Source organism: Oryctolagus cuniculus, chromosome 7 (assembly GCF_964237555.1).
Source record: "Oryctolagus cuniculus chromosome 7, mOryCun1.1, whole genome shotgun sequence".
NCBI classification, from domain to species: Eukaryota; Metazoa; Chordata; class Mammalia; order Lagomorpha; family Leporidae; genus Oryctolagus; species Oryctolagus cuniculus.
Window position 1 is genome coordinate 93,187,669 of NC_091438.1, and position 72,089 is coordinate 93,259,757.

Here is a 72,089-nt window from a genome sequence, read left to right on the forward strand (position 1 = left end):
TGGCCCAAGTGCTTGGGCCCCTGTACCCACACGGAAGACCAGGAAGAAGCACCTGGCTCCTGGCTTCGGATCCAGCTGTTGCAGTCATTTGGGAAGTAAACCAACGTATGGGAGACCTTTCTCTTTGTCTCTCCCTCTCACTGTAACTTTACCTTTCAAGTAAATAAAAATAAAATCTTTAAAAAAAAGAAAGAAAATGGAGCATCTGGGACTCAAGTTGGTAAGCACTGCAGGCAGCTATGCCACAGCCCCAGTCCTAACTGATGTCTGTTTTAGAAGATGTTGAGTCACAGATGCACACAGAGGAAAGATGAAATGAAGACAAAGGGGAAGATGGTTATTTATCAAGCAAGGAGACAGGTCGAAGAAGAAATCAACTCTGCCCACACCTTGATCTCAGGCATACAGTCTCCAGAATTGTAAAGAAATGAATTTCTATCATTCTAAACCATCCAGTCTGTGGTACTGTTTTGACAGTGATAGTAAACTAATACAACTTCTCACTAACACACTAAACCATCTGGAAAATCTATGCTATTAGTTACAACAGACATTTGGCAAAGAGAGAAAATGGTATTATGTAAGATTATGTTCTTGACTAGCAAAACTAGTGATAGGTCTTAGTGCCATTGTTGAATAGTAGGGTTAATAATAGTTTTTATTATTTTATGGACTTGATGAATGTTTCCTAGTCTGAATTAATGAAATAGGCCAGGACAGGTGATTGGCACCTTTAAGATGTCACTTGAGGTACATGGATCCTATTGAATCCTAGCTCTGCTTCCAATTCCAGTTTTCTGCTGTAACATACACTTTGGGAAACAGCAATGATGTTTTAACTAGTTGGATCTCTGCTACTCACACCGTAGACTTGGATTGAGTTTCAGGCTCCCACCCTGCCTTCCCCGCGCCTGCACTTGCAGCACACTGCCACAGTCCCCTGCAACCCGCCACAAGCCAGCCGCAATGCAGCCGGCGCGCCTTCGCAGGCCTCCACGGCGCATGCGCGCCTTTCTTTGCGCCGCAACTCGAGTTCCAGGCTCTTGGTTTTGATCATACCTCTGTCCAGCTGTTGCAGGCATTTGGAAAATGAACAAAAAACTGGAAATTTTCTCCCCATCCGTGTGTATAAATATGTGTGGGTGTGAATATGTGTATTTGCTTTTAAATAAAAATAAATAAATTTTAAAAATGAAAACAATCGAGCCCAGGTGATCTAAGTTCAATATTTCAAAAGGCTGATGGAAATCTACCCCAAGATAACATTTCGAGAATGTAAATGAAACATGATGGGGGTAGGAGTGGTTATTGGCTGCAAATTTAGGAGAAGGGTAAGCTAGATCCCTACCTCACAGGAGGCACAGAAAAATGAATTCCATGAAAATTTGAAAACTTAAAAAACAAAACTCCAATCATAGTAAATAACAAGGGAGTGAGGAGCACATTTATAATCTCTGAAAAGGGAAAATCTTTCTAAACAAGAAACAAATCCAAGAATCCACAAAAGATTAGTCTTCCTATGCCTATGCAAATATGTCATACTCTTCCATGGTGAAAGAGACCTTCCACTCAGAACAAAACCAAGGCCTTGGAAGAAAGTATTGAAGGATGTACAGCATGTAAAAACTAAAAGGTTGCTATCCTTAATATATACACAGCCCTGCTTCAACCCAGTAAGAAAAAATTACATGGTAAAATGGTCACAGCTCAGGAACAGGAAATTCATAGAAGTGCCAATAATTATCAAATGTGAACACATACACAAACTCATCAGCACTGGGATGTACAAGTCACAGAAACTAGGTTTAAAGGTTCTTTGCTTTTACCAGATTGGTGAAAACAAAACCAAACACCCAGTAGAGGATGTCAGGGATGGAGCATTTTCTCCTAGAAGAGAGTGCGTGTACACACTGCACACTTCAGCAGTGTATAGTGACATGGAAAAATGTGGATACTCCAGTCCACACCCACAAAGATGAAAGGACAAGGACATACATATTGAAATAGGGAAATAACCAGAAACCAAAAAAACTGTCCATCAACAAGAAAACTGCTATTTAATTGATGGTATCTTTATGTTATATAGTAACATCTTAGTGTGGGGAGCAACCCGGACTGGACTAAGTTACTGGAATTAAGACTTATTCTATGCATCTGCTCTCCCACAATATGGCGCTGGGAGAGGAGGAAACAGCTTCTACGCAGCTGCCTCTTGCCAACTTGAGTGATGACCTCCAGGAGCTGATCCTGCTCCTGATTGGAGGAGAGCAGCGTACTCGGCGTGTGGGCAGCCGAGTTAGGATTGGCGGAGGAGGACTATAAAGGAGGAGAGAGACGGCATGCACCAGGAACATCTAAGGGGAACACCTGTGCAGCCCCCGAGAGAGCCGGCCAGCGGTGTGCCGCTCCCCCGCGGAAGTGGGGAATGTGGCAGGGGGAACCGCCCTTCCACGGAGGTGGAAGGGTCGGTAGCCAACCCGGGAAGAACCAGCAGCAAACCCGGGGAGGGCCGAGCAGACAAAAGAACAGCGCAGGGTCCTGTGTCGCTCCTCCACGAAGACGGGGAGCGACACTTAGTAAGAATATTCTGTATGTTACTGACATAGACTATTGAAACTGAAAAGCTGCAAAAAATTTTGCTTGTATAATACAATTTCACTTTTTAAAATCATATACATATTTATAAGAGCTGAATTGTCTCATTTAACCTGAGAAAGTCTGCATTGCAAGAGAACGCACTGTGTTAATTTGGTGGTTTATGAATCAGACATTGAAATAATTCAAATGAAATTAAAAATCAACCTCTAGGGGACCAGCTCTGTGGCGTAAAGGGCTAAGCTTCCACCTGTGGCACTGGCATCCCATATGGGAGCCGGTTAGAGACCCAGCTGCTTCTCTTCTAATCCAGCTCTCTGCTTATGGTCCGAGAAAGCAGTAGAAGATGGACCAAATTCTTGAGCCCCTGCACCCTCGTGGGACACCCAGAAGAAGCTCCAGGCTCCTGGCTTCAGATCAACCCAGCTCCAGATGTTACAGCCATTTGGAGAGTTAACCAGTGGATGGAAGATCTTTTTCTCTCTGTCTCTCTCTCTCAAATAAATAAATAAAACCTTAAAAAAAAAAAAAAAGCTCTAACCCTGACTTTACAATCTTTTTAAAGTGAAAATTCAAAGTGCACTTCAATGCTAAGATATAGTTCCTTTAGATTTCAATAACTTTGTCTCTGTTTTATTATATGGTAAATATAAAGTGAAATTTTTATTATTTTTCATAAAGTATCCAGATTAACTGCAAATATGTATTCATAAACATGAGGTTTTTGAGAACATAAAAACATTCAGATGACTTTCTCATAATTGCATATCATATCTTTCTCATTTTCCTTTCAGCTGATATTTAAATGCAGGGCAAAACGGCAGCCCTTCCAGAAATTCTGAGCAGTAACTCCCCATGACAGCTTAGAACAAAACACTTGATATGTATGAACTTACAACTCAAGATTGCTAAGATTTCAATTTAGCCAAGTTTCTGATTTACTTTGTGCACTGTTGCACTTGTATTCAAAATGAATGGACAGACTGTTTCTACGTGGAGATAAAGAAAAGAGACATAGTTTTATCTCACTCCAGTGCTATCACACTACTATGGGTTTCTGAGAGTTTGATAGGATTCATGACATTAGGACTATCAAAGGGAGCATATTTTATCATAAGGAAATTAAAAGTGCAAAGGCAAAACGACATTTCAATCATTGTCTTTTAATAAAAAAGTCACCATTTCAGACCAGGCTGCAACTAAACAGTGTTTGGACACTGCACACAAATTTGTTCTAAAATGTGTGCTAATTATCAACAGTGAATGTGCGTGCATTCTGCTGTATCTGTAAACATTACAAGAGCATGTTTTGCTGTACTCAGGAAGAGTCTTAAATGTCTTCATGCCATGATGTTGCTACATAAAAAAAATGTAATTTTTTTATAGAATGGTTCCTGTTTAAATGCTGGTAAGAAGCCAAGAATGGGCCGCGGCTCTCTAGGCTAATTCTCCGCCTTGCGGCACCGGCACCCTGGGTTCTAGTCCCGGTCGGGGTGCAGGATTCTGTCCCAGTTGCCCCTCTTCCAGGCCAGCTCTCTGCTGTGGCCCGGGAGTGCAGTGGAGGATGGCCCAAGTGCTTGGGCCCTGCACCCCATGGGAGACCAGGAGAAGCACCTGGCTCCTGCCTTCGGATCAGCGCGGTGCACCGGCCACAGCATGCCAGCCACGGTGGCCATTGGAGGGTGAACCAACAGCAAAGGAAGACCTTTCTCTCTGTCTCTCTCTCTCACTGTCCACTCTGCCTGTCAAAAAAAAATAATAATAAATAAATAAATAAATAAAATAAAAAAAAAGAAGCCAAGAGTGAAAACATTTTTCACCAAATGTTGAAATCACTGTTGTCTACCAATCATTTGCTGTCTTCCTTCTGGTGTATCACAGTATTGCACTTACCTTTCCTCCCCCTAGACCCCTCATCTTGAAGTTGGTAAGGCTGTGGGAGTTGATTTGGTTGGAGAAGTGTGAGCAATTGAGTACTATCTCCAGGTGGAAGTTCTAACAGCTTGCGCATGATTTGCCGTGCTGGTTTTTTCCCACTAATACATAATAGTGCCTGTTTTATCGCCTAAGCAATCACGATGAGCAAAACTTCTCTTCTGAGTGGGCAGGAGCCATAGGTGAGATAAAAATCTTTATGAGCCTTATCTCCCAGAGGTTTGGGAGTCTGTTACTATCACAGACAAACCTAAGCTAGCCTGACCGATACACCTAGACCACGGGGTTTTGGAAATTATCAAATTCCTAGCTGAATTATGACTTACATGGGTAAAGTGAGGCACACGGGTGAAACATAGAAAGCCAATGTCACAGAAGAGTGGACACGGAAGGGACAGAAAAGGGTAACACCGGAAAGCAAGTTGAAATTCTTCCCACCCAACTGCAGACAAAAATGGAGTTCAGATTCAAGACTTCCAAATTTTAGAAAAATAATCACTCTTGATATATGTTGGTCCAAGTTTATTATAAAATCATTTGTTTGAAGTTTTAAGCTAGTCAAAACACTAAAGTTACATGAGCTGCATACTTATGCAAGCAACAAAATATACATATCACTATTTAACCTCTTATACAATCCAAGCATGAAGAGCACAAAATACATTTATTCACATAACAAAGGCAAACACATGTCACCTACCATGAACATGTACCAGAACAAGTCAAAGTCCAATATTATGTACCCAGTGGTAAAGTCTCCTAATGCACAGATGAAGTAAGAAAATGTACATTCTCATACTTTATATTCTCACCCTAGACAGTTGATTTAGAGCAATGATGGTGCACAGGCAAAGCAAATAACAATTTTCACAAAAAGTTCACTCACTATTTAAGGAATGCTCCTATTAGAGGTCTAAACTCAATTTAGGCACAACAATAAGTCTGAAACTGAACAAACATGACCACTTGTTATATAACACAGATAAAGTTTCATATGTGTATATATTAATGTTTAGGTATTTTCCACTTCAGCTATATAGATAATTAGAAGCAACTTTTCTATCTTTAGAAAATAATTAAAAATGCCATATTTCTACCACTTAATGAAATCCATCAATAAAGGATCTGATGTTTTTGGGTGTACCTACAGTGCATTATGAGTCACCCTTTTCTGTTTCTGTATTTATAATCATGAAGACCTTCATGTTGGGAGTTGGGGGAGTGGGTAGTCAGATTTTTTTGTGAAATTCGCTAATAGTGAAAAAAAACCCTGACATGTTTAGAATTTGTCCAGAATAATGAAATTTTCCAGAAATCACATGCCCCAAGAGTGTGTGAAATTGTGTGGATTCCACCTTACTAATGGAAAGAGGAATTCATTAGACTCTGAAGATCTAATTATGAATTTTAAAACAGAACTTTAAACATCCAAATTACTAACCTTGTTGAAACCATCTGTATTATTTCCAAGAATCTGAATAAGCATACTTTCACTTTGAACATTCATATGAAAACTATTGGTGGGTACTCCACTTCATGGTTCATTAAACAGTAAAGTGCTAAATTATGTGCAAAAAATAAAATTCTGAAGTCAGTTATGCACATTGGTGCATTCACTTCAAATTTGTGTTCCTTGAATGAAAAGCCTACATCAATGTAAATGCACATTATTTTACTAATTTTTTCAACTTTGATGTCTACTTCTTAGGTTTACCACCATCTGAAGACCGATTTGGTTGCCTTAGACACTTGCTCAGATAATATAAACAGCTCTTTCAGGAAATGCATGGAAATGCACAGAGTGGTTCACTCTCCCATCATTCCCCAATGCCTGACATGCTCATGCATTTCCATATGGTCATGACACAAGATCTCAGCGCAGATGCTCATAGAAAGGGAGGCATCACAGCAGTAGACCATAACTCCCATCAGATTAGAAGTCTCAAGGAGAAGAGATCTAGAGTTTCTCCGCTGTGCTTCTCCCCAGTCAAAATACATGATAATGTTCACTGTGGCTTTGTACACAGCATCGCCACAACAGCTGGAGATTTTGGTTCCTGTAGGAAATAAATACCTCCTTAGAAAATAAATGAACCATCTAAAATTCTTCAGGATTTTAAGTGCTCTTGGAACACATGAGAACACTTTTGTAATATAACAGCAATCACAAATTGCAATGACTTTTTTAAAACATGCACACATATAAGTATATACACACATACACACATATACATACCTACATATATATAGCACAATAAGTAATATATAACTGTCAGTTTAAATTAAAAACAGACACAAACTTTGCAATTCCTTATTCATTTTGCATAAAGAAATTCTTGTTTATAATTCAATTTGGCAAGTATTTATCAGGCATCTACTATGTGCTCTATCCATGAGCACATGAGAATAACATAAAATTACATGATTAGTCATTTGCGGCTCTTAAATTAAGAAAATCACATGCCAATATGTGTTTGTGTTTGTTCTTTAAGTCACCTGAAATTGAATACATTTTTTTTTTGACAGGCAGAGTTAGACAGTGAGAGAGAGAGAGAGGCAGAGAGAAAGGTCTTCCTTCTGTTGGTTCACTCCCCAAATGGCCGCCATGGCCGGCGCACTGTGCCAATCCAAAGCCAGGAGCCAGGTGCTTCCTCTCGGTCTCCCATGAGGGTGCAGGGACCCAAGCACTTGGGCCATCCTCCACTGCCTTCTCGGGCCACAGCAGAGAGCTGGCCTGGAAGGGGAGCAACCGGGACAGAATCCGGCGCCCCAACGGGGACTAGAACCCGGGGTGCCGGCGCCGCAGGCAGAGGATTAGCCTAGTGAGCCGTGGCGCCAGCCATGATTACTTTTTAATATTCAGTGAAGCTGTCTGCTTAATTTCTTTTAATTCACTCCCAAGCATTTACCAAAATCCACAAATGTTGATGACTTCCAATGTAAACTACCAATCCAATTAAGACAATGAAAGCAAAAGAATTCTCTTAAAATTATTTTTTTACAGTTGAGCAGACCACCTATCTTATTCTCCAATGGACCTACAACATTTTGAAAGAAGTCTGAAATTATTTTTATTGAATTATACAACAAAGAAAAAGTTTGAATTCTAAATGGGAAATTTGGGTAGAGATTATCCCTTAATTTCCCAGTTAAACTTTATAATGGTTCCTGAATGCATTGCTAATTTTCAGTCTTCTCCCTTGATGCTAGTAGCTAAGGAAAATGCTGTCTCACAGATTTAATAAACTGATCAACAGAATTGTCTGACGTCCATCTGCATGAGTGAGTGTGTGGGAGGGTGGAGGTGGGGGTGTAAAGCAAACAGTATTTGAATATTACATACTGATTGTGTTTCTTTCATTCTCAGCCACTTTGATGACAGCTCAAGATAAAGCACCTTCAATGTTCTTTGCACCTATCATTGGGGCAGGGATCCTGCTTGTTTTCATTATCTCTAGTGGAGCTTGGGAACTGCTAGAACCCAAGTTGCATGGATATATGCAAATATATAGCCTTTGCTTATCCACAAATTAGTGTGCATCACTCATTTTCACAGGAAGGAGGAATTACTGGAAAACTACAAATCCATTTTTTCCACCAAAAAAAAATTCCCCTTCAAAAAATCCTTGTCCTTCATCATAATAAATGCAAGCAATCGTATTTGTAAATATGGCAAGAATGAGCCCATTCTAAACAGGCTTACAAGATCAGGCTCAAGCAGACCTGGCAAATGTGGTAGTCACTATATAAACCACAGTAAACTCCAGGTGTCATGACCATGAATATATTGACTGAGGCTACATAATGAGGAATAAAACAGATCACATCAAATAATGAGGGTGCCCTATCTCCTTAAGCCTAGTCTATAAGGAATAGCTGCAGAACAGTTTTCACAAAATAGCCATTTCACTGTGCATGTAGTATTAAGATATTCTCTAGCCAAAAGGCCAGGTAAATACATTAGGCTTTAACATAAGAGATTCACTCATTTCAGAAGCACAAATAACACAGATAAGCTCAAAACTGGTACCTGTTTGACTCCCACAGCCTTATTTTATTGTGTCTATCTCCAGTTGACAAGAACAAGTGAAATGTGCAATTATACAGTTAATCGAACAAAATCCAAGAACTGAACTGACAGAAATACTTCCAAACTGTATACCAAGGCCTGAATTTTCCAGTTAGGATATATATATACATATATATATATATATATATATATATGTATATATATATATTTACTAATTAACTGATACCTTGCCAAAATCTTCCCTAATGTTGCTCTAGCCCTACACTGTATTACTGTCCTGTTAAGCTCGGTGCTTCCTGATTTATTTTCTCTGGAACTGGTGACTCAGAAATGGCAGCAACCTTTAAGGAGTTTTTAATGGAGCTAAGCTCCCAAATGTGTAGGCTGATGACATGTGCTCCACAGCAGCGCCTGGCAAGCTTGTAGAGATTCTTCAGGACAGCCTTCCGCAGAAGAATATACACCCAAGGATCTAATATTTGATTCCATGTTGCCATACGAAGAGCAAAAAGCGTTGTTTCACAGGTTTCCATAGAATCATTTCCATTTATTCCAATGTTGGCCATCGTTACCTAGAAAACAGACAAAACAAGGAAATCAACTGGAGTAGACTTTTTTTTCAGTCCTATAGTTTTTTCTTTTAACTCAATTAGCTCTGTTGCATGATACTCATTCCACCTTATGCAAAGTAGTGTTATTTTGCTAAATACTGGCAGAAACACTTACATGACATCAAATCGAGATCAGAGCTACAAAAATGATAACATGCATAGTGAGTAATATGTGCACAAATAGAGTGACCCAAAGGAGAACATTGATATCAGTAATTTGCATCTCATACTTCGGGATTGTTAAGTTCAAAAGAAGCACATATTTGTGTACTTCAGTGAAAACTAAAGCATAATGAAATAAACAAATCATAGATGTTAATAGGGTTTTTTGATGAATTTAAAGAATCTGGTATTAATTTGTAAATGATGTATAACATTGCTCAGGAACGTTCGTTTTAGAATTTTCTGCTTGGTAACTATAATGATACCAATATCTTTTATATGCCCTTTTCTGCATCTCTCACTCTAGCCTTAACTTGGCAAAAAAATTCCATAAAGTCCCTCTCTAGACAATATTGTGACTTCATAATAACAATGTATATTTTGGTAACACGTAACCATTTAATGACTACTCATGATTTTGGAGATCATTTTGGGGAATTAGTTCCATAAGTGGTCCCAGCCACATGTTAAAAAAATCACTGAGTCGAATTCTGACTTCCAAATAAAGACTTACAGTGCAGACAAATAAGGGGATTTGAAAATATCTTGAATGTAAAAATAAGTAAAAGGAGTGAGCCTTTAGTCTAGCAGTTAAGAAAGACATAGCATCCCGTTTCAGAGTGCCTGGCTTCAAACCCACTCCTGCCTCTTAATTCCAGCTTCTTGCTAATGCAGGTGCTAGGAGGCAGCAGTGAAGTCTTGGTCAAGTAATTGGGTTCTTGCTACTCACTTTGGAAATCTCACTCCTGAGAGCTTTGACTTGACCCAGCCCCAGCTGTTGCATACATTTGAGGAAATGAGCAATAGGCAGAAGATTCTCTCTCTCTCTCTCTCACTCTCTTTCTTTCTCTCTCTCTCTCTGAGCTTTGTCTTGTGTGAATCTGTTTTGAAAAACTATTCCCTTTTCTCTACTCGATAGCCTCCTATCTATCCTTCAAACACCATGTGAAAATAAGCTCACCTCTGCGAAACTACCCATCTTTAAGATAAATTAGCAGTTGTTCCCTCTTCTGCTCCCATAGCACTCTATCCATACCCAGTTATATACCACCCACAACAATGCATAAAAATTATTTCTCTGTATATGTACGAGCATATTTTTTATTTTTACTTTCTATTTATAAAGTTTTTCTTATTCATTTGAGAGGCAGAGTTATAGACAGAGAGAGGGAGAGAAAGTGAGAGTGGTCTTCGATCCTCTGGTTCACTTCTGAAATGGCCTCAATGGATGGAGCTGGGACAATCGGAAGCCAGGAGCCAGGAGCTTCTTCCAGATCTCCCACATAAATGCAGGGGCCCAAGCACTTGGGCCATCTTCCACTGCACTCCCGGGCCACAGCAGAGAGCTGGACAGGAAGAGGAGCAACCGGGAAAGAATCTGGCGCTCCAACCGGGACGAGAACCCGGGGTGCCCGCGCCGCAGGCGGAGGATTAGCCTATTGAGCCACGGTGCCGGCCCAGTATTATAGTTTCAACAAAGCTAGTATATAAACATGGATATTTTTGAAGGCACAAAATACCAAAGTTAAAGAGAATGTGAATATTAACCAGAGCCCTTCCCAGTGGACAAGAAAATTTCCAAATATCTAGCTCTGAGTGACTCCCGTAATGGTATCTTCTGCTTCCTGCCACAAATGAGGAACCACTTAAATTCTTTGGAATGTTTCTCGGTATGACATTCATCTACACTAGTAAAGAAAATAATTCAGATAGATTTAAAAACTAGATTTTTAGGGGCTGGCTTTGTGGCACAGTGGGTTAAGCCACTGCCTGCAACTCCACCATCCCATATCAGAGTGTTGGTTCCAGGCCCAGCAACTCTGCTTCAGATCCACTTCCCTGCTAATGCCTACCCTGGGAAAGCAGAGAAAGAGTAAGTACTTAAACCCTGCCATCCATGTTGGAGTTCCAGGCTGCTGGTTTCGGACTGGCCCAGCCCCAGCCATTGGAGCCAATTGGGGAGTGAACCAGTGGTTGGCAGAGCTCTCTAGTTGTCACTCTGCTTTTCAAATAAGTAAATAAATCTTCTTAAAAAAATATGGCTTTGGAAAAACTGGATTTGCAAACTTTCAATTTCATGTTTGTATGCCACAGTTGGATAATTCAGAATAAAGTTATTTAACATTCCCAAGATATAAGTAAATTCCAATCTCACTGGATAGACTTGACCATCTGACATTCTCTCTTATCTTGCCTGCCAAAACATTATTAACTCTTTTGATCTTTTGCTTGAGAAATTGTTTCTTTCCATTTTGGTTTGGTCTTGGTGTTTTTTTTTTTTCTAACATAACTTCCTATAATATTAACATTCAATAGTAAGATTATGATGTGGTGAATGCACAAAGCATTTTACAAAATTACAAGACACATCTAACCATCTATTGCAGAAATCTGCATTTTGACGCTTTCAGTGTTTCTAAAACTTTTAACATAATGATATGTACTAGTGAAAGATTCTAGTCTTTTGTAGCATCTACAGATCCCTTGGGAAAGGGATTCTTTTTTTAAGATTTTATTTATTTATTTATTTGAGAGTTAGATTTACAGATAGTGAGAGGGAGAGACAAAGAAAAAGGTTTTCCATCTGTTGGTTCACTTCCCAAATCGCCACAGCGGCTGGAGTTGGGCTGATCTGAAGCCAGGAGCTTCTTTCAAGTCTCCCATATGGGCGCAGGGGCTCAAGAACTTGGACCATCTACCAGTGCTTTCCCAGGCCATAGCAGAGAGCTGAATCAGAAAAGGAGCAGCCGGGACCAGAACCGGCATGAATGGGATTTTTTAAGGGTTCCCTTAAACTTCATTCTCTGGGGAAATAATACATTTAATTGCAGACTTAAACATTGTTGACTAAATAAAATGAAATAAAAATATCCTTCCCTACACAATAGCACTTGGATCAGATACAGACTGTTGCATTACTGCCTCCCAAATTATGCAACATGATTGAAATAACATGCATCTATGGATTCAGTTCTTTATGGAAATAAGCAGGGCTAGGAAATACTTGGCTGTTAGGTTAAGATATTTTAACTTTTATTTTTTTCTTTTAACTTAGCAAATACTGTTATGTATCAGGCAATGTGCTAGGCATTGAGGATCCAACAGTGAACAAAGCAGACAATATGCCTGCCTCGTGTAATTTACAGTCTGTTGGCTATAGTTTTTTCATTCAAGTACAGTTGAATAAGCAGCTCTCTGGCTTCACAAATACTAAATGTATGTATTTACTATTAGTGACCAGGTATGTTTGGTGGATTCCAAAGCCAGCCAAGACACTGCACTACATAGACAGAAACAAACACAGTTGGAAAAATGGCACCAAACAGCGGGCCTTCGGAGATGTGCAAACATAAAGGGCCTGGCTTGGAGAAGCTGTGGTGGTGCAGCAGTTAGGTCCCCTCGGGATGCCACCATCTCATATTTGAGTGCCTGGTTAGAGTTCCAGCTCCTCTGCTTCTGATCCAGCATCCCGCTTATGCACATGCTGGGAAGCAGCAGATGACGGCCCAAGGACTTGGTTTCCTAACACTCATGTAGGAGACCCAGACAGAGTTCCTTGCTGCTGGCTACAGCCTGGCTCAGCCCCAGCTGGTGTGGGCATTTGGGGAGTGATCCAGCAGATGGAAGAGTTCTCTCCTGTTCTCTCTCTCCCTCCCTTCCTCTCTCCCTTTCAAATAAAATAAAAAATACATACATACATAAATTTCAAAAATAGATAAATACAGTGTTTGACTTTAATGCTATGCACATCTCTGATTCTCCTGTCTCCCCAGTAAACAGTATTGTGGTCACCTGCTATGAACAGACGTTGAGTCTTCCACTTAGAAGCCTATAACCATGGCTTCTCTCCAGAACAGCAGACAAGTGCCTAGGCACTCATAATCACTCTCCCTCCTTCTTTGAACCACTAATCCAGTTTAAGAAAGGTTGCAGCAGGACCTGGCTTGGAAGAAACACTAACCATTTAGCAAGCGATAAAGACTTAGGTGGAACAGTTCTGTAAAAGAAATACCATTAGTATATGATCGATAATTGGAAAATTTATAGGCGTATATTATTGATAATGCAGGGCAATCTAAGTAACTAACAGAAATTAAATTATGGTCATTTGACATAATGGAAAATACACAGGTGTTCATGTTTGTGACTCAGCGTTAGCTTTTTAAAAAGCATGTTGCTTAGGATGGTGCTATGTCTTAGCACGTAAAGCTGTCTCCTGCAGTGCCAGTATCCCAGATGGGTGCTGGTTTGAGTCCTGGTTGCTCCACATCCGATCCAACTCTCTGCTATGGCCTGGGAAAGCAGTAGAAGATGGCCCAAATGTGGGAGACCTGGAAGAAACTCCAGGATCCTGGCTTTGGATCGGCCCAGCTCCGGCCATTGCAACCATTTGGGGAGTGAACCAGTGAATGGAAGACCTCTCTCTCTCTCTTTCTTCCTCTCTCTCTCTCTCTCTCTCTGCCTCTGCCTCTGCCTCACTGTAACTCTGCTTTTCAATAAATAAATCTTTTTTAAAAAGCAAGTTACTCAACTGCATTGATTGTGTATTGTGTAGTTGCAACTTTAAAAAAGAGGAAGAACTCTAGTTCTTTACTAAAGAATCAGAAGTGTGTGGATTATTTATACATGTGTATGTGTATGTGAGTGGGCAGCACTGAAGATGCCACAGAATTGGCTGGAAAACCTAGACTCTGATAAAACTGGCAGAAGATGTGTGGAAGCTGAGGTCAGAATGAGGAATGTCTGGGCTGATGAACCCAGTCTGAAGCCATTTTCCCTAGGTTCTGGTGACAGTCACTCACAAGTCTTGAGAACATTCTTCTGTGACTGGCCCACCCAAACTCACATTCCAAACAGCTGTGTGCAGATTCTCATTACACACAGCCTTTCATCTAGCTTCCAAAAGTTATCCAGCACATGGAACTAGAAGACTATACACTATTTTCTAAAATATTTTCCTTTCCACCTTGACATATGACCATTATTCATCCTTGTTATTGCAGATGCTAGTCTAAGAAATAGCTAGGACCAAATGTTTGTATATCACATGAAAAAAATCAATTAATTAACCTTATATTACTAAAACACTCAACACTAAGCCAAGATATAAATAACAAGGTCTAGAAGTATATTGGAAGGAGAGTTTATGCTCACTGCCAGGTTGCAATGAGCCAAAGAGTTAGATAATATAACCATCTTTTGGGCCACAACTATGAAGGTCATCAAAACCATTGACTATGCTAGACTTCTTTATTCATACATAATGGAGCCCGAGTTAGCTGAAGTTTTATTCTCAAAGGTATTCCATAATCCTGAACCTTATGTCTATATATCCATTGGCAAGAATCAGGACTCTAATGGCTACTTACAATTAAAAGCAATGGCAAAGACAAGAATTATGCTTCTGTTCTTCTAAGTATTCACACTAACAAATCAATGCAGCAGTGGGTCATTTCCGATTCTCTCTTATGCTCAAGAATTGTACTAGATGCTAATGATGCAGAGAGATAAACATTTAAGAAAATCCTAACATAATAGATCTTTCACTCACTTGTGTAGTTTTATTTCTGTCTCTAACATTAAAATATAATTTTCTTGAAAGTATATATTTTGGTGCCATTAATTCTCCAATGTATCTGTAACATTTATCATGCAGTAGGGCAATCAATATTTGTTGAGCAAGTTGAATGAATAAAGTTCCTCTGAGGAGAGACCAATGAGAAAGCAAGCAGTTACAATGTTGTGTATCATATAAGAAACACAGGTAAAAGGTGCTTCCGATATGGCCATTTACAAGTACATCCTCATAGTTGTAATCCTCAAGATACACAAGTATTTTCAAGTTTCTAATACATGAAAAGTTTAGTCGTTCAGACTTGTCTTTTAGATTTAAAATGATTCTGCAGTAGTTTACCTGATTTTTCCTTTGCACTAAGTACTTTTTTTTTAATTTATTTGACAGGTTGAGTTATAGACAGTGAGAGGGAGATAGAGAGAAAGGTCTTCCTTCGGTTGGTTCACTCCCCAAATGGCCACTACGGCCGGCGCTGCGCCGATCTGAAGCCAGGAGCCAGGTGCTTCCTCCTGGTCTCCCATGCAGGTGCAGGGCCCAAGCATTTGGGCCATCCTCCACTGCCTTTCCAGGCCACAGCAGAGAGCTGGTCTGGAAGAGGAGCAGCCGGGAACCTGGCTAGCGCCCATATGGGATGCCGGCGCTGCAGGTGGAGGATTAACCTAGCGCGCCACGGCGCCGGCCCCCTGCACTATGTAATTTTAAGAAAATTTTAATGAATACATAAAGAAACACTTTCTGGGGGAATGTCCAACTTCTTTAGATACCAAATAGCTTTCTAAAATTATTTTAAAGATTATTTGTTTGAAAAACAAGAGTTACAGAGAGAGGAGAGATAGACATATCTTCAATCCATTGGTTCACTCCTCAAATGGACACAAGGCCTGATCTGAGCCAGGCCAAACCCAGGAGCCAGGAGCTTCAGATGGGTCTCTCACATGGATAGCAGGAGCCCAGGCACTTCAGTCATCTTCTGCTTTCCCAGGTGCATTATCAGGGAACTAGATCATAAGTGGAGCAGCTAGAACATGAAAGAGGCAACCATACGGGATGTTGTCATCACACGTAGTGGCTTTACTCACAAATCCACAATGCTGGCTCCTATTTTCAAGAATTTTATTAGCATCTGTTTTCAGATGAATTATGACTCTGAATATCAAACATGGTCTTATCTAGTCATTGAATCAAGTATTTTTACACATAGTTCTAGCCAAAAACTGAACCACTTATTTCCCCCATTCCGTCAACAGTGAGGAAGATTAGTTCAAAAAAGATTCCTCAAGGAATGAAGTACAATTCATTGATTCATAAGTTACTGACCCTTATAACTGTATCATCCAAATATTATTTTTTAAGTTTGTCATGTAAATAACCATAGAAACAGAATAAATAGTGGTTCTATAAGTACAGCCCAGCCTTGCTGTGTAATAAAAGGTTCACCTAGAAGTTTCCCAGCAGACTATTGCAGGAGGTCTCCACGGTTAGGGAAGTTTAATCTCTACATCAATTTGAACACCTGGTGACTAAAGAACTATGTGTAAATGATGAATTTTTGAAATGTCATAGCATTTATAAGTATTTGGAGTTAAGGCATTCCCTTATAGTTTAACTCTAGTGGCAAGTTTGGACAAAGTATATTGTATAAAACACCAACTCTTTCTCAATTCAGTAAGTTATTTTTAGAATTAAATATCTGTATGATGATTTCACTCTGCAGCTTTTGTTTCTGAAAATAGAATGTTTTGTCTTTGCAACAATAACTACAAGAGCCATCAGGAAAAAACAAAAGCTTACTCTTGTGCAACTCTAGAATATGTTTTTTTAAACACTGAAATACTGAAATATAAAGGCTCTGACAGGATACATCAATTATGAACGTTTTCCATGCCAGTAAACTATATAATTTCCACATTGTTAAATACAGATATTATCTCAACAGTTTCTCATTTACTAAATATTCATTAAAATTGATTTTGCACATGGTGCATGATTCAGAGATAGACAGAAATATATGAGAATGTAGCAGACTGTGTACAGCTCCAAAACAGCTCTGAAATGTCTCCATCTGCAAAATACGGATTTTCAAAAAGTCTATGGAAAATCCATATTATGACCAAACAATATATGGATTTCAAAAATTTTTGCGCCAAATTAAATTAGTGCTGGGTTCAAGGCCCAGCTCCACTCCTGACTCCAGCCCCCAGCTACTGCAGCAGTGGCAAACAGTGGTAATGGCTTGATGTTGGGTTCCTGCCACCCATGGGACATATGGACTGTGTTCCAGCTCCCAGCTTCACTTGCCCCACTTCAAACCCGGGAAGTGAGTCAAAATACCACCTCTCTATCTCTCCCCTTCTCTCTTCCTTCTCTCCTGATTAAATCCATTTTCCATTAATTTTCTGAAGTTCTCATATACGTTAGTATATGTAAAATACAAACATTTATAAAGATCAATTTTTGTTGTGCTTGACTTGTTAAGAGAGGATGAGCCAATGACCCAATTGTTAGCACATTCTTGTCTCTGACTACAGACTTTCAGAATTATGAAGAAATGAGAAAGTAGGGCACACTATAATGATATTACTCCCTTTGGAATGAAATAATCCCAAATCATAACTAAAGAAATCATATGTAAAATGAACAGTGAAAAAAAATTTTACCCAAACGTGCTTTCAAAGAAGATGAAAAAGGAAAGAAAAAATCATGTTGGCACTTCATATACTTTAACTCATTTTACCCTCACAAAACCCCTGGGGATAATTGCTATTTTTCTGATATTGCCAGTAAGAAAACAAAAACACAGATTTAAACTCAAATCTATAAGACTTCAAAGTCTGATCTTTCACTGGACCATTCCCAGTAATATGGGCAGTTCTGGTAGATTATATTTATGAAAGAGATAATTAAAAAAACACATTGGTTAATATTTTCTGAGTATATACTACATACCAGGCACTGTTTTAATACCTTGTTATCTCATTTAATCTCGTTAACTCTGAGGGAAGCAATATTATCCCTATTTTAAGATGTAGAAACTCAGACATGGAGAGGTTGATTTTAGAGGTCAACCAACTGAAATGTGGTGAAGTCAAGATTCTGAGAGTTTGATATGTGACGGTTAACATATTGGCCTCTTCAGCACTAACAGATCTCATTTCAAATGGTATTTCTTCCGGATGTGAGGGCAATCTGGCTGTGACATCTGTCACCCCATTGATTGCCAGGGTTGATTCGGCTGATCTGGCTGGCTAGGCGGGTGTCCCCTTCCTCCCTCCCTCACCGCTCCATGTGCGTCCCTCCCGAAGCTGTGCGCTCAGTCGAAGAGCAAGACCTTACCCGCTAGAGGAGGACCAGTCTTCAGTCAAGGGTATATGAGTAGCTGCGCTCCCCTGCTAGAACCTCCAAACAAGCTCTCAAATGGTATTTCTTCCTTGCCCATGTCCAGTTGTTTTTCTAGCTTATTCTGGCACTCTCTCTCCCAGTATTTCCACTAGTACACTTTACTGGCATCTTTTCTTAAGTCCAAGAACATTTGTCAATAAATGCTTTGGTCCAAATCTCCTGTGCCCATTACTATTACAATAAACAAAGTTGATAAGTAAGTCAGATGAGTTGAGCACCACGTAACTGAGATGTCTTTCAGAAGAATTTTAAAAAGTGCTAGCTAATAGATTAGAGTAATATAATATGACAACACTCAGCATCTCCGTCCTATGTACTCCATGACAAAATGCATGGTTTTCATTTCGGTAATCTCTTTCCTCTCGGCCAAACATACATGCATCTAATTGTGATCCTTAGTCTATAATTCCTGTTTTTTGGAAGTGATGAAAATTAAAATCACTAGGCACAATTTTAAAGCCTTGAAGAATGAAGCATGAATATGGATGTACATATGTTTGTATGCATACTCTGCTTCATTACAAAAGGAATTTGAGTCACTATACTTTAATTCATTCTTGTAACAGTATTGTAAATCCTTGCATTAAGTCCGCAGTTACACCATAAAAATATTGGTTATGCTCTACATATTAGCAATGATAGATGCATAACACATTTTCACCCTAATCAAGAAATATTTATCTAACCAGTTTGCATTCCCACCAACAGTGGGTTAGTGTCCCTTTTTCCCCACATCCTCTCCAGCATCTATTGTTGGTAGATTTCTGAATGTGAGCCATTCTAACTGGGGTGAGGTGACACCTGAATTTGGTTTTGATTTGCATTTCCCTGATTGCTAGTGATCTTGAACATTTTTTCATGTGTCTGTTGGCCATTTGGATTTCCTCTTTTGAAAAATGTCTATTGAGGTCCTTGGCCCATCTCTTAAGTGGGTTGTTTGTTTTGATGTTGTGGAGTTTCTTGATTTCTTTGTAGATTCTGGTTATCAACCCTTTATCTGTTGCATAGTTTGCAAATATTTTTTCCCATTCTGTCGGTTGCCTCTTCACTTTCCTGACTGTATCTTTTGAAGTACAGAAACTTCTCAATTTGATGCAATCCCAAATGTTAATTTTGGTTTTGACTGCCTGTGCTTCTGGGGTCTTTTCCAAGAAGTCTTTGCCAGTACCTATATCTTGCAGCAAGTTGAGCAGTGGCCTGGGACACTGACATCCCATATGGGTGTCAATAGTGTAATGGTTGATCCACTTCTGATGGATTTGCATTCTGCTAATGTGCCTGGGGAAGGCAGCAGAAGACGGCTTAAGTGTTTGCGTCCCTGCCACACATATAGGGGCACTGAAAGAAGCTACTTTCCATAAACTGTTCTTTGGAAATTTATATTTACTAAATAAAAGTTTAAAAAAAGTAACTGGATTTCTAAGGGGAATAGGAAGGAAATGTGCAAATTATTTCATTCTTCCCAGGGCAATCTGATAAAATACATCACACATTTTATTAAGGTAATTGCCTCAAAACTATCAATTTCATGCCTAGTCTAGGCAGTTAAACTGGAATAGTTTGAAAAAATCCACAGAATGTTTATATCAGTGTTGTTTATAAAGTGGAAAAATAAAAGCAATTTTCAACAATTACAAATTTGTTAAAATAAATTATGGTATACATACATAATGGAATACTTTGCAGTCATTAAAATGATATCACCTAAGAATGCTTACAGACAAGGGAAAATATTTGGAGCATAGTTAAAAGAATGAAAAATATTCTCAAACACTATTATTTCAATTTGATTGATATAATATATTACACTAGTTAAATCTTACTGCATTGTTACTACATACTTTCTGTAATAGTTACCATTAACTTTCCATTTTAATGATAAGGAAAAAAGAGCTATTTTAATGCTGCTAAGTTTGTTATGCAGCAACAGACAACTAATATATCCCTTTTGAGGAACTTAAAATTAGAAAACTTATTGAAATTTATATATCAAAAACCTATAACAGTCATTACTCTTAATAGAAATTTTGTAGATATGAAAAACTAATACAAGACAAAACTTTCTTTTTTTTTTTTTTTTTTTTTTGACAGGCAGAGTGGACAGTGAGAGAGAGAGACAGAGAGAAAGGTCTTCCTTTGCTGTTGGTTCACCCTCCAATGGCCGCCGCGGCCGGCGCCCTGCAGCTGGCGCACCGCGCTGATCCGATGGCAGGAGCCAGGTACTTATCCTGGTCTCCCATGGGGTGCAAGGCCCAAGCATTTGGGCCATCCTCCACTGCACTCCCTGGCCACAGCAGAGAGCTGGCCTGGAAGAGGGGCAACCGGGACAGAATCCGGCGCCCCGACTGGGACTAGAACCCTGTGTGCCGGCGCCGCAAGGCGGAGGATTAGCCCACTATTCTTAATGCTTTTTAACACAGTACTGTAGTCATTTGGCAATGTTATAAGGAAAAGCAATAGGAGAATTATAACAAAAGAGCAACTTTAGCTACCTATAAAAATGAGTTAAAATCAATATAAATTATTGAAATCAACAAAATGTTTCAGCAAGTTGTTGTATGGATAACCAATTTACAAAAATCAAAAAATACTTTCATCACTATCAAACCAATCATTGATTATACTAAAAATAATATAATATTCAAAATACTTTACCAATTATAAATTACAAAGGAATTTACATAATCAAGAAATAAGACTTTTCAAAGGACTTAAATTTTTAACTTACATATTTCCAAATTTTATGCAATGAATATATATTACCTTATTAATAAAAATATATCATATCGATAGTTATATTTAAACTACTCAGACTACTGACACCATTGAATCAGTATGATCAGTATGGCACATGCAAGAAACAAGAACTTAACTGAAGAAGAGTCTGGCAGCTTATAGAGGTTAAGTGGTTATTACATTGATTTCTTTGATATAACTGGAAACCAGGACAAAATTTAGACTTCTAGTTTCTCTGTGTAGAATTTCTCTCAATAAATTATTTTTCCTATAGTCAGAGAAAAAGGAATAAGCATACTTTAACCAACAAGGCAAATTAGTTTATTTAAAATAGTTCTGGGTGTAAAAACACAGCTAGCATAAAAGTGATAAAATGTTCACGGAACTGGAAAATGGAGAAAACCTCATTAAAATGGCATGGTATTGTCATAAAAACATACAGTAAAACAAAAAAAGTGGGCTGGCATTGTGGTCCAGATCATTAAGCTACCACCTGCAATTCAGCATCCCACATGGCACCAGTTCCAGTCCTGGCTATTCCACTTCCAGTCCAACTCCCTACTAATGCACCTGGGAAAGTAATGGAGGATGGCCCAAGTACCTGAGTTCCTGAAACCCACATAGGATACCTAGATGGAGTTATAGGATCCTGCTTCACCCTGGCCCAGCCTTGGCCATTGCAGCCATTTGAGGAGTGAACAATTCCCCCACCCCTTTCTGTGTGTGTGTGTGTGTAAACTCTGGCTTTCAAATAAATAAAATCTTAAAAAAAAAAAAAACAACGGAACAGAAGAGAGCCCATACTTTTATAGCTGCCAAGAGCATATATTGGAGACAGAACAATCTCTTCAATAAATATTGCTAGAAAATTGGATGACCACATGCAAAAGAATGTGCTTAGACCCTTATCTCTCACCATATACAAAAATCAACTCAAATGGATTGAAAATCTAAATGTTAAGACCTGAAACTATGAAACTTCAAGATGAAAACTACAGGATATATTTCAGGACATTAGAATGGGCAAGAATTTTTTGAATCACATCCCCAAAACAAAGGCAACAAAAGCAAAATCAGACAAATAAGATTTCAACAATCTAAAACTTTCTGCACAGCAAAGGAAATAGTAAACAGAATGAAGAGACAGCATACAGAATGGAAGAAAATATTTGCAAGCTGTATGTCTGGCAAGGGTTTAGTAATCAGAATATAAAAGAAACTGAAACAAGTCAATAGAAAAAAAATCCAATTCAAAAACCAGCAACATTTCTCATGAAAAAAAAAAATGTAAATGGTCAACTGGCACATGAAAAAAAAAGTCAAACATCTCTAATCATCAGGAAAATGCAAATTAAAACTGAATGAGATTCCTCACACTCTAGTTAAAAGACAAAAGAGGGGCCAGGCCACTGTTGTGTCCCAGTGGGTTCAGCCACCACTTGGAACACTTGCAACACACTTGCATTCCATACTGGAGCACCATTGCCAGTCTCAGCTGCTCCCCTTCCAATCCAGTTCCCAGCTGGAAAGGCAGCAGAGAATGGCCCATGTGCTTGTGCCTGTCACTCACATGGGAGACTGGGACGAAGCAGTGGGCTCCTGGCTTCAGCCTGGGCTAGCCCTGGCCTGTGCATTCATTTGGGGAATGAACCAGCAGATAAAAGATTATTTCTCACTCATGACTGGAGCATAGGGAGATTACTGATGCCATAGACAGGAGTGTCAATTGGTAAAGTCAACAACAGGAGTCACTGTGCACTTACTCCTCGTGTAGGATCTCTATCCTTAATGTGCTGTACATTGAGATTTAATGCTATAACGAGTACTCAAACAATATATTTCACTTTGTGTTTCTATGGGGGTGCAAACTGTTGAAATCCTTACTTAATGCATACTAAACTGATCCTCTGTAAAAAAAAAAAAAAAAAAAAAGAAGAAGAAGAAATTATCAATTCCCAACTTGACTCTCACTGGGATTAAACATGACAATAGGTCTGCTCTGATTTCATCATCATTTAAAAAAAAATCATCTATTATTTTTCACTTTATGTTTCTGTGTGGGAGCAAACTGTTGAAATCCATACTTGATGTATACTAAGCTGATCTTCTGTATATTAAGATAATCGAAAATGAATCTTGATGTGAATGGAAGGGGAGAGGGAGTGGGAAAGGGGAGGGTTGTGGGTGGGAAGGACGGTATGGGGGGGAAGCCATTGTAATCCATAAGTCGTACTTTGGAAATTTATATTCATTAAATAAAAGTTTAAAAAAATAAAAAAAATAAAAGATAAAAAAAAAGATTATTTCTCACTTTGTCTCTCCCTCCCAGGGTAATTCTGCCTCTCAAATAAATAAAATAAATCTTCTTAAAAAGACAAAAAATAATAAGTGTTGATGAGCACACAAAGGAAAAAAAAACCCTTGCACAATGTACATGGGAATTTACTTTAGTATAGCCACTGTGGAAAACAGTAGGCAGGTTCCCTCAAAAGGAACATAGAACTACCATATGATCCAGCAACCCTACTACTGGGTACACTCAAGGGAAATGAAACCCATCTGTCAAAGAGCTGTCTGCACTCCCATATTTGTTGTAGCAGTTTTTACAACAGGTAAGAAATGAAAACAACCTAAGTCCTCATCAACTGATGAATGAATAAAGTGGGGTATGTATACACAGCCATAAAAACATTTGCAATCCTGTGACTTGCAACAGTGTGGATGGAATTGAAGGCCGTTACGTAAAGTGAAATGAGGCAGACCTAGAAAGACAAGCACCACATGATCTCTATCATATATGGAATCTAAAAATGTTAATCATAGAATTTCAAAGTATAATGGTGGTTACCAGAGGCTGGGGAAAGTAGGGCAGAGGGAGAAAAGGACAAAGGTTGATCAATGGGTACTAAGTTGTAGTGAGAGAGAAGAAAGGAATTCTGGGTTTTTATTGCACAGTAGGGCGAATATAGAAAACAAATAAAATATGGTGCTTTTTAAAAAAGAAAGAAGCTAGAGGAAAGGAGTTTATGTTTTCACTACAAAGAACTGATACATGTTTGAAGAGGTAAATAGGTTTACCCTAATTTGAACATTATACTACATATACATGTATGAAAACAGCACATAATATCTCATATAATTTTCATGTATCTGTTAAAAATAGAACATAAAAAAGGAAAAACATAAATAAAACATTGCCAGGAGCAAAAACAGCTGGCATAGAAGAGTGAAAAGCTTGTCTACAGAGCTGGCGAATGGGAAATTAAGAAAGGGGACACATCCTGTGTGGCCAGAACCTGCGCAGCAGACTCACCATCCTATGCTGCCTGGGGGATAAAGCAAAAAAGAAAAACAAAGCTAGGTTGCTTCTGCCTGCACCAACTGAGTTGTTTCAGGAATGCGAATGCTGAGATCTCACCATTGCCTCTCTTCAAATTATGAAATGACTAGGGAAAGAAATCCCTATGAGCCTTGATGCTCAGACCCCAAGAGGGAATCAAAAGGTAATGATTAAAGCAATGAACATACTTCATAAGGACCCTGACAAAGTCAGTGTGAGCTTAACATAAAAATCAGCTTATGGGCAGGCGTTATTATGCAGCAAGTCAGGCTGTCACTTAAGATGCCTGTATCCCATTTTGCAGTATCTAGGTTTGACCCCCAGATTGGCTTCAGATTCCAGAGTCCTGCTAATGTGCACCCTAGGAAGCAGCAGATAATGGCTCTGGTATTTGTGTCCCTGTCACCCACTTGGGAGACCCAGATTGAGTTCCTGGCTCCTGACTTCAGCCTAGCCCCAGCTCCCCCACCCCTTTCTCTTCCTCTCTGTCTCCTTCTCCCTCTTCCTCTTCCTCTCTCTCTCTCCTTCCCCACATTCAACTAAATTAAAAGTAAATAAAAAGTTTTTGAAGATTTATTTATTTATTTTAGAGGCAGAGTTACAAACAGAGAGAAGGAGAGAGAAAAGTCTCCCATCCGCTGGTTCACTTCTCAAATGGCCACACAGCCAGAGCTGGGCAGATTCAGAGCCAGGAGCCAGGAGCTTCTGTGTCTCCCACGTGAGTGCAGGGGCCCAAGCATGTGAATCATCATCCACTGCTTTCCCAGGCCAACAACAGGGAACTGGATTGGAAGTGTAGCAGCCAGGACTCAAACTAGTACCCATATGGAATGCTGGCACCACGGGTGGAGGCTTAACCCACTACGCCACAGTGCCAGCCTGTAAATAAAATTTTTCAAAGCACTTAAGAGATCAAATGATTTTTACTCCATGAACACAAGTCAAATAGGTACTGGAGACACCCTTTATATCCTTTAGCCATGACCAGTTCCAAAACTGAAAGCAAATCATCATAAAATTTCACTAACAATCCACCCATAACACTAAATAAAATCTAAATAGTCCCAGAACTGTGTCTGAAAATGACCACTGAGGCTATCCTCCTGCCCTTAGGAGTTTGTCAGCAAAAGCTCAGGAAATTTTTCTTGCACTTCTGTAAAACTGCAGCTCCAATTCCACTATCCCCTTTCCAGTATATAAATTCTGTTATTTTTTCCATCCAGCTACCAAGTTTTGCGGTATTATTCGCAATACCAGAAAACCAAACCCTTCCTTTGTAGTTACATGGAAGACACTGTATCCTTTAGAGGCTTTGCAAGAAATACCACAAATATGGCCTCACTTAAAAGAGCAAGTTTTTTCCCAGAAATAAACAAGAGGCTATGTAATATAAGTAACCAACAAGTAAAGAGGCTTTGAATTCAGGTAGAGTGTTTGATAAAGAAAATGGGCTGAACAAACTTTCAGATTTCCCTGGTTGGGTTAACCAGTGACAGATATGAGATCCAAAATCCCTCTAACCCTGAACTGTAAAAGTCCAAAATCTCAGAAGGTAATGATGTCTGCTTGGCCTCCTAGAGAAGAATTGACCTTATTAAACACATTCCTATTAAGGAGCACATGTGAAAAAGTACAAATTCACGGAAAAGAGATCAGTGTGGGGAAAGGATGAGGTAACTTAACCCAAGAAGAAAAGAGAATAAACTAAAATTTATAAATCAACAGTTAAATCAAATGACAAGGATTGCATTTATACAGCAGAACTCATTCTCATAGCTGGAAGGCAGGGACCTGCTCCACTAAATCCAAAGACTACCAGAGACCACCATGAACCTGAACTTGGTAGTTTTGCTGAACAACTCTTTACCCCTGGTTGCTTGGTGTAGACTGACAATAGATGGAGTTTCTGGGCAAAGGTGTTCCTTGAGGACCACAGGCACTTGCTCCAGGGTTCTTTTGTAATAGAGCTGGTTCTCTTCACACCTCCTCAGATAAACTGCCAATTCTTTTAAGGTTAGGATCTCAATTTAGTCATGTTTATTTTCCCCTGCAGCCCAAATGCAGACACCCATGGTAGGCACACAACAGCTGTTTTTAAAATTCCTACTGAAAAAAAAAAGAAAGAAAAAATTCCTACTGATTTTACAAAAGGGCCAAACGGAATCATGATCATAATAGCAGTAATAATCATGCTCTACCTTTATAGGATGTGTACCAGACATGGGGTGAACATTTATTGCTTGATTAAATATGTGATACAGTCAGTATTATTATGTGTATTTTATGGAAGTTAAAGCTGTAAATTCACAAAGGTCCTTAGTAATCTGTTAAAGAAGACATGGCTAGTATATTCAAATATAAGCACTGAGAAACATCTGGATACAGTAGGCTATAGGAACCCAATTAGAAATAGAGGTTCAAGAATAGACTAAGTAAATTGGTGTTTTACACTCATAGATTGGTTTCAGTATGGTCAGTGTTGTGAGGTACCACTGATGAAGATACTCATTGATACAGACTATGGAGTAGAAGGCATTCTGCTTTGCACACAGAAGGTGGCTGATAAATTTGATAGGTGAATTCACAACTGTCAACAAATCCTATTCAACTGGGAATGGATACTGGTCCTTTCTCCCTAGATCCAGAAGGTGGAGAACAGAACGGTGAGGTCCCTTGACTCAGAAGGCACAGCCTCAAGTCAGGATTTGCTGAGGCTACTTATGGCTCAGCCATCTCTGTTTTTTTTTTTCTCCCCCCGAAAGATCCACTCAAATTTTGAAATATGCCTTGTAGAAAAGTTCTGCAAAACAAAATACGTCTTGTTCATGTTTTACATGGCTCAAATGTTGGGAGCTACTGTATTAAAATCAATAGTAGAAAAAGTGTTACTTTATTTCAGGCTTTCTATTTAGGATTTAGATAGTTTAACTCAACCTTAAACAATGATGTCTAAACTCCAAACCCATGTTCCATGCGGAATGTTACACACACTCACCTACAAATGTACTTGTGTGTGTGTGTGTCCTTCATGCTGTATTCACAGATGCAGTAACTGCTAAACATTTCTCTTATACTAAAATAATTATTAAGACACTTCAAAGCTGCCTTCTTTAAGGCCCAGAAATAGAATCATTCATAACTAAAACACAAAACTACTTAATCTTTGTATAAAGCTGTGCACACAAAAACAAATGTATTGATTCTTGCAAAGAGAGCCAAGCAAAGTCATCTCAAATAAAACTGAAGATAGATAACTGCATTCTCTCAACCAAATGAATACCCATTAAAATGCCCTTTGATAAACCAATAGAGAATTTATGTTGAGATTATTAACCCAGGAAAGCAGGTAATGTATTATAGGCATTTTTTTAATCTTTGCCACAATATAAAATGTTTCCTTTGTTACACAGCTCATATTAATTTAATAGTGGCATTACTTCTCAACTGAGCTGCAGAAATAGAATAATCTTTTAAAATTATTCATTAGGTCATCTTCCCCTTGTTCAAAAATCCCACAATAACTTTCAAACATTTTAATCCAGAATTACTATGCCTTACAAGCTCCTAAAAAATCGGATGCCTATCTTACTCTGTATCCTAATTTCTACCCTCACCTGTGTTTCCCTTACTCCAGTTAACTGCTTTGGCTTAAGTCTCATTACAGGAAGCTCACTCCCGCCAACAGGTTTTTTTTTTTTTTTTTAAACTGGCCTTTTCCTCTGCCCAACTACCCTGCCCCAACATCTAACCCTGGCTGACTGCTTTTGTTCATTCAGGCTAAGTTCATCCCAAAGTCATCCTTCACTTTCCAACCTAAAATAGGCTTATCCCTGCTCTCAGTTCCAGCACTCGCCACTCTTTAAAATCACCCTCTATATCTATTTGTTTTCTTATTATCTATTCCTCTCCAAATTACCCCAAAGCCCTGCAAATACCCCTTGATAGAGGACATAACCCACCTGAGAAAGGGCACAGCTTGTCATGTGCAGCACTGTGATCCCGGCATCTAGAGCACTGTCTGACACATGCAAAGCACTAAGAAAAATAATCCTGGAGCCTATTGACAGGGGTGTTTTAAGTGCTTTTTTGTAGTGAATTCTCACTAAGGTCATATCTTTGGCTCTCTTTAAAAAGCAAGGACTATAGTATTCTCCAGCTGTAAAAATGCCTGGGTGGGGCCAGCACTGTGACATAGCTGGTAAAGTCCCCGCCTGCAGTGCTGGCATTCCATATAGGTTCAAGTCCCAGCTGTTCCTCTTCTGATCCAGCTCTCTGCTAAGGCCTGGATCCAGCTCTCTGTTATGGCCTGGGAAAGCAGTGGAAGATGGCCCTTGTTCTTGGGCCCCTGCACCCATGTGGGAGACCCAGAGGAAGCTCCTGGCTCCTGGCGTTGGATCAACTCAGGTTCAGATCAGCAGAGCTCCAGCCATTGCAGCCAACTGGGGAGTGAACCAGCAGATGGAAGACCTCTCTCTCTCTCTCTCTCTCTCTCTCTCTCTCTCTCTTTCTGCCTTTCCTCTCTCTGTATAACTCAGACTTTCAAATAAATAAATAAAATCTTTAAAAAAATGCCTGGACATAATTGCAAATAGTAGTACCCTGATAACAAAGTCATCAGATTTTGCAAGACACAGGGATAATAGATTGTTCAGTGAGAGATGAATGCATTTTCAAGATAAAAGTTGCTTTATTGTCATCAAAATCCAGCAACTGACTCCTCACAGTACCCTGCGGTCCCCATGGAGCCTGACTACCCTCCTCCCTGCTGCACCCTGCATCCCAGCCCAGTCAGGTGGTCTCTCTTTCCCCTGAATGGCTCTTCAGCCTTTCAATAACAGAAGGGAAAATCACTTACCAAACGGTAAAGAAATCCTGCGCAATATCTAGATTATTTTTCTTATTCAATGCCAATTAACAGAACTGCCTTTTGTTGTTTGAAATTTTTTAATTTACTGAGATAAATTCGGACCTATTCAGGTCAGGGACAGAGGAGGAAGGAGACAAAGGGCCTCATCAACGCCCTGGAAAGGACAAAAGAACCAAAAATTGTTCTTTGAAAAAATTACCAAACACAGGCCTTTTAAATGTATTCAGACTATTGCTAATGGGGCTTAAATCAGCATAACAATACAGTGCAGAAATAATCCTCCTTTTAATTATATTTATCTTTCTTCACAGTCAACCTAATGTCTTTGTGTTGTCTTCCTGTCAATCTTCCTCATCACCTTGACTTAGATCTGAGGACACCATCACTTTAACTCGAATTTCAGATCTGCTACATAGCCACTCACCTTGGGCTACTGTTCATGATGCTAAATGTAAACAAGCGTTTTTTGTTAGTGACCTTTTTATAAACCCTCTGGACACATGTGGTCATGAACATTTTCCGTATCTGCTGAAATATTCAAGAGAAAATATAATGAAGATTGGATGGGCTAACAGCTGAAATGTGTGGAGAGCCCAGTCTGGCATATATTAAGAGCAGCACACACACAGAGTTTTTTAGTTAATTAATTCTTACACAACAAAGCAAAATTTCTAATCAAGACCTTTCACTTAAAATGACCTGGGGCTTGTGTTTGGTACATCAGTTAAGACACTAACTAGAACACCCACACACCCTATCAGAGCACCTGTGTTCAAGTCCTGGTTCTGCCCCTGTTTTCAGGTTCCTGCTAATGCATGCCCTATGGGGCAGCAGGTACTTGGGCCCCTGCCCCACTATGGAGATCAGACAGAGTTCTGGGCTCTTGGCTTCAGCATGGTCCAGCCTCAGTGGTTGTGGGCATTTAGGGAGTGAATCAGCAAATGGCAGACTCTCTCTCTCTCTCTCTCTCTGTCTCTCAGTCTCTCTTCTCTCTCCCTCCCTTCCTCACTCCCCCTCACCATGTGTGTGTGTGTGTGTGTGTGTGTGTATGTGTGTGTGCGTGCACGCACATTTCTTTCAAGTAACTCTAAATAAATAAATAAATTTTAATTTAAAAAGTAAAATGACCATTGCAATTATAACTTATAGTGATATTTCAAAAGCCTTTGATCCTTTTCTTGTAAAATGGTATTTAAAAAATGAAATCCTATGAGACATTCACAAGGAGGCTGTTTCATTCACTAACCTTATTTGTAATTGAAAGAGTCTAAAGGATAAGCTCCCTTTTCCTTAAAACTTTCCAAGTAGTGTACCAGGCACCACATGAAAAAGAGTGAAAACCTAAGACATTGACTTTATCACGAAGGAGCTCTCCATCCACTTGAGATTAAAACAAACAGCACAAATTCTACAGGTAGGTAGATTAGATCTGTATTTTATCTACAGAAAGGAGATGTTAATAGGGCTAGAAAAATCAGAGCCGGTTTCTTGGAAAATATTACAAATGTAAATTAAAGAAAATGAATAACTTCAGAATTTTAATTCTGCTCTTAAGAAGAGTATCAGATTTGAATCAGTATAACACAGACTTCTTAAAGAGAAGATTCTCAACTACCGGCAACACCTAGATTTGATTATACTTCATTTAAGCTATGCGATTTTGGCATTTTATTTGTGAAACACTGGATTTCTTTAAAGCAATGCTGGAAAGAAAATTTGCTTAGTAGTTTAACTGGCATCTATATATGAGTGTTCTAATTTTAACTGTAAAAGAATTATTTAATAAACTGCAATTAGCTGTTCCCAACGTCAGGAGAGCCTTCTTCAGGCTGGGTGGCACCAGCCTGCCACTGAGTAGGGAGATATAAAGCCAAGTTTCTCTCTCTACCCACCACAAAGGATTCTGACTTTTTCCCACAGATCCCAGAGCGCTCCAGTGGTCAGGAAAAAGCAAGATTAATTCCAAAGCAGAGAGGCCTTCATCCTTGACTCTGAAACATTTAAAGAGTGCCCGGGGCCTCCAGGGGCTAGGTGGCAGCAGATTCTTCAGCACTTTGTAGGTTTTCTACTTTGCTCAGTACCTGAACGCACAGTCATCATCCAGGAATCACTGTAATTCACGACTTTTAATTGATTGCTGCTTGTCTCTTTGTACTGTTTAGCAGATAAATAATTGCTGGGTGAGTTGATTTGATTTTCAGTTTCTGACAATTAAGTAAAACAAAGAAGTCAAAGGGAAAGGTGGTACATCCTAATGTACATTATGGTGTAGTTATATCTTAATGTCAATTCATATTCAAAGGAGGCATTTGAGACAAGGACTTGAATGTAGGTAAGACAACTTGCTCATTCATCTTCATAGCCAAACATACAATGGTTTGCTCAATCAACCATGTGAAAATCCACAGCAATCTAAACTAAGCATGCAGACATCCATATCACAGATCAACCGTCACGGAGCTTAAGAGAAGCAAAGATCTCTGGAATTTCTATTTTGACTAACAGCAACAAGTCTTTATATTGACTTTATATGTATATTCATTCACTAAATTGAATTAAAAGTCTGCTTTGATTGTCTTTGGAATTCCAGTGGAGAAAAGAATCACTATACACCCTCTATTAATTTTAAAACAACTGAAGTTTACAATGATTATCAAAATAGATAAAAATGGTGGCTTTAAAAATTATTTGGTACATCAGGTACTTTTCTGATTCAGACAGTAAATGAGAAAAATATTAAAATTGTCAGTCACAACATATACATTGTTATAGAAACATAAAAGATAAAAAATACCAGAAACTAATTCTCTAATCACCATAATAGATACAAGCATGATAGTAGAAATAGAAGTCTCTATTGTTTTCGCAACTTGGAAATAAACTTTTGTACCGGGAAATGAGAATAACAAAGCATGCACACAGTTCTTTCTTTCCATATGCAATTCTAGCCCAGCTTTCTCCCAACATGTGTGTTTCTAATTTAAGCACATAGGATTTGTTTATTTGTTAAATGGGATTCTATTTAAGCTAGAGGATGTGCTAGATTGTAGAAATACTCGCATAAGTTTCTTCCTAATGCATAGGTCTTGAGCAATTCCCAACAAAATCATAGACCTGGATGAGGGCCAGTGTTGAGGACCAAGCTGTCAGCATCAAATTCCTGAGACCAGGCAGAACTGGCCTGCTTTCTAAGCTAGAAATTGAACCATGTTCTTCCATCACTGACCCTTTTTGATTAAATCCTACTTCCTAAATGAGCAGAACTAAAGCAACTACCAGAACACAGGCAGCAGAATGGAAGGAGAAAATATACTCCCCAAATTAAATTTCTTTAATGTCAGAATTCCGGAGTACAATTAAGAGGCACTGAGGGCATGAAAAAGAAGAAAAGAAAATCTCTACAAATACTGTATGAATGATATTTTGATGCTGTACTTGATTAAAAACAATGGCATGAGGCCAGGGTTGTGGTGTAGCTGGTATAGCCACTGTCTGGGATGCCAGCATCCCATATGGGCACCAATTCATGTCCGTCCAAGCTGCTCCACTTCCACTCTGGCTCCCTGCTAATGTGTCTAAGAAAAGCAGCAGAAAATGGTCCCTGCCACCCATTTGGGAGACCTAGAGGAAGTTCCTGCCTCTTGGCTTCACCCTAGCCCAGTACCCAACATTGTGGCAGAAGATTCTCTCTCTCTCTCCCCTTTCTGTAACTCTGCCTTTCAAATAAATAAATAAATCATTTTAAAAAACATGACACTGGGGTGGGCATTTGGCCTAGCAGTTAAGATACAGGTTGAGATGCCCACATCCCAGGTCAGGTGCTTGGATTCAACTCTCAGCTTCAGCTCCTGATTTCAGCTTCCACTGATGTGGACCCTGGGAGGCCACAGTGATGACCCAACAAATGGGAGAGAAATATTTCTCCCTCTCTCTAGCTCTCTCTCTCATGAATAATTTTTTAAGTCTTAAAAAAAGGCACTAAGCATTTCTTAGGCTATAAGCAAATACCAAAATATCTTGCCAGTCTAATCTTGCATATCAACTCAATAAAAAGAATTGATTACACCAGCCATATCAATATCTAGACAAAACGACTTAAATGACAAAAATTGTCCACTAAATGTTCTGTTTTAAGCTAGTCTGTATAATTTACATAGAATATCAAGAGAAATATAGTTTAAGGCAACAGTAACCGTCTGGCCTAAAAAGTTATTTAAACTTCGTATTCTGTTTCTTTCTGATTGAATTCTAATAAGAAGACACAACTGGAAGCACCATATATACCTAACAACTTTGGGAAAAGCCGTACATAGAACTGAAAACGGGTTAGAGATGGAGGGCAGGAGGAAGTCTGAGTCACAGGAAATTGTCCGAAGTATAAAGCGGGAGCCCACGTTACAAAGGCAATGACATTCACTCCTGAGACTGGACTCGGTGCTACAACAGGAGTCATGGCTGCCACACATCTCTGATGACTCCAGGGGATGTAGTGGACCAGCTAACTCTGAACGGCAATGATACTCATGGGAAGAAGCCATTCAGCAACACTGTGATGGTCTCAGCAACACAGCAAAGGAAACCCACTATTTATTTTATTTTATTTTTTATTTATTTGACAGAGTTAGACAGTGAGAGAGAGAGACAGAAAGAAGGGTCTTCCCTCTGTTGGTTCACCCCCCAAATGGCTGCCATGGACGGAGCTACGCCAATCCGAAGCCAGGAGCCAGGTGGCTCTTCCTGGTTTCCCACATGGGTGCAGGGCCCAAGGACTTGGGCCATCCTCCAAATGCCTTCCCAGGCCACAGCAGAGAGCTGGACTGGAAGAGGAGCAACCGGGACTAGAACCCAGCATCCATATGGGATGCCAGTGCCGCAGGTGGAGGATTAACTATGTGAGCCACGGTTACAAAACACAAAAATATAACAGAAACAGAATAAAAAATTTGTCTAGGCAAATTTTACAGAACAAAAGCTAAAAAATAAAAAATATGTATATGGCACATGAAAATATACACATTATGAATAATAAATCAAGGATCTCTGATGCACATGTAGTAATCATTTCATAAGGAAAGAACAGAGCATGCAGAAGCACAAGCAGAAAAAAAACAAAGAAAATTTCTCTGAGATTAAAAAAATTGAGTCAGGTTAAAAGGGCACAGGCAAAAAATAGTAGAACTTTTCCAACACTAAAATAATTTTCAACAATAATTATACAAATAATCATACAAAGGAAAAAATTAGATTTCAGACTTCTTTATAAAACTAATTGGAGAAAACAAAGTAGGATAAGATTGACAAAAACGTTTAAGGGAAAGTAATTTTGGTGCAAGATTCAATAACCAACAAAATTACTGACCAAGAAAACTACAGTTACAAATATACAGTTCTGAAAGCAAGCCTTCTCCTTATTCTTCATATTAAAAGTCTATAGCAGACCTAGAAATCATTCAAAATAACAAACATTACAATGAAGATAACAGAATTGAAAAGAAATTAGAGCTATCATAAAGACAATAAAGCAAAAAGTCTAATTCTACATCAATCTTAATCACTTATAGTATGGCCATGAAACTTTATTTTGCTGAATACATACCATGTTATAGGTAATGTACTAGGTTCTGCAAACGCAATGATTGAGCAAAACAGACATTAGCCATATCCTTATGGAACTTCTGAAAAGTTCAAAAATAATATTTGAAACTGGAGAGACATGAATTAAGAAAAAATATACAAATCTAAATCCCCAGTGTAGCTTTCCATCCCAGAATGGATACCTAAATACCTGCAGAATCAATCTTCTCGCAAATAATAGTTACAAACTCTGGCCCAAAAAAGAAGGACACTGCTTGAAGACACCAGAGAGCAACCAAAAGAGGCAAATTCCAGAGGAGAATCAAGTTTTGCAGAAAGGATGTGTTTCCCATTCATTTCACAGCCTCAAGCCTGATAAATCAACATAGTCTGTGCTATGCAAAGTAGCTGAAACTCTGACCCTAGGTCCATAGCTTTGCTAGTCTAAAGAACCAGAGGAGAGAGAGTTCTGGGAATGAGGGAGGGAAGCCCCAGATGTTATGTACAAGTTCCAGCCAAATCTTTGGCTGACCTTGAATCATATATGTGTACTGTAAATTTCATGCAACCTAGCTAAGGATAAAAGAATCTAATTAAACTTTGAGATATCTCCCAGGAGAGAGTTTGAGGTTTGAGCCTGGTCAAGTTAATTCACACTAAAATGAAAACATTAACACTTTGCAGAGGTCTGTAACAGAAGGCAGAGTACCCCAAGCATAGCATTCAGTGTTTGAGATACAATTCAATAATGCTCAACAACAGAGAGGGAAATGTGGCTTTCTCTCAAAAGGAATCAACAGAGACAGACTCCAAGATAACAGACACGCTGAAATCACCCAACAATAAATTTAAAGTTGTACATCAACAGTCAGGACAAGGGCCAATCAAGTCACCGTTTCTCACAGTGTCCATTTCACTTAAACAGGTTTCCTTTTCCAATTCAGTCCCATCAAGGTGGCATGTACCAATGCCATCTCACTAGTCCCAGTGATCAATTTCAGTTCACAATTGACCATAACGATAGGTCTAAGAGTAAAAGGGATCACATAAACAAGACTAGTATCTGCTAATACTAACTGATAGAATAAAAAAGGGAGAGAATGATCCAACATGGGAAGCGGGATACACAGCAGACTCAGAATGGCAGATGTCCTAAACAGCACTCTGGCCTCAGAATCAGCCCTTATGGCATTCGGATCTGGCTGAAGAGCCCATAAGAGTATTTCAGGCATGGAAAACTGTGGGGAGCAACCCGGACTAGACTGAGTTACTGGAATTAAGACTTATTCTATGCATCTGCTCTCCCACAATATGGCGCTGGGAGAGAAGTAAACAGCTTCTGCACAGCTGCCTCCAGTTCAACCAATAAACTGTAGGACTTGCTCCTGATTGGAGGAGAGCAGCGTACTCGGCGTGTGGGCAGCCGAGTTAGGATTGGCGGAGGAGGACTATAAAGGAGGAGAGAGACGGCATGCACCAGGAACATCTATGGGGAACATCTAAGGGGAACACCCGTGCAGCCCCCGAGAAAGCCGGCCGGCGGTGTGCCGCTCCCCTGCGGAAGTGGGGAATGTGGCCAGGGGGAACTGCCCTTCCACGGAGGTGGAAGGGATAGTAGCCAACCCGGGAAGAACCAGCAGCAAACCCGGGGAGGGCCGAGCAGACGAAAGAACAGCGCAGGGTCCTGTGTTGCTCCTCCACGAAGAGGGGGAGCGACATAATGGTGCCGTGACTCGGATATGAAGCCTAGGCAGGGCTTAGTGTCGTTCCTCCACGAAGAGGGGGAACGACATAATGGTGCCGTGACTCGGATAGGAAACCTAGGACGGATAGGAAACTTAGGAGGGAAGAAATGACTCGGATAGGAAACCTAGCTCGGATAGGAAACCTAGGACGGATATGAAACTTAGGAGGGAAGAAACGGGAAGAACTGGGAAAATATCAGAGAGAGAGATTAGCAAACAGCCTAGGGAAAAGCCGGACGAAAAGGGTGCCGGAAGAAGCTATTGAAAGCCTAGGCATAGATTCGGATACGGACTACGGGGGGAAGCTGGGAGAAATCTCTAAGGTCAAAAGCGAAAGTGAAAGCTAGAACAAACAGACTCGGACGGGGACTGTGGGGAGAGGCCAGGAGAAATGAGGGAGGAATATCGTTGGAGGAAAGTTTGGGGAAACATACCGGGTAGAGAAAAATGTTAGGGAAATTGAAGCCGCGGGGGGCAGGCCAAGGCGGACACGAAAGCCACTTTGGGATTCTCAAGTTAGCCCGGGAATAGGGGGCGAAAAGTTGAAACCAGAAGCTGAAACGTGAGCCTGGTTGGGATCCGTCTGATTAGCCCGGGGAGCAAAGGACGGGAAGCCAAACCGTGGGGCGGAGACGTATGCTGGGTTGAATTCGCCAGGCTAGCCCGGGGAACTTAGATTGAATGCTAGTGGCGGACACGTAAGCTACGCTGTGTTACTCGCGGAAGCCGCCGCGTGCAGAGAGAGCACGGGGCGTGAATAGATAGGGAACGGGGCTGGCGCGAGGCCGTGGTGCAGACGCGAAGGGCGTGGAGACCGCGGAGCGCGCGAAGCCAAGCCGCGCAAAGCCGGGAAGCTGCGCAGATGAGAGAGGCGCGGGCTGAAGCGGCTCAGCCGGGAAGCAGCCTCGGGGCGGGTGCCGAGAAGCAGCCTCGGGGCGGGCACCGGAAAGCCGCAGGGATAAGAGAAACAGAAGTTTAGAAGTAAAGTGAGAGAAATAGGAATGCTGGAAGATAGAAGTAGAATGGGAGAAATAGGAATGCCCGGAGATAGAGAAATAGAGAAATAGAAAGGCCTCCCTACAACACTGCACTGTGAGAGCTTGGATTCGGTCTGCCTGATTAAGGCGATAAGCACCAGCAAGCAGCTCGACCGGAGTATGAGCTGCAGGTCACCGAAGATAGGCACGAATCAACACCAATAAGCCTCCCCACAATATGGTGCTGAGAAGGCTTGGATTCGGTTTGCCTGATAGGTTTTGTAAGCACCTGCAGGCAGTTCTAGCAGAGTAGAGCATGCGCTGCAGGGCACCGAACACAGGCATGCATCAGTGCCTAAAAACCTCACAACATGGCGAAGAGAGGACCCGGATTCGGTTTGCCTGATTGATAGGACTTGTAAGAGCCTGTGGCAACTCTAGCAAGTAGAGCAGAGTGTGTGCCGCGGGACACCGAAGACAGGCGCGTATCAACGCCAAAAAATAAAAAGAAAGGGGGATCTGTGGGGAGCAACCCGGACTAGACTGAGTTACTGGAATTAAGACTTATTCTATGCATCTGCTCTCCCACAATATGGCGCTGGGAGAGAAGTAAACAGCTTCTGCACAGCTGCCTCCAGTTCAACCAATAAACTGTAGGACTTGCTCCTGATTGGAGGAGAGCAGCGTACTCGGCGTGTGGGCAGCCGAGTTAGGATTGGCGGAGGAGGACTATAAAGGAGGAGAGAGACGGCATGCACCAGGAACATCTATGGGGAACATCTAAGGGGAACACCCGTGCAGCCCCCGAGAAAGCCGGCCGGCGGTGTGCCGCTCCCCTGCGGAAGTGGGGAATGTGGCCAGGGGGAACTGCCCTTCCACGGAGGTGGAAGGGATAGTAGCCAACCCGGGAAGAACCAGCAGCAAACCCGGGGAGGGCCGAGCAGACGAAAGAACAGCGCAGGGTCCTGTGTTGCTCCTCCACGAAGAGGGGGAGCGACATAATGGTGCCGTGACTCGGATATGAAGCCTAGGCAGGGCTTAGTGTCGTTCCTCCACGAAGAGGGGGAGCGACAGAAAACCAAGACACTCTGGGAAAAAAAAAAAAAAAAACACCTAAATGAAAGATCTCCACGAGTGAGATCCCAGTAGAAAGAATGGGGCCATCAAAGAAGGAGGTACCTTTCTCTGAAGGGAGAAGAGAACTTCCACTTTGACTATGACCTGTCTGAATAAGATTGATGGCCACGAACTCAAAAGGCTTCCATAGCCTTGGCAACTCATGACAAGAGCCCAGGGAGATTACTGATGCCATAAACAAGAGTGTCGATTTGTTAAGTCAATAACAGGAGTCACTGTGCATTTACTCCTCATGTAGGATCTCTGTCCTTAGTGTGCTGTACATTGAGATCTAATGCTATAACTAGTACTCATTTTATGTTTTACATATTATGTTCTGTGTGGGTGCAAACTGTTGAAATCTTTACTTAATATATACTAAATTTATCTTCTGTATATAAAGATAATTGAAAATGAATCTTGATGTGAATGGAAGGGGAGAGGGAGTGGGAGTTGGGAGGGTTGCAGGGGGAGGGAAGTTATGGGGGGGAAAAGCCATTATAATTCATAAGATGTACTTTGGAAATTTATGTTTGCTAAATAAAAGTTTAAAAAAGGACAAAAAAAAAAGAAATTTAAAGATGTTGTTATATTTTTCTTGAATATTTTCTTGAGAATTTAAATTTAGTACCAAACTTTTGCACTGAGAATTTGCTAATAATTAAAAATGGTAGAAAACTGAAATGAGTCAATAAGCAGAAAAACATTAAAAGTCTCCAAAGTCCCATGTTGAAATCAGGTCAAATCATCACATAGCATCTAATATACAAGTTACTTAAACTATTCTAATATGTACAAAAAGAAGGATTTCCCTACTTTTTCATAAAACTAGTGTAATTCTAGTATTAAAAATAGGAGAATAATCATTATGTTCTTAAAACTGTATATATTAAATACACAAAAACTATTCCTTTAATATAAAACAAATAATTTTAAAAAGAAAAAAATATGAAAAAAATAAAACCATGAAATAATAGGCCAATATAAATTTTTAAACACAAAAATAAACATAAGATATTACAAATTTAAGTAAAGACAAGAAGATATTTCAAATAAAGTACACAAGAAACACATAAAAAGAGATTCAATATCAATAGTATTAGTGAAATACAAATTAAAACTATGAGTTACCATTTGATATCCTTTAAAGCAGCTATAATAAAAAATGAATAACAATAAAACTGAAAATGACATGTTTTGGTGAAAGTATGGAGTAGTTTACACCTTCAAAAATTGCTTTTAGGAATGTAAAATGGTGCAATCACTGTGAAAAACATTTTGACAATTCCCCCAAAAAGTTACACATAGAACTACTATGTGACCCATCAGTTCCATTACTGATTATATATTCAAAAGAGCTGAAAACAGGTGCTGAAACAAAAATGTGTTCATGAATGTTCATAATAACATTTTTCACAGTAGCCACAAGGCGGAAACAAGACAAATATCCCTCGACTAGTGGGTGAATAAATAAGATGTGGTTATGTCCATACAAATGAATAGTATTCAGCCATTAAAAAAAATGATGTACTGATAATGTGGCAATGTAGCCAAACTTTGGACACATCATGCTGAGTGAAAGCAGATACAATAGGCCACATAGTCCAAGATTTAAACTGTGTAAAATATCCACAACAGGAAAATCCATAGAGACATCCGCTAGTGGTGGCCAGGGACTTAGGAAAGAGAGGAATGGGAAGTGACTGCTTAGTGGCCATGAGTTTCCTTTCCAGGCGATGAAAATGATCCATACAAGATAGTACTGGTAGTTGCATAACACTGTGAATGTACTGAATGTCACTGAATTTTACACTTTCAAATGTGAATTTTTCCACAATAAAAAAATGCACCAAGACCACTGCTTTCTATATAACTGCATGACAAATAAAAAAAAATAATAACATCTTATTTACACTATGAAGAATGTTTCAAAATCTTAGAATAAAACTGCTGTGAATTCTATTTAAAATTATCAATTTGATGATAGGGAAGATAAATCATGATTAAGAAAGGGAACACTCTATAACTGATAAATTACACAAATGGCTAAGTTAAATTTGAAGAATATGTAATTACACATAAGCTGAAGATAAATCAGTAGGATGGGATAAAGGGTCCACAAAGACCCAGTAAGATTTTCTTTTCTAATAAAGCTAGAAGTTTAAAACATGTGCAGAAAAATCATTTAGTAAATTACTACAGAACAACTAACCATTCAAAATGAACTTCAGATTATGAACCTGCAAATCAAACCAAAATAAACTATCAATGTATTGAAAACAGAGAAACAAAAAATGAAAGGGCAAAAGTACTAGAAAAACAAGAGACATACAATAATATTAATTATTGTAGCTTGATAACAGTATTTCTTACACATGAAACAGAAGCTGCAACAAAAAATTACTGACTGGTTTGCTACTTTAAAAACTTAAAAGGCAAATAATGAACTTGGAAAAACCACTACTTTTATAACAATTGATTTTATAATTATTTTTATGTATCAAAATTTTCTGTTTTCTATCCAAAAATAGAAAATCAAAAGTGAAAAATCATTTAGAAAAATACAAATATTTATACATTAACAAAAGAAAGGAGACATATGTCCAAAAAAAGTAAGAAAAACATTTAACTACTCTCATAATCAAATAACTAAACTATCTTTTCCCAATTAGATGAGCAAAAAGTTGTACCATGAATGCTAATAGTGGCTATCTCTGGATAGAAGAATTTGGAAGTTCTATTAAATTTATTGTATTTTTTTACAATGAAGTTTTATAGCTAAACAAGACATTGTGACTTTTCAAAAAATTATATTAAATCTAGTATTTTGCAATAAAACATTATTAGAAATAAAGAAGGTATTTTTTATCCAAAAGAGCTCCTTGAACGTGTGGACGAGGTGGCCGAGTGGTTAAGGAGATGGACTGCCAAAAGAGCTCCTAAAACATGGCAGGGACTCTCTCCAACGTATAGAGCCAACTGTCTGCAACTTTATTGCTTTGTCCCATCTCCTCTTCCCTCTCCTGATTTCCGTGTCTCTCTCATTCATGTGATTTTTATTTTTCTTCTAGTTACCCATCCTCTGCTGTTAACATAAATGCAAGCAGAATAAAGAAATATTATTACATAATAATAAAAACAGCTACCACCACTATTGTTGTTGTCGCTGCTGTTGCAACAAAAATGCTATTATTTAGATCTTACTGAAGCACCTTCATCATCACTAATTAACCTCCTGACCTGGTCCCAAGCAGCACAAAGAAAATTAAGGAGAAAATGGAAAACATCCGAACTAAACATAGATGATTAGTGGGCAGCAATGATAGCACAAGGGTTTTAGAGCAGCTTAAGACTGTTTTGTGCATTTACTATGTGCCAATTACTTGGTTATAAGATGATAGGGAGGTTAAATCATTTAATCTGACAGTATCTCAGTTCACAGATGTGCAAAATGAGCTTACACTAACTCCAAGGTCATAGCTAAGAGGTGGCGAGGCTGACTCACATCCCAGCCTGTAGTCTGAATAACTGCACTATTCTCAAGGGAAAGCTTGATTTGGGACCAGACACAAAATGCTAAAATCATTGCTTTCCCCTAATCCAATTGTGTGTCTCCCTCACCATCACACCACAGCCACGCTCCACCTCAGCATTCCACAGTCTGAATTTATTTGAGGATTCAATAGTTGAAGAGGAGTGTGGAAAACCACGTCCCTGTCTGCATAAAACCACAACTGTATCCACTCCTGTGTGGCATTAGCACCCTCACACCCAGGACAGAGAACAGACAGAAGGACAAGTGAACTCAGGCCATGAAAGATAGGTTTCCAAATCTCAAAAGACAAATTCTCCTATTGAATGAAGACTTCTTGGATAGAGATAAATGACATTGATATACCAGGTCAAATTGGACTGGCTATAATAAAAGCCTGAAAGGCTAAGCCAATGCAAATAAAGTTAAAACTGGCAACCCAGTGGGACTTGGGGCATCAGCAACATTTTGAATTCTTCCTCTAGTGTTTTATGGCTTAATAGGAAGTCCAAAGAACGTTAAACCAGATTTTTATATCCATGAGGGTATAAATTTAATCCACATGTTTCTGGCTCATTTACACTTAAGTCATTCAAGTAATATTTTGTAAGCGCCGTCTCCATGTCTGCGATATCTTTGGGCATTTATATAAGTCTTTCCCCTCAAAAACAGGAAATCATGTTTTGCCCAAGAGTAAATGAACTTAAAATAACAAAGACTCTCAGACCACCATGCTCATCCAAAGCCGCAGATTTTTATGTAAAATTTCAACCCAGCAGTGTCTTAGTTTAATTGATTGATCTTGCTGTGCCAATTTCACATCTCCCACGGAGGAAGACAATGTTACATAACTGAGTCCAAGCCCATATATATCTCCTATACATAGCTCAATATACTTTCTATGTACATAAGGTTTAAACCAATGGGTTTCTGGAAGATTGTCCTAAGGCAGACACTGCAGAAAACAGATTTTGAGACAAAGATCTGCATGTAGGAAGTTTTCTGAGGAGCATGGAGTGGTCAGGGAAGCAAGATTGGGCAGAAGCAAAGAGAGTCCACAGCAGATGTCTCAGCAAGCTGTCAGTGTAAATGACTCTTCTGAGATGTCCCAAATGAGACAAGAGGCCAAGCACCTACTATCCTCACATCCACTGACCCCAGAGACGTGCGCACACAGACGGACCTTCATCATGGGAAAGGCAGCTACCATTAGTTGAAAGAAATTTCCCTGAGCAAGATTCATCTAAAGGGAGACCTGGGTGGGGTTCCACAGTGTCCATTAAAAGGGTCTGTTAAGGGTTTTTTGAAAATAAATCCCCAGGAAGATAAACTCTACCAGTTAGTCGGAGGAGCAATACAAATTGAGGCAGCTGGTAAAGGCAAGGTAAAAGCAAACCCATTTTTCAGACCAGCTTCACCATCTCACACCGATTCCATTTAATGACAATAAATATGCAATGTCTTTACTCAAAGAAACCTCCTGCTGTTGTTCCTGACATGATTCCTTCAATGATAAAACACCAATAAAAACTAAATACATTATGGAGGAGGGAAGAAGTGCAGCAGAGGGAAAAGCACTGCTAAAGACTATAGAGCAAACTTCATATAAATTTCTACTGTCTAAAATATTCCCGTGCTCTCAGTGCTTCCCATTCAATACTTGGATCAATAATTTATTCATTCAATAAAGATTAATAGTCCACTTGTTTTAGAAATTAAACACAAAATACTAACAAAGAACCTAGCTGTCAAAAAACACTGTGACTAATAGAGGAAATAATATTTAAACAAATCATTGTAATATTACATAAATAAAATACCAACTTAGTATATCCACGAAAGTTCTCCAGATGCTGCCAAAATTTCTAAATTCTAGCCTAGGATTCTAACCCTAGAACGTTCAGGATTCCCCAGGAGTCTACTTCCAAAAGAGATTCTCTTAGAGAATCTCTGAATAGAGGCTTTTCTGAGTTCTCATCTCTAACATCGCTCTAATCCAAATCAGAAATCAGGAAAATGCTCAAGATCAGTAGCCATCAGGGAAATGCAAATGAAAACCACAATGAGGTTTCATCTCACCCCAGTTAGAATGGCTTTCATCCAAAAATCCAAAAAAATAACAAGTACTGGCAATGATGTAGAGAAAAAGGTATCCTAATACACTGCTGATGGGAATGTAAACTAGTACGACCATGACAGAAGACAGTATGGAGATCCCTCAGAAATCTGAAAATTGATTTGCCATATGACTCAGCCATTCTACTCCTGGGAATTTGCTCAAAGGAATTGAAATCAGCATATGAGTTATCTATATCCCTATGTTTATAGCAGCTAAATTCACAAGAACTAAGATATGGAATCAACCCAGATGTCCATCAGCTGATCACTGGATAAAGAAAACATGTTATTTATACACAATGGAATACTACCCAGGCATAAAAAAGAATGGTATCTTGTCTTTTGCAACAAAATGGATGCAACTAGCGATCATTATGTTTAGTGAAATGAGCCAGTCCCCCCCCCTAAAAAAAAATATCATATGTTTTCTCTGATATGTGATAGTTAATATGGAATACAAAAAAAGTATAACTTATGATATGATTATTGTTTATAGCCCTTGTCTATATTCCTGTGGAACAGTGGTCTTTCTACTTTTTATTGGTGAACACTATAAGTAGTTTGCATTAAGTCTGTGATTATAAACTGAAATTATGTTATTGCAAAAATTAAAGGAAAAAAGAAAGAAAGGAAGGAGGGGGGATTGAAGGAGAGAGATAGGGAAGTATGGTTATTTTCTTAGAATTATATCTATGAAATACATGAAATCTGTTCACTTTATATTAATTTAAAAAAAATTTAAAGAACTATTAGAGGTTTTCCTGAGGCCTTCCAACTAGGTCCCAACCTCAACAGCAGAGTAAATCCAAAGTGGAAACCAGTGAAATTGCAAACTGAGCCTCGTTGACATGGATCCACTCAGCAAATACTGATAGACCCCATTGTGTGCCCGGAATGAATCCAGGAACATAGAACGTGACTATAAACAAGGTCCCTTCCTCAGGGAGCTTACACGCTAGGGCAAATGCCAATCAATAACCAGATAAACCAAGAAATGCATACTGTGTTATTATGTAGAGCTAACTGCTTTGAGGGAGATAAAGCAAAAGAAAGGGAGAGAGAGAAGAGAAAGGGTTCTTTTGAAGATAGTCTAAATAGAGAAGATGATCTCTGAACAACTAGAAAAGAAAGAGGAAAAGTCACAGGAAGGCTGGGAGGAGATTGTGTGTGCCAGGCAAAAGAATACCAAGGCTCTAGAAAAGAATGCACTCTCAAATCTCCCAGAAACTCTCCTCCACCAGATAGTCCACCCAAACTCAAAAGCAGAGTCCCATAATTTAAGCCACATCTCTAAAATGTGTTTTTTTCTGGATATGAATTTTAAGTTGTGTGCGTCATAATTAAGACCTTCACAGAAGTTGATCCAAGGTGTCATCAGGCCCTGTGTCCAGAAAACTTCACTGCTGTTTTCAGTTCCCAAACAACAGGAAAACCTTGCTTCACAAAAGAACTTCCCAAAACAATTTCTACTCAAAATCAGTAGCTATCCAGTAAAACAAGATCTACTTCCCAAGATCTAAACCTATAAAAGAAGTCCATCTTGTTTTTAATTTTAGAATACAACCCATTGGCAACACTCTTTTCAAAAATTTTTATATATTTATTTGTGAGACAGAGAGTAAGAAATAGAGAACACAAGTCAGCGCTGTGGCATAGAAGTCTCCACCTTCAGTGCTGGCATTCCATATGGGTGCCAGTTTATGTCTTGGCTGCTCCTCTTCTGATCCAGCTTTCTGCTCATGTCCTGGGCAAGCAGTAGAAGATGGCCCAAGTGCTTGTGCCCCTGCATCCATGTAGGAGACCTGGAAGAAGCTCCTGGCTCCTGGCTTTGGATAGGCCATTGCAGCCATTTGGGGAGGGAACCAGCGGATGGAAGACCTCTCTCTCTGTCTCTCCCTCTCTCTGACTGTAACTCCACCTCTCAAAAAACAAGTAAAATCTTCTAAAAAGAGAAGGAGATAGAGAAAACATAAGTGAGCACACTCCCATCTGATGGTTCACCCTTACCCCTCAAATACAACCAATGGCTGGGGGTTAAGCAGGGTCCAAAGGCAGGTACTGAGAATACAGTCCAGGTTTATCAAATGAGTGGCAGTAATTCAATTACTTGAGCCATCAGCTCTGCCACCCAGGGCCTCCATTAGCAGGAAACTGGAATCAGGAGCCAGATCTAGCAATCACACCTAGGTACTCTCATGTGCTACTTGAATGTCTTAACAGCTAGACTAAATGATTCTTCCCCGAAAAGCCCTCTTATTTGATGCATTCAGATCCAGTGGTGGATTGGTTAATTGATATTTTTCTAATTTGAGGAATAATTTAACAGTTGTGTGTGTATTTCTCTGCGTGTGTGTAGTTGTTTATCTATACATACACATACAAACAGACATATACACCATTATATATGTGCATAAACACATACTATATAATATATATGTACACACAGTATGAATACAAGGGAGCTTCAAAAATTTCATGGAAAGTAGAATTAAAGATAGTGGAATTTTTTTATGAACCTTTATGTACATGTATGTTCATTTTCTACATTTTCTTTTCAATTAAAATATATAAACATGTATCCAAAGGAAAGTTCTCAAGACAACATAAAAAGTTTCTCACTTTATAACTCTACAATATAACAATAAAGGTCAGCATTTAAAAACAATCTTCACTTAACAGAATGTTCTGTGATGTTCTGTCTGTTGTTCCATCACCTGACATTAACCCTTGTAAGAACTGGCCACCACAATCTCAATACCTTTAGTAAACCTGAGTCAGAGTTCAATTAGCCAATCAGTTCTTTCATCTGTTTCTGACAAAGACCTTGGTAGCCAGATGATATTTAACGACACTGACTGGAAATCTTGGCCTAAGAGAAACAACCTCAGAAAAATCCACTTAGACTCTACACGGAGAACACATTTCCTGGGTAAACTCACCTACATAAGAAATCATTTTTACCCTTCACGTACTTTGCACCTCTTATCCCAATACAAAATGATCCTCCATCCTAAAAGAATGGTAGGACAAATGTGTGGCTTTCTAGTAAAAGATAGCTGAAGTTTAGTAGTGTCATAATAAGCCGATAGTGGCTGACGTAAGAATTGGTTTAAAAATTACCATTTCGTTTCAGTATTTGCTTAGTTCTTACCTACAAAACTCAGAATCCACATTCTGGTCAATCATTTCCAATCTCTTGACATTCATACTACTTAAGTTACAGTCAACCAGTCAACAAGTATTTATTGCTCTGCCAATTTGGTGAAATATGCTTAGCAATAATAATAATTTCCTTTTAAAGTTACATATTCTAGAAATGGAACATTAAAAAAGCAAACATTCCACACATAAAGGCAGAGGAAAATATTAAGAAAATGTTACTTGAAAGTTCTGGCAAGTGTCCTTTTTCTCCTCCCAATAGAAACATCAAGAGAATGTCTTCAGTACTTAGTTATGAAAGAAGAGTTCCACCCCAGAAATAAGAGACCACTTCATAAGTGCTATTTGACTCTCAAAGACTTTTGGAATTAACTTGTTGCTAAGTGAAAGTATAAGCTCACAAGTGCTTATTGTTCTTTCTTGCCATTTTCACCTGGGATTATAATTAAATGAGTTTCTATGAATTAGCCATATTTACAACTGTGAAACCCATGCATTGTTCAAGTTTAAAAGGAAGTCATTAACAAATTATATCTTAAATAAATATGATGCTTGCACTACAATTCTAAGTCTCAATGGTTGAGGGGTTAGTGCAGGGAGCACATTTTCCTCATTTGGAAAAATAAAATATATTAAATTCTTTAAAAGTCACATGATATTTTTAGGGCAAGGAACTATTATTTTTAACACCATAATGGTGAATACATGTCATTATACATTTGTCAAAATCCACAGAATGTACAACACAAAGGAAGAACCCTAATGTATACTGTAGATTTTAATTAATAATAATACATTGCATTGGTTCATCATTTGCAACAAATGTGCCAGCACAAAGCCAGATGCTAATGTAAGGATAAGTGGGATGGGAAGGATGTATGTGGACTCTGTATTTGCCACTCTTTTTATTTTCTTTTTTTTAAACCTAAAATTACTCCCCGAAAAAGTCTGAAAAATAGAAAGACTTAAACAAACACTATCATCATTTTAGCTTTGTACCAGATGGGCTAAAAATCAACATTAATAAGTATCCCTTTCTATATTACCTGTAAATGAAGTAGTTTTAGAAATTTACACCACTATTAATAAGTGTTGCCCTAGTACATCAAGCACAGATATCATCTGTACTTTACTCATTTCCTCTTTGTAGTGTAGGCACCCTTTAACTTTGTTCCAGCTTGAGACTTGAAAACGACATTCGACACAGGTCTCTGTGGGCAATTGTTCATTCAAGTTGCAGAACAAACAACTCATTCTCATCAATCATAGAGAAAACGCACACAGTGCAAAGTAGGGACTAATCCAGAAGCTTTCACCATTAGAGGACATCTAAGGGAGTCTAGAATCTATGGGTTTCAGAAGTATTTTTAAAAGTAGGGATGGCTCAGTCTTCAATACCTATATAAATCCTCCTAGACACTTAAGGAGAAAAAGGAGAAAGGTTTAACTGAGCTATTAGTGTTGGGTGATATTTTGGTATTCTCAAGTCTGGTGTTTTGTTGTTTTGTTTTAACTTAGATTCCCTTTATGCCTATCTGATAGCCTTAACTTAATCCTTACAGTAACTATATCCAAACCATAAAAATAATAATCTTTTAGTCAGAAACTGCCATGAAGATTCAAGTCTCCACAAAAGAAACCAGGAATACAAAGAATGTTTGAAACACCCAAAAGATAAATTTGTCCAGGAGTATCTGTGGCATATCTACTATGCATCTAACACAGAAACAATTTTCACACTTAAAAGTATTATGGAAGTATTAATACACTGGTATCAGAAGGGATCCATAATTTACAAAAACAAAGCAAACCTCAGAAAATGTTTCATAAAAATAAACTATGTTTCTGCTAGGAAATAAATTCAAAATATTAATTGGATTATAATGAGTATTCTAACAGTACAAGAAACCAAAAACTCAGAAAAGGAAATTAGAGAAAAACATAAATCAAAATATCCAAGGCAAGAATCTTCCTTCCATAGCCCTACGGTGGGTGATCTATCACTCTTATTTCTCAAAAGAAATACAAACCAAAGTGAAAATGATTCTCCCCGGTGTCCAAATTGTTTTTCATTTGGTTCATCATACCGAGTGTTTTTAAGGTGACCTGTAGAGCTGTGACTTTCATCTTAAAAGTCTTCAAACATGTTTAGCCACTGCTTTTTTTCTTCACTTTCTTTGTATTCCTTTCAAAACTATCAAATTAATATCAATTCACTCAGACTTACTTTTTGTTTTTAAAAACTTGCTTATTTCAAAACTTAGGAAAAGAAGAAACATTCCTATCAGGAAATTCCCTTGATCAAGTTATATAAATTAAATTCCTCAAAAATGAACACTGAAGTGCTTCCAAATTTTAGAATCAATCCCTGTTACTGAATTTAAACAACTATACCGCAAGCACAGAGCAGACCCTTGCTTGAGTTTCCCGAACGCCCCCTAAATGGACAAGCAGACCTCAAAAGATTCACTTGTCATTAACAGCCTCATTCTCCCCTTGGAGAACAACCTGGGGAAAAAATTAAATGATTTAACAATTTAAAACAAGAAGATAAATTTTAATTATGAAGCAATAGCATAAAGAAGCATTAGAAAAGTAGACATCCTTTATAAAATCAACTCTAGCACAAAATCTAATTGCTGCAGCAACTTGCATAAACTTGTATGTGTATCAAAATCATTTAGATTGTTTCTTAAAACTAGCAACAATTTTTAGAAAAGGTGACTTTTGGGGCCTGGTAACAACCACCGTCATTCTATCATGTAAGTTATAACTCTACCCCTGGTGTCACCTCTACTTTTGCCCATGTCTACCTTTCTATCACCTGTATCCCCTGGATCACTATATCTGGGTGCTAGTCCACTTCGCCATTGTATAGAAAAGGAATGAAAGCAATCTTTGCTGTCACTTGCACCTGATACAAAAGGATTTATTTTTCTCTTTCATAGCATCTTGTCACTCTTTCTATCGTAAAGTCAAACGCCTCCATCAGAAAGTAAAATCTATCATAAGTATGATTTTTTTTTTGGTTTTCTATACGGAAGGTAATATGAATGATGTATTTGTTGTTAATTGTTTAATGTTGGCCTTCATTTCCAAATAAATCTACCAAGCTATCACATATTAATTTTTTCAAAAAACAAAAAGGAATGAAAAGAGAAAAATCTCTGGCTCTCCTTTAATCAGAACTCTCTGCACCAACAGCACAGTTCCCAGGTGGTTTTCTCATTTCAACTACCCATATAGTTCACTGGAACTATCCAACTGTCTCCAATCATCCCCAATCTGCAAGCCGAGACCTGATTATTACATGCTCAGAAGAACTCAGTAGCTAATCTGTACAACTACAAATTAAAAGTGTGTGTGATTTTCTAACAGAACCTGCTGAGGTCCATCCTAATGTTGGTTATTTTTTCACATTTTAGAAACTTATCATATTCAGTATACGGGAAATATGTTTCAGTTAAAAATACATCATACCACAAGCAGGTGACATCATGGTTAGAGCTGTTTAACAACACTCTTATTTCAATTTAGGGTTTGTGTGGAAAAAATACCCATATGTGTCATATATGGCTTAATTCTAAGCCAGAGTGGAGTACTGACAAAAACATATTGAGCAGGAGTAAACTCTAACATTGAACTACCAGACCAATAGCTGAAAAAGACAACATATGAACAAACTCAAAAAAGCAAAAACTGTCAAAACTTTAGACTCTTACCAGAAATGGACTCCAGCAAATGCAGGAGACACACATTATAGCCAGGAGTTGGATGACCATTTCTAAATGATGAGATCTCCCTTGTCTGTGTTGCTGACTCTTAAATTTAACCCTTAAAAGTATAATTCCTGTGATGGCATTGCACAAGAATGAAACACCAAGGGCTAAGAACCCCAGAAAAGAAAAAAGCAGAAGATAAAATCTATCTTCCCAGTCTTCAACGTGCTCAGTGTTGTAGAAACACCAGGTCCTTGACGCTTGAATTTTATAGTCTCGGTGCCCAAGGATGGGCAACAAAGCTATGAAAATGGCAAACAAGCACACACCACTCAACACGATTTTCACATGCTTGGATGTAATTTTCGTGGAATGAAATATGGGTTTGGTGACTCCAATACATCGCTCAATGGCCATCACACTGCCTAGAAAAAGTGGGCACAGGCCAGAGAATACCATGCAGATACCAAAAATACTGCACAGGACATTTGATTGATCAAAGCGGATCCAATCCTTATTAGATGCATATACAAACACTGCTATTGCTCCATTGATAAGATGTCCGAAGAAGTCTGTGATTACCAGGCCACTGGCTAAAAGCAGAAACGATGCTTTGGACTTCTGTCTAAACCTCTGATAGGCCTTCATGAGAATGGCAATGGCAAGGCTGTTTGATAGGATTCCCACTGTCATGAAGATTATTGAAAAAAATACAGAAATCCGGTTTTCCGTCTGGCAGGTTGTGTTTGAAAGGAGCCCAGCTGCAGGAGATGCTGGCTGTTTGGAATTGTTCATGGACATTGTCGTGGAGATAAATGCTGGCCACTCCAGTCATCTCCCTCTCAGAACGGTGCAGGCTTGCAGTCCAGACATCTGTAGCATAAAGAGAAAGGAATTATAAACACCGCATTACTGCTCATCTGACATTTAAGGCTGAAGTGCCCCAGTATCCTGTGGTGGGGTTGGATGGATCCAGCCTATCACAAGCAAGGTTGCATCATACTGAAGGCAGCACCCAACTGCCTGCGGTTCCACGTTTCATTTTCAAGGTAAAGAAACTGCCGGATTGGAGACCTCCTGGTTAACCTTTGTGGCCCCTCTGCAAATAGGCACCCCCTAAATGTCCTGACACCACGGAGACCTTAAAACTTTTAAGGTTTGCAGACTCACTAACAAGGTTAGATTCTTAGCCAGTAAGGATTGTTAAAGCATAATGATGCTTTTAGGTAATCCAATGACCTTTTTAAGTTTCTGCTGCTTCCTCTAATGTGATGGGCGTGGTCCCGGGCTGCAGATTGTTGCACCTGTTGGTCAGGCAGACAAAACAACCTTTTCCAAACTTTGGGAGGGGGACCATTAAGCTCCCTGGTGTTAAATGGTGCTTTTCTGAACACGCTTTTAAAACCTCCAGTAACAGCAAATCACCCGCGCACGGACCCATGGGAGACCGCGGGGTGAGTTGCTGCCAAGGTGCAGCTACCACCTGTGCAGAAATGCCAGCAGGCGACGAGAAGAGCCGGTCGCGCTCATTCTGTGCACATCTACCCACGCGCTGTTCCTTTCACAGCTCCAAAGTAGCAAGATCCAATGCTAAGTATTTCTGTGTCGCTCTCTCCGCAGGGGTTGAGGCCTGAGTCACAGACACTCGATACACGCGACCACAGCCACCCCGCCCGAGCTAATTCGATTGGCGTTTTCCCGAGCCGCTTTCCGGGAGGCTGGGAATTCCGGAGCCAGACTTTCTGGGACTGGCCGCCTGTGCTGCCTCCAGGGCGGCCGCTGCCTCCAGGTCTTACTCACAGATTGACTTTCGCCAGTTACTACCCCTGTTGCCCCCAGGCCTCGGCTTGCAACATCCTCTCCAAGCCTATTAACTTGCCCAAACTTTCTGCAATTGCTCAAACGCCAGAGGGTTGTTCTCCCTCCACCCTGGGGGGCGCCCAAGGCCTGTGCGGGCCCTCGTCCGAGAGTGTCGCCCGCAGGCCACTACCAGAAGGAAAAGGATACGGGCATCTCTCACAGTCTGTGCCTGTTTCCCTCCTCTGAGACCCTTCATCCCCAGCCCTCAACTGCGCAGCGCGGGATCCGGACAGCTCAGCCCGAGCGCCCTTCCCCTCCTATGGATCTATCCCACCAGCTTGGGAAGCCGCTCCAAACTTGTTGCCCAGCGCTACCGGCTGCAGTTATCCGTCCCCCGGGTGGGTGGGTTAACCCCGGATCTGGTTGAGCATGCGGGGGCTGACGCGTGGGAATCCTGCCCCTGGGAAGGTGGTTACCTGGGCATCCCAGGCCGCCTGCTGAGCAGAGGAGCCCGTCGCTCGGTGAGCCATGGCGCACCCGGCCCCGCGCCACCGCCGCCGCTGCCGCCGCAGGTCCCCCCGGGTGCAGCGCAGCGCCGCTGCTAGGGCTCCGGCTCGCCTCTCCCGCTGGTGCCGCAGCGCTCGCTCCCCCAGCGCGGAACCTGCCGGGAGTGCTCCGCCGCTCCGACCGCTCTGCACCTAGCGGCGCTCCAGCCTGGGCGGAGTGGAGGGCGCGGGTGACCTCCGCCCCTTCCTCTTCTCTCTCCTCTCCGCCCCCTTTTTCACTGGTCCCCGAGCCGGACCAAGAGACCGGAGGGCACACCGCTCGGATGCTCCGGGCACTCCCTCAGCAACAGTGCCCTCAGCAGCCAGGCCAGCTAGGCAAAGTTTGTTTTAAACTCGGTTTCAAGTGCAAGGGGCTGTCTCTGAGCGCGAAAGAGCAGTGGAGAGACCTTAACGGGTGAGCGGATGTTTGATTGAAATTTGCATCCTTGGATTCATTCACTCCTAGTCCTGCTGGAAAAGGATACCTAAACCAGCGAAAGAGCTGGTGTGTTTCACGGAGGGCTTTATGGAGGACATCCGCAGGGAGTTAAAGACAGGTATTGCAGACCAAGTGCTGTCGATAGAAACATTCATAGCCCTCGAGTTCGCCTTAGAGGACAGGACCGATTTGTTTGTTGTTTTGTTTGCAGCTTTCCGGAACGTGAGAAGAGAAGAGAAGAGAAGAGAAGAGAAGAGAAGAGAAGAGAAGAGAAGAGAAGAGAAGAGAAGAGAAGAGAAGAGAAGAGAAGAGAAGAAGGGATGTAGGTATAACACCTGCAGACAAGGAATGAAGACGCTTCAGTGATTATGAAAGCTCTTGGTGTCTGTTGGTAACAGAATTTCTAGAGACTCATATGCCCAAAGAGATATGCAGGGGGCAGACTGTGTGGAGATCATTTTATGATAAACTCTTACTTTTTCATTAGAAATTATTTTTCCAGCCACCTTTATGTTAGAATTGCTTTCTTTTTTTATTTTGCTAGTAATACTTTCTTTCATATCTGTTCATCGTGTCTCCCTTTTGCACTTAGATACGCATGAATCTATTACTGGCTCGCTCTCTCTCGCTCTCTCTCGCTCTCTCTCTCTCTTTATTATAGCAAAATGTTGCCACCACCTAAGTAATAAACCAGTACTACAGAAAACTAAACCCCATTTCTGCATTCTAGAATCAGAAAGGACCTCTACATTCCTAGAAATTGGAAAGGTGCATAAAATGCAATCGTGAGATAAAATAAATTATCCATTAACTGAGGAAAAGAATGACTATGCAGTTTTTCCATGTGGCAGATGCTGTTTCCAAAGTGATAAGGCTGTCATTTGCAAAGTAAACTTTGATTCAGGTGTGGTCAGGAAATTCAACATTTTGGTTCATCAATTATTTTGGTTATGGGACAAACACTGTACCTGGATGCCAGTCCCCCCTCCCCCCAGGAATGTAATAAGCGGCACTGACCATGTGAATTACACAGAGCACTACTCTTTCCTTTAATGATTAATAGCACTTAACCGCATTACACTGCAGTTGTCAACTTCCTTAGGTCTCCCCCAAGAAATGACTTCTTGCGAAGGTCTTGTTCATCTCTTTCCGTCACCTAGGACAGTGCCTGGCCACTCACCAACTGCTGTGTAGTTTACTAAATGCTCAGTCAGCATTTCCAGCACTGAAGTTCGGGATCTTGAAAACTCTCAGGCACTCACTGGAGCATCTTAACAACAGCAGCTGCTTGAGCTACTGGGTTTGGGGGGAGGGAGTCCTCATTAATGGAATGTCAAATTGTAACATTCCTCCTGTAATATATTCGAAACAATATTTTATTTTTTCTTTTTCAAAAGTTCTACATAAATTCCACTTTTTAAAAATAATCTACTTTGCATGTGTTAGAATTCATCTTTTAAAATTCATTCCTTAATCAAGACACATTTCATCCAAGTATTAATTAAAATTCTAAAACACCTATACCTGTCCTCCTCAAGATAAAGAACATATTATTATTAATCATGCAAGCTGGTCATCTGTAAGGAAGAATAAAGAACGAACTAACTTTAAAAAAATGTGTGTCTGTGTCTGTCTGGCTGGCCTTTTCCAAGTCCCCAAAGATAGTCCTTTAGAGCTTATATAAGGAGGAAAAACTGGTGAACAGTAGAAGAGAGAAACTAACAGATCAAAAAGCAGTGAGAAGTGGGGGCAGGGAGTGTCTATTACACCCTTCTGAAGAGCAGTACAATTGCATTTCTTTTTCTAAGAAGGGGAAACTCCAATAAAACTATTCATTTACGCATTCATTCAGCAGATTCACTGAGCACCTACTATTTACCAGGCACTGTTCCCAAGATACAGAGATACAACTGTGTGAACAAAACGTACAAGCTCCTGTCCTGGTGTAGCTCCTTAGCTAGAAAAATGCTAGGGTGTTTCAAAACATTCTTGGAGAAATGCAATTAAAAGGTAAATTTATTTTGGTGCCCTTTTTAAAATCAGCGCACAGCCTTTCCATTATAACATTTACCTGTAGACAAATATTTTTATGGCATGCATGCCCCAAACTGAAACGGTTGTGGATATCCGGAATTCCCTTTGCGTTTCATGACAGCTGTGTGTTTGGCAATCACCTTCATTCAGAATTAGGATTTGTTCAGGAGATGCACACATTGTAATTAAAGTAACAGCAATAGGGACTCAATGACACTGATGTTGGGATAACAACTCCACAAAAGCCATAAAAATGGAAGTTAATTGTTGTAGTTTTACTAGCTTACGGTTTATTGTTATTGTTATATAGTTCTTGATATAAGACTACCAAGAAAATTTTAGAATTTGTGGTTAAGGTTATCAGTAGAAACACAACCCAGTTGGGATGAAAATAATGGTTTTTGCTCTTTTATTTTCTATTAGGTAACTCTCTGATTCATAAAAATTAATATATGAAACACATTTCTAAGTCATGAAGTATAAAACAAACACCCATGAATCTACTCCCCAATTTAAGAACTGTATTAGTTTGCTAGGACTTCTGTAAGAAAGCACCACACACCATGCAATTTAAACCATGGAAACTTACTAACTTAAACCTTTGGGGGTTAGGAGTCAGAAACCAGAGTGCAGGAGGCTTGGTTCCTTTTGAGAGTTGTGAAGAAGCCTCCGTGCCATGGCTCCTGCTTAGCTTCTGGTGATTTGCTGTCCATTTTGGGCCTCACTCCAACTTAGGCCTTCACTCTCACATCTTTTTGGGGAAAGACAATTCAACCCATAACAGGGACTATCCCAAAACATTGTCAATGTTACTTCTTCCTGTATGCTTCTCTCTCATTTCCACTCCTCTGAATCCGTCTCACAGATAATCACTATTCTAAATGTTGTATTATCATTCTCATGCATTTTTACATTGTTTTATCACATAAATAGCAAGTGAACAATAGATTTTCCTTGTTGTATAACTTAATCTGCTGCAATCTGCTTTTTTTCAAACGAGATTTTAAAAATTCATGAATATTGATGTGTGCAGTGATATTCTATTCATTCACAAAGTTCTATAATATCTCAATATTTGAATACACAAGTTTTAAAATATGGTTCTGTCAATTTTAGGAATTATTTTCCCAACTTTTTGTTCTTATGAAATATTGTACTGTGAATGGTCTGTACTCATTATCTCGCATAGGAGTTTCTCAGGGCCAGGATTGTGGCATAATGAGTAAAGCCTCAGCCTACAATGCCAGCAACCAAAACAGGCATCGGTTCAAGGTCCAGCTCCTCCACTTCCTATCTAGCTCCCTGAGCATGGCCTGGGAAAGGCAGCAAAAGACGGTCCAAGTACTTGGGCCCCTGCTACCCTTGTTGGTGACCTGCATGAAGATCCCAGCTCCTGGCTTTGGCCTGGTCCAGTCCCAGCTGTTGCAGCCACCTCCCTCTCTCTCTATAACTCTGAATTCCAATAAATAAATAAATCTTAACCAAAAAAAAGGAGTTTCCGAAAGATATATATCAATGTATATGTTTAAAGTAGTAGAATTAGTATCTAATTAGAGTCTAATTAGTATGTCACAGTGTTAGTGGACACAAAGGGTTGATCCACTCGAGTGTCACCTAATACTCAGTCTCAAGCAAGAGCTGCTCAGAGGAAAGCTTTATTTACTCGTGACAAGTCACGGAAGGTATAGTCCCCTGAAGGAACTGCCTCCTCCAGGCACTCTGCCGGGGCTTTTAAATCAAGGGTTTGGGTTGTGGCTAGGATGTAGAAAGGTGGGGTGAGAGGGCCCTTCCTGCGCAGGCACCACACGTCTTCACCGCTGTGTGTCCTACAGCCTGACTCAGACTGCTTTCTCGCAGCTTTCCTTGCTGTGGTGGCCTGGCCCCCTCTGAGTACCATGCGGCCAGATAAGCTTCCTTGGAATACCCTCTGAAGCACAAACTCAAGCACTTAAACTGTTCCAGATTCTCTGCTTCTGCTCCCGTGCCCGCCTCCTGACTAAGCATGAGAGGGGCCGCCGCTGTGGCGCAGCAGGTTAAAGTCCTGTGGCACGCGCCTTTGTTGGAGTCCCAGCTGCTCCACTTCCAATCCAGCTATTTGTTGATTGCCCGGGAAAGTAGTGGAAGATGGCCCAACTGCTTGGGCCCCTGCACCACATGGGAGACCAGGAAGAAGCTCCTGCTTCCTTGCTCCTGGCTTCTGCCAGGCCGTTGCAGCCATCTGGGGAATGAACCAGTAGAGGGAAAACTTCTTTCTCTCTGTAACTCTTTCAAATAAATATTTTTTTAATTAAAAAAAAAAAAGATAGGGCATGAGAATGTTCAACTTTTTAAGAAAATGCAAAGATATTAGTATCAACTCATACTCCCTTAATCAATGTGACTTCCCCTCATGCACATTCATGACAAGGCCTAGAATTGTCAAGTTCTAATTTTTACTGACCAGATGGCTGTAAAATGACATCACATTGTGCACCTAAATTACATTTCACTTTGTATTCATGTTTCTCCTTTTGTGAAATGTCTGTTTACCTCCTTTATTCATGCTTTTACTGGCTTATCTTTTTCTTACTGACCCTTTATGTGTTCTGAATTATACAATCTTTTTCCAAGTCAGTCTACGCTTTCATTTCCTTTATGCTGTCTTTTCTAGTTTTTAAATTTAATATAATCAAATTTAAATATTTTAAATCTCATCTTTTTGTTATATTTTAGCATTTACTGTTGCATTTTTAAAGTTTCTTCACACTCCAGATTACAAAGATATTCTAGTATATATCTTCTGTTTTAGCATTATTACCATTACCATTTAAGGTAATGATTTTTGAATATGATGTAAGGTAGGAACCCAGGGCGTTTTTCCTCGATATTGGTAATAAATATTAAGAGTGCCATTACTGGGGCCAGCATTGTGGCACAGCAGGTTAAAGCACTGTCAGTTCCATCTCCGGCTGCTCCACTTCTGACCCAGCTCCCTATTAATGCAGCTGAGAAAGCAGCAGAATATGGCCCAAATGCTTGGGCCTCTACCACCGACATGAGCAACCAGGTGGAGTTCCAGGCTCCTGGCCCAGCTCAGACCTTTGTGGCCGTCTGGGGAGTGAACCAGTGGATGGAAGATCTTTCTCTCTCTGTGCCTTCCTCTTGTTCTGTAACTCTGCCTCAAAAATAAATTAAATAAACCTTTTGTTTTTAAAGAGTGCTATTATTTAACATCCTTTTTATACAGACCAGTTTTGGTCCTCAAGATTTACATGTTGAAGTGCTAATTCCCAGTACCTTAGGATATAACTTTGTTTGAAGATGGGATTTTTCAGAGGGAATCAAGTTAAAATGAAGCCATTAATCGCATTACTATGACTGGTGCCCTTACAAAAGGGGGAATTTGGTAACAGATACACGTACAGGAAGAACTCAGTATAAACATGAATGTGGGGAACCACAAGCTGAGAAAAGAGGCTTAGAATCGATCCTTCCTTCACAGCCTTTAGAAGCTACCAAGATGTCAAAACCTTAATTTAAAACTCCTACCTGCAGACTGGGAGACAATCGCTTTTAGTTGTTCAGTTCAACTAGTTTTGGTACTTTGTTATGGCCAACCTGGAAAACTTACATATCCTGCTTCCCCTGCTAACCTGGAATATGTATCTCCCATATTTCAATTTCCAAATATGCATGGGAAAACTGTCACTTGTTGACTGCCCACCCTATTGTAGAAACTGTACTGGAAATTTTAATCATATAATAATATTTAATCCTCCAAATGGATGAAATCCAAGTGGACATCATCTCTCACCTGAATTGCAGAACAACTTCTTCCTAACTGTCACTTATCTTGTTGGACTCCAATCCACATCTTCAAAACAATCAGACTGACTTGTCAAGTACAGGCACCAAAGTGGGATGACCAGCTTCATATTAAGCAACATTACAAAATTACCTAATTCTGTTGCTTTTTAGTTTCCTCATTTCATATACATTTCAATACATACCTCATAGATTTGTTATGAGAATTAAATTAGTAAGTACTTTGAAGAGCACCTGAAGTTCTATATATGGTAGATATTATTATGTCTTTATAAAATGCAAATAGGGTTATGTAGTTCCCCAACTCACAATCCTGAAACAGCTTCCCATTTCTTATCATTTCTCTGAAGCATGTTCTCTGGAGCCTCAGTTCATAAGACTGTAATATATATTATACATCTGTAACATCAATCAGGTTTTAGGAAGCTATTAAATTTAGAGAGCTATTAAGTTGTTAGCTATCATTGTTTTCTTAAAAATTATATCTTTATTATACATATAATAATTTTCTCTTTGTGCCTTTTCTAAATCATAATTTGTCACAAAATCACTCTTTTAAGAGCTGAAAGAGATATTAGGGGTCAACTAGTTCAACTTTGTTTATTTTTTCTTTTTAACACATAATACTTTATGGGATACTATGATAATTCAATACATGTATACAGTAAATAATGAGTAAGTCAGGATAATTAGCATTCCCATTTCACTATTTCCTGATACACCTCATTTCTTTTTGTTCGCAGCCTTCAAACGCCTCTCATCTAGTTCTTCATAAGATATAATGGTTGTTGTACCACAGGTGGAGAACATCTGATTCACGGGCCATATAAGGCCCATGAGATCATTTGGTCTGGCCCTGCCAAGGCAATCACAGGGAGGACTAGAAATTCATTAAATCCATATCAGCCTAATTTTTAAGTTGATAATTTTGCATGGCACTTGAATGGTGTTATAAATATCCAAAGGACTCTTGGTGTAAAAGGTTCCCCAATCCTGTAAAAAATAATCAATGCACTTTGCTATCAAACACTAGAACCTATTCATTCTATCTAAATGTATTTTGTTACTCATTATCTGATCTCCTCAACTTTCCTCCCACTGGCCCTGCCTAGCCTCTAATAATCACTATTCTACTCTCTTCTTTGAGATCAGACAATTTTTTAGCTTCCACATATTAGTGAGAATATGGCACTTGTCTTTCCATGCCCCACTTATTTTACTTAACATAATGCTCTCCGGCTACATCTATTGTATATATGTACAATAATTTCTTTATCAATTTATCTGCTATTGGACATTTTGGTTGATTCTATATATTTATTGTAAATAATGCTGCAACAAGCACAAGAATAGGGTAATCCATTTGATAAACAGATTCATTTCCTTTTGTTATTTATCCTGAAGTGGGACAGTTGCTTCACATAGTAAATCAGTTTTCAGTGGTATAAGAAACCTCTGTATGCCTGTACTAATTTTTATTCCCACCTCCAGCATATAAGTGTTCCTTTTTCTCTGCGCCTTCATTAGTATTTGTTATTTTTTGCTTTTTAAATACCATTCTGACTGGAGTGAAATGCCACCTGTTCTAGTTTTGATTTTCTTTTCCCAGATATGACATTAAACATTTTTTGCATTTATTTCTTGGTCATTTTTATGTATTCTTTTGAGTTCACTTGCCAATTTTTAAGTTTTTTTATTTTTGTGGTTGTTGTGTTTTCTGAGTTTCTTTTATATTCTAGACATTAATTCCTTGTCAGATAAACAGTTTTCAAATATTTACTCCCATCTGTAGGTTGTCTCTTCACTCTATTCATTGTTTTCATTGTTATTCAGAAGCCTCTTAGTTTGACTTAATTTCATTTTTCTATTTTTCTTTTTATTTTTTCATCTCTGCTTATGGGATCGTATAAAAAAATCATTACCTATACCAATGTCTTGCAGTGTTTCTCTATTTTTTTCTAGTAGTTTCATAGCCAAACAGAATTTCTTAATATAAAAAATTACAGATATTAATATGCATTGTGAATCTTCTGGGAGGAAGAGAATGTTTATGGTGTCCCACTGGATTCCAGCCTCACTGGGAAGCACTATTTGCGAAGCGCTATTGTCACCTTTAGATAAAACTCTGAATTCTTCAATATGGTATTCAAGGTCCTTCCCAATCTATCCAGTTACTTCTTCCCAAGTCTTAGCTTTCATTCCTTACCCAAGAACTCTGGGCCTCGACAACACTGACCTTCTTAGCTCCTGAAACCTATCTCTTGGCCTTCATATAGCTGATTCCCTCTGTCTCTAACAATCTTCCTCCAAAACCCATGTGTTATTGCCTTAGTCCTATTCAGTCTTCAGGGCTCAGCACCCTACAAGTTAATGTACTTCCTCTAAGTTACACAAACTGCAGGTCTGTCATTATCATCGTGTTCACATACTACAAGAGGTACTCAGGAGTGAATTAATGAGTGGATGAATGAGTGAATGAAATAAGCAAATTACAGATGAGAAGTCCAAGCACAAAGAAATTAAGTAACTTAGATGGTAGGAATGACAAGCACATGTGACAAAACCAAGCCCGTCTGACCACAAAAGCCATCCAGTTAGCAAGTCTTCACACTGTCTCTGGGTTTAATAAAACACAAAGTGCTGTCCTCTATGCACAAGGCTGATGCTGCTAACTCCAGTACCAGAAGGACAGATGCCTGTATTGTTTTCCTCTCCGTACAGAAGGTTTTGCAATAATCCCATAAACATTCTTTCACAATGTCCCAGAGCAACAGTGGCACTTTTTTGTTAACTATTCATGACAGGAGCAGAAAAGCAATCTGAGAAGCAGAAAGAAATAAAAGTTTGGAGGCATCAGAAAAGAAAAATGTATCATTGGTTGGCTTACTTTCTGAAGACCACACAGCTGTGATGAAAGTGAGATACAGACCAAATGAAGTGTTCAGCTGTTTCTGCCTCATCCAGGGGACCAGGGAGGCTCTCCTAACCTTCCTATCTATCCCTTTGCCTCCCCCTTTCACCTGGGACATCCCTGGCTTCTGTCTCCCAAGCCCTATGTGCCATTACTCTTCTCACTCATACAAATTTGGGAAATTCTTACAGTGAGCAAGGCATTACACTAAGGATATTGGAGATGCACAGAAGATGCAGCCCCAGTTTTGTCCTTGTGCAGCATAATGTCTGGAATGGCTTGCTAGCTCTGTCCTCTCCTATTTTAGGATTTTCCTTTCTATTTCATCTCCATACTTTTCCAAGCTCCCACCTACCCTTTGGGAACTGTATCTTTCTGAATTATCTGACTTCAATTTTTGACAAAGAAATCTATATCCAACTAAGAAATTTTAGCTACCCAGTTAACATGTTTAATGGCTCTGAGCAGGTAGGACATAGAACGCTTAGTATTTGACAAGAGTGAGAATAACAAGCCAGAGTTTGTCCCTGGGAATGTAGCAGATACAGCATCACAGAAATGCCTGAAGGCACTGAGATCCCCAGGACAGGGGACCAAAAATGGGACAGTACTGTAGAAACAACCTTCGACTCACTTTTTGTTCATATTTGCCTATTAAAAGATTCAATGTTTATATCTACTGAACACTGACTGTGTCTCAACTACAATGTTAAACACTTTGCATGTATTAGGCAAGTAACTAACCCAAGAAACTAAAAGCAAATCCAGGGGCCCTTGTTTAACAAAGCACTTAAGATGCACCGTCCCACATCAGAGTGGCTGGGTTTGATTCCCGGCTCTAGTTCCTGACTCCAGCTTCCTGCTAAAACACACTTTTGGGGGCAGCAATGATGGCTCAAGTAATTGGGTTCCTGCTACCCATACAGGAGAGCTGGACTGTATTCCCATACCCCTGCTTTGGTGGTTACAGGCTTTTGAGGAGTGAATCGGCAAATGGGAGCTCTCCTCTATCCCTCTCTCTCTCTGTCTCTCTCCCTCTAAAATAAACACACTTTAAATTATGAAAAGAGAAAAGGCAAACACATCAACTGCATTGTGCACAGACAGCAGCTGAGATTCAGAAAGAGTAAGGAGTTAAACCACGTCACAGTAGAGGAAGGTTTCCATTCCAGGTCTGTTCAGTTCCCAGACACCATCATCTTACCCCTGGCCCACACTGCCTCACTGAAGGTGTTAAGCAGTCAAGAATCCCCAGCATGTTTTGTTTACTTTGTCTTTACATTGCAGGCTGCTGGAGCATTGGCAGCTGTCAAGACTCCTGCTTTTTGTGTCTTAGTGATTATCAGGGTCATCTCGACTCCTTGGTTGCATGCAATCAATCCTTGTCTGCAATTTTCACATGAACTTTGCTTCAGTGAAGCTTCAAAATGCCAGCATCTAAATCCAAAGCAAATATGAGACCACCATGAATGGTGATTAGACTATCCTGGGATAGAAAGGAAAAAAAGGAAAGTCATTTCCTTAATAAACCATCAAAACTTAGTTTCTTTATTAAAGTGTAATTTAAGTAAGGAGAGCTTGAAGGAGAGCACAGATAGGTACACTGTTCCGCTAACTCAGCACAAAGAGAAAACCACTTTCTCTGAAAGACTGAGCCAACGCAGCTGTGGAAACATTAATATCAGAAGAGCTGAACCTGAGACTAGCTCTGGCTTCTTGGGGACAGGACCCATGTAGTCCCATGGGGCCCACACTCCATACTTAGAATCAATGCTCTGCTACTGCCACCTTGAAAGCCCTAATAAGTGTAGTTTTGAATTTGCATTTTGTAAGTAAAATCCAATGCAACAACAGAACATGCCCAGCCCTGCTGTCCTATGAAGGACCTCCCTGGAGTAGGTTCTCTGACACCCCTTCGCCCATTTCCAACCATCTTCTACAAGTTCCTCTTCCCACCCCCACCCAGTCACTGCTGCCACCCTTCTCCAAGGAGGGACTTGCTCTTGAATTCAGGTAGGGTTGGGGTTGGGTGCAGACACCATATGGCATCTCTTGGTAGGGCATGATGGCTACCATTCCTACTCCAGTTCAGGAGAGGCAAGCTTCTTAGGGACCCTCATCCAGGCACTAAGTACACACTGACACAAAGGCTTAGTGAAAGGTCTTTAGGTGGGTTGCCCATTAGCCATGGGTTAGGGTAGTAGGCCCAAGGAAATGGGTGGCACCTGACTCTACCTGCCCAGGCCTCTGCCTGGGTACAGCCCTTTGGCTACTGGGAGGAGGAAACCAATAGTGATGAGGCCCAAGTGAGAACAAATGCCCTACAAATCACAGAAAGTAGGGCCCTTTGCTGCCTAGGAGGCCCTGCGCTGGCCCCATGAGTGTCACTATGCCCTGAGTTCCCCTTCAGCCAGCTCCTTGCCTCAAAGGATGTTGTCTTTTTTCCTTCTGGCCTCTCTGATTGTGTTTTGAGTCTGTCTCTTCTGACTGGCTAGAGGCATCCTCCAAGGACAAGCCACAAAATACGAATTGTGCAATTTTGGTGATTCCGCAACCAAGTGAAATCTTCTATTTGCATTTAAATTGGCATTGCACAATATAAAGACGGACAATGAAATTCATGCTAACAAATCATTTTATTTGCTTAGAACATAAATAAAAAATAAATTAAAAAAAAAAACACCAGGACTAATTAAGAGGGAGACCACAAAAGAAAGGAAGCAGCTTTCTACTTCAGTACCTTTCATAGCACTTTGCATCATCTCTCTCACCTTTCACTCCCTGAAGGCAGGTACTCGGTCTTAGACATTCACATATCCCTTATCACAGTGTCCAAGCTGTGGCATACAATTAATAAATATTTAACTAGTGAATGAAGAATATGCTCCTGCAGCAATTTTTTCTTCTGTTTTGACACTAAAATCTTCCTACTTGGTAGACTGACAGAGGGGCTATATTATATTTATATTTGCATATTCCATAAAACTTAAGCATATTAACAAATGCATAATTTCTTTGATGCTGCTCATTAATATGTGTTCATTACAAGTATACATTGTGTCTTTCCTCATATCAATAACCATATTTCTCTAGATGATATGACGTGGAGAATAAAAACAATAGACTGAATAAATAAAAAAGCTCAAATTATCAAATGCACAACGCAGAAAAAATTGAGGGTAAGATTCATTTTCTTCCTGAATATGCAGCTAATTACCACATTTCTAGGTTTCATGTCTAGGTACAGCTGAAGCATCACATCTTATTTTCTGAAAGCCAGTGATAACATATCTGATATTTTTCTCCTATTGTCTAATGAAAGGAATTGGAAATTGAAAGCACTATATTGTCAAAAAGTTTTCAGCCTTCGAAAAAATATTTACCTTTCTTATTGTGACATCTCTTGACTACAAGAGGATCTCTTTTTGTGGAAATGTCAATCAGAGCCAGGCATCGCTAATTAGGAGGAATAAAATTATTGCCCAAACACTCTGTTCTTGCTTATTTCAGTGACATTTCAGATATTTGTTCCTTCATATACGCAAATCTTTTTTCCCAACAGGACAACCTACAGATAGAAATATCTCCCTTTCTAGAGAGTCTGCTTGTGCATCTGATACTACCTATGTATCTCTGCCACAGTGCATTGTTTAAATACAGCTGGATGCAAGATAAAACTTGGGCTCAAAATTTATGTGAATTCTCCTGACAGTTCTATTCCTTTAAGCAATACTAGGTATCCAGCTGGTCAACATTTTAGTTATAATTGATGCCCCCTTTCCATACCACCAAAACCTCCACATGTCAACACAGTTAACAATGAGTAGATTATCTTAAGTGGGTCACTTGACCTTTCTGAGTTCCAGATGTCTTTTAGACACTCTGGAGAGCAACAGGGGAAGGAGAAAAAAAGAGAAGAAATGGATAGGTGAAAGGTCTTTAAGATTCTCTCTTACCAAGAGTTCTCAAGAGAAACACAGCCCATAGAGTACATGTATTTGGGGGATGGGAGACTGAGGGAGATGCAGGTGTATACATACTTGTGTGTGTGTGTGTGTGAGAGAGAGAGAGAGAGAGAGAGAGAGAGAGAGAGAGCTTTAGAAAAATGGAATACAGTGGAAAGAACGGGTCATCAAAGAAGGAGGTACCTTTCTCTGAAGGGAGGAGAGAACTTCCACTTTGACCATGGCCTTGTCTAAATATGATCAGAGTTGGTGAACTCAGGGGGCTTCCATAGCCTTGGCAGCTCATGACAAGAGCCTAGGGTGATTACTGAGGCCATAAACAAGAGTGTCAAATTGTTAAGTCAACAACAGGAGTCACTGTGTACTTACTCCTCATGTAGAATCTCTGTCCTTAGTGTGCTGTACATTGAGATTTAATGCTATAACTAGTACTCAAACAGTATTTTTCACTTTATGTTTCTGTGTGGGAGCAAACTGTTGAAATCTTTACTTAATGTATGCTAAACTGATCTTCTGTATATAAAGAGAATCGAAAATGAATCTTGATGTGAATGGAAGGGGAGAGGGAGTGGGAAAGGGGAGGGTTGCAGGTGGGAGGGACGTTATGGGGGGGGGAAGCCATTGTAATCCATAAGCTGTACTTTGGAAATTTATATTCATTAAATAAAAGTTAAAAAGAAAAAAAAGTAAAATAAAACAGTTGCGACAAACAAGAAAAAAAAAGAAAAATGGAATACAAATATACTTAAGAAAAATGGAATAAAAAGAATAGGTGGTTTTGGTACAAATAAATTAGTTTTTTCATAATACACATTTTTCATGAACTTTTTAAAGACTTTGGATATGCATGGACTTCAATGTTATATACCTATTTGTAGTTTGGAAGAATACATTTATTTACATGTATATATATGTTATATATATATATACATATATATATATGAGAGATTTAGTTAAGGAACTGGCTCACACTGCTATACAGGGTGGCAAGTCCAAAATCTGCAGTGTGAGCCAGAAGACTAAAGACCCTGAAGAACCAACGTGGCAATTCCAGTCCAATGATCTGTATACAGAGATGTTCTAGCTTGTCTAAGGACAATCTTTAGGAGAATTCCTTCTTGCCAGGGGAAGCTGATCCTTTTGTTCCATTCAGACTTTCACCTGATTGCAAGCCATGTTATGGAGGTATCCATCTGCTTCACCCATAATTCACCAGTTGCACTGTTAATCTCATTTGAAAACACTTTCCAAGTTAAAACATAAAATTAATCATCACAGGTTATGGGGGGGAAGCCATTGTAATCCATAAGCTGTACTTTGGAAATTTATATTCATTAAATAAAAGTTAAAAAAAAGAATCAGACAAAAAAAATCATCACAGGTTATTTCCGGCACTACAGAACCTCTTGTATTTACTTCTCTCCAATTGCACTGGGAAAACCCAAGACAGGGCTTTATGTCTCACATAAACAAACACAGTAATCTCCTGACTGATCTCCCTGTTTCCTCTTTCCTTTCTACTTTTAATCATGGTACACACTATTGGCAGATCAATCCTCCCAAAATGCAAATCTGATGTGAGTCAGGGAGGGCCTTTGAGCCCCAAGACTGATCATTAATTACATTAATCATCAAGTAAAAGTCCGTCTCTGTAGTCAACTAGCAAGACATCCCTAATCTGCTCATTTCTTCTGTTTTTCCTTTCACTTGATCATACTTTAATTCAACTGTCTTTCAGGTACACCTGAGGTCTTCTTACCTCAGTACCTGTTCACTATTTCCCTTTTCTGAAATGCCCTTAATTCATCTCTAGTTCTCCAAACCCTGCCCACATTTTAAAGCTTTGTTCAACCACCCACCATCTCCTACATGAAACCTCCCCTAAATGTCCCTCTTCTTACCTTGTTCCAAGCTGGAAAACTCTCTGCTTCTCTGAACTCCTAGAGAAATAACTTTTCTTTATTCTGAAGCCCCAATTCTCTATCTTGTATTATGGATTTGGGTTCTAATTTCATTCTCTCTGCTCACTATGATACTAAGGGCAGGCACACCAATTAAATGTCTTCAATAAATAAATACATGTACACCTATAAGTAGGTATGCCTTGGTGATTTTGAGCAAGCTGACAGATCTCATAAAACATTTTTGCCATAGTATTTTCAGTGTATTGATGAGCAATAACTAATACAAACCATAGTGAAATGATACATAAAATTATAAGTAATCTCAACTTAGTTGAAACATTTTTGTTCTGGAAAGAGAATTTCATAAGCGTAGGTGTTAGAAAATGAATCAAAGTCATAAAACTTCCTTGACTTCATCCTCTGAATGTCAGCTTTTGTTTCGGACCATCTAACTTAAATCATGTTGTTAGCGTCTCACTGTCCCTGATGTATGTACAATGACATCTCAGTGTTACAATTGCCACACAGAGCCTCCTTTGCACAGTTCAACTGGGAAGACTACCCAAAGACTTCTTAAAAAACCCAATGAAACAAAAAGAAAATAATCATAATAAATTCTATATAATTGTCTGATGGTCCAGAACACTAATATACTAATACACTTTCCTTTACTATCAGCACAAATGCAGAATATTGCAAACTTAAAGTGAAGAGTAGCTAGGGAAGGTAAGGATACACATTGCTTGCTACTTCTAACATTGGTTTGTTCATCTTTTCTGACAGATAAGTATTTGTTCATTCTGGATGAAATAATTCTAAGATTGGTTCTGGAGTGAGTTTGCCATCAGATTATTTAGCTAAAATTCAAGTGGGCAAGAGACTTGATAAAACTGGCATGCTAAGCATAATCCAAATAAAACATGGGAAGAAGGAAGTGAGGATGAGCTCATAATCACACTACATCTGCAGGTGATTTTAGGATTTAGCCACATCCATGGTACATAATGTAAAACATTGGCCCAACTAACTAAAAAAGAACAGAAAAGATTCAAATCAATAAAATCAGAGATGAAAAAGGAAACGTAACAACAGACACCACAGAAATAAAAAGAATCATCAGAAATTACTACAAGGACTTGTATACCAGCAAACAGGGAAATCTATCAGAAATGGATAGATTCCTGGACACATGCAACCTACCTAAATTGAACCATGAAGACACAGAAAACCTAAACAGATCCATAACTGAGACAGAAATTCAAACAGTAATAAAGGCCCTCCCAACAAAGAAAAGCGCAGGACAGGATGGATTCACTGCTGAATTCTATCAGACATTTAAAGAAGAGCTAACTCCAATTTTTCTCAAACTATTCAGAATAGAAAAAGAGGGAATACTTCCAAATTCTTTCTATGAAGTGAGCACCACCTTAATTCCTAAACCTGAAAAATATGCAGTATTGATAGAGAATTACAGACCACCAGCCCTGATGAACATAGACACAAAAATAACAAAATTCTGGCCAACTTCTAAGTAACTACTGGCACTTTTTTTTTGGTTTGTGGGCACTCCCTACACCTCAGTGTGCATCCTTCCTATCTTTGCTTATATCATCATATTGCCTTTCTGAGGGAAAAGCCTCCTTCTGATAAGGAAACTTGGAATGACATTTAGTGCTCACCAGGATAATCCAAATCAAATCCCATATCAAGCTCCTTGGGTAATTACATCATCAATGTCCCCTTTGCTAGGTAAAGCAATAAATTCATAGGTTCAGAGTATGAGATGGACATCTGTAGGAAGTATTTTTCAGCTTATGACAATAAGATAGGAATTTAATCTGTTTTGTTTTCCCAAATATCTCAAACTCAAAGCTGGAACACGGTAGGGACCCAACAAATTTATCTACTGAATTAGTGAGATTAAACTGCTGTTTGAGACAGTGCTACAAAAATTTTAAATGTTCATAGATTCTCACATTTATCACTTATTCAAGTATGGCTACTCTGTTCCAATCCAGCTCCACTAGCACACCTGGGAAAGCAGTAGAAAATGGCCCAAGCGTTTGCTGCCCTGCCATCCACGTGGGAGATTCAGATGGAGTTTCTGGCTCCTACCATCATTTGCCTTATCCTCCAATGTTGCACCCATTTGTGAAATGAACTAGCAGGTGGAACATATCTTTCTCTGTCTCTCCCTCTCTCTTTCTCTCTAAATTGGACATTCAAATAAAGTGAATAAATATCTAAAGAGACAGAAAGAGAATCATTCACAGAGAATTTCATAATCCAATTAGAGCTATACAGTCTAGCATTACTCACTTAATTGCTTTAGTTCTACCTCATGTATTTCTGAAAGAAATAAATTCTCTACCACACTGAATTTCCACTAAAGTATTCAATTAAAATATGCCCTGATTCTGTTACCATTTTTTTGTATTTTTTTGATGCTGGAGAGGATGTATTTTTTTAACTTTTATTTAATAAATATAAATTTCAAAAGTACAACTTTTTGATTATAGCGGCTTTTTCCCCCCATAATCTCCCTTCCACCCACAACCAACCCATCTCCCACTCCCTCTCCCATCCCATTCTTCATCAAGATTCATTTTCAATTATCTTTACATACAGAAGATCAACTTAGTATAGACCAAGTAAAGATTTCAACAGTTTGCACCCACACAGACACACAAAGTATAGACTACTGTTGGATACTAGTTTTACCATTAATTCACATAGTACAAAACATTAAGAACAGAGATCCTACATGGGGAGTAGGTGCACAGTAACTCCTGTTGTTGATTTAACAATTGACACTCTTATTTATGACGTCAGTAATGACCCAAAGCTCTTGTCATGAGCTGCCAAGGCTATGGAAGCCTCTTGAGTTCACCAACTCCGATCTTGCTTAGTCAAGGCCATAGCCAAAGTGGAAGTTCCCTCCTCCCTTCAGAGAAAGGTACCTAATTCTTTGATGGCCCTGTTCTTTCTACTGGGATCTCACTCACAGAGACCTTTCATTTAGGTCATTTTTTTGTTTTTGTTTTTGCCACAGTGTCTTGGCTTTCCATGCCTGAAATACTCTCATGGACTTTTTAGCCGGATCCAAATGCCTAAGGGCTGATTCTGAGGCCAGAGTGCTGTTTAGGACATCTGCCATTCTATGAGTCTGCTGTGTAGCCTGCTTCCCATGTTGGATTGTTTTCTCTTTTTTAATTCTATCAGTTAGTATTAGCAGACACTAGTCTTGTTTATGTGATCCCTTTGACACTTAATCCTACCATTATGATCAATTATGAACTGAAATTGATTATTTTGTCTAGTGAGATGGCATTGGTACATGCCACCTTGATGGTGAATTGGAATCGCCTGGCACGTTTCTAACTCTACTGTTAGGGGTAAGTCCAAGTGAGCATGTGCCGAACTGTACATCTCCTCCCTCTCTTATTCCCATTCTTATATTTAACAGGGATCACTTTTCAGTTAAATTTAAACACCTA

The 72,089-nt window shown here is 39.5% G+C and overlaps 1 protein-coding gene and 1 long non-coding RNA gene across 4 annotated transcripts; one reads left to right on the forward strand and one right to left on the reverse strand.

Annotated features, from left to right (window-relative positions):
- Window positions 1-5,037: 5,037 nt before the first annotated feature.
- Window positions 5,038-53,603, reverse strand: PTGFR (prostaglandin F receptor). Of its 3 annotated transcripts, XM_070078193.1 has the most exons (4): window positions 53,467-53,603; window positions 51,194-52,063; window positions 8,787-9,132; window positions 5,038-6,587 (listed from the first exon to the last, which is right to left on the reverse strand). In XM_070078193.1, the coding sequence occupies exons 2-3, from the start codon at window positions 51,989-51,991 to the stop codon at window positions 8,830-8,832; spliced, it is 1,101 nt and encodes a 366-aa protein (XP_069934294.1). In that variant the 5' UTR covers window positions 51,992-52,063; window positions 53,467-53,603; the 3' UTR covers window positions 5,038-6,587; window positions 8,787-8,829. The 3 variants fall into 3 exon arrangements, with proteins under 3 accessions (XP_069934294.1, XP_051712300.2, XP_069934293.1); XM_051856340.2 differs by having other exon boundaries at window positions 5,038-9,132; XM_070078192.1 differs by lacking the exon at window positions 53,467-53,603 and adding an exon at window positions 52,674-52,968 and having other exon boundaries at window positions 5,038-9,132.
- A 179-nt stretch (window positions 53,604-53,782) lies between these two features.
- On the forward strand, window positions 53,783-55,590 carry LOC138850625 (uncharacterized). The gene is made up of 2 exons (XR_011390611.1): window positions 53,783-54,092; window positions 54,186-55,590. It is a non-coding gene; the product is annotated as an uncharacterized lncRNA (long non-coding RNA).
- The last annotated feature ends 16,499 nt before the right edge of the window (window positions 55,591-72,089 follow it).

Coding starts and splice junctions, on each gene's coding strand:
- PTGFR (XM_070078193.1), bottom strand. CDS start 51,991: ATGTCCATGAACAATTCCAAACAGCCAGCATCTCCTGCAGCTGGGCTC. Junction 9,133..51,193: donor TTTGCTGGAGTCCATTTCTG/GTAAGAGTCTAA, acceptor TCTGTTTTCTAG/GTAACGATGGCCAACATTGG.